At 33.1% G+C, this 61710-nt stretch overlaps 3 protein-coding genes across 3 annotated transcripts; all 3 read left to right on the top strand.

Moving 5' to 3' along the window:
- Positions 1-4660: 4660 nt before the first annotated feature.
- Positions 4661-5246, top strand: LOC127900816 (uncharacterized). The gene is made up of 2 exons (XM_052436057.1): positions 4661-4902; positions 4988-5246. Exons 1-2 carry the CDS (start codon positions 4661-4663, stop codon positions 5244-5246), a joined length of 501 nt encoding a protein of 166 aa, XP_052292017.1.
- A 16619-nt stretch (positions 5247-21865) lies between these two features.
- Positions 21866-24723, top strand: LOC107177145 (zinc finger BED domain-containing protein RICESLEEPER 2-like). Its single transcript, XM_052435644.1, has 3 exons — positions 21866-21962; positions 22136-22187; positions 22833-24723. The coding sequence occupies exons 2-3, from the start codon at positions 22182-22184 to the stop codon at positions 24603-24605; spliced, it is 1779 nt and encodes a 592-aa protein (XP_052291604.1). The 5' UTR covers positions 21866-21962; positions 22136-22181; the 3' UTR covers positions 24606-24723.
- A 14491-nt stretch (positions 24724-39214) lies between these two features.
- Positions 39215-41230, top strand: LOC127900815 (putative disease resistance RPP13-like protein 1). The gene is made up of 4 exons (XM_052436056.1): positions 39215-39227; positions 39309-40201; positions 40257-40985; positions 41186-41230. The coding sequence occupies exons 1-4, from the start codon at positions 39215-39217 to the stop codon at positions 41228-41230; spliced, it is 1680 nt and encodes a 559-aa protein (XP_052292016.1).
- Positions 41231-61710: the final 20480 nt, after the last annotated feature.

Genomic DNA, 61710 nt, shown 5'->3' with positions numbered 1-61710 from the left:
TACTGTGACAGCTCAAGTGCCATACACTTGAGCAAAAACCCTGCACACCATGAGAAGACAAAGCATATAGACATTAAGCTTCATTTTATCAGAAATGAAGTGTCAAGGGGTGCTGTGAAAATGGTGAAAATTCATACGGATGAGAATCCTGCAGATGCTTTTACGAAGGTGATTCATGTGGCTAAGTTCAGAGCTTGCTTGGACATAGCTGGCTTGTGCAGTCAGTGATATGCATAAGGGTTGGAGAAGGATTTAGAGTGAGGATAAACTTTGATTCAAGGTGGAGAATTGTGAGATAAATGAATCAAGTTTGGTTCCAGAAACGACCGTGTTTTGGAGCTATAAAGCTTCATTAAGCTCACGTGCTTCTTAGCTGGTTCTTAACAGAAAACGAACTGATCGAAACGACAGAGCTCAAGCGCGTTTTGTGTATCAGTTTAAGTAACCACGTGAGGAAGCATGTGACGAGGGTTATTCAGAGTTCGTTAAAGTTGTTAAACCACGTGTTAACGAGCTGCTCATTCTGGAAATCAAGCTGGCTGCCAAAACAGAGTATAAAGGCTGGTTCTTTGGGGAGATTCAGAAGCGATTTCGAAGAGTCTTGTGAAGAGGCATTTAAGAGAGAGAGAAAGCGTTAACTTGTTCTCTGTAAAGGCTGTAACAAGGCTCTGTAACAATCTCCATTACTGTTTCAATAAAGCTCATCTTGAGGCTTCTCCCGTGGATGTAAGCTGAGCATTTCATTCTCAGCTGAACCACGTAATTCTTGGTGTCTGTGGTTCTTTATCTTGGTTCTTGTTTCAGTTTCTTTTTTGTGTTCTTAGCTATTGTGCTTTGTTATTCTTGAGTGAATTTGTCTAAGTAAATCTTGGGGGTGTGCAACTTGCATTGACTAAATCACAAGCATCCTAGGGCAGTGTTCAGTTTAGCTTGGTTATAGGCTTGCTGATTCACTACAACAACTTTGCTGTTTTAGTAATGAATTCTTACTCTGCACGTGTAGATTGCATCACTTTACTTGTGTAAGCATCTTCCTTGGTTAACAAGTAAACTCCAGCTGGCATCCCACGTGAGTTGATCCAGGTTCAGCTTCATTCTCAACCTTAACACACACCAGCATCGCGCTTCTGGAAAATTTCCGGAAACCATATAACTACCTTTAACAACCCAGACCACGTCAGCATAAATTTTATCTTTAAAATTTCTTTTGGGGGGGGGGGGGAGGGGGGGCGGGGGGTACGGTTTGATAGTTTTTTTAACAGATATAAGCTTATCTAACGGGTAATGGACCTCTTTGATGGGATTAAAAGGAGGTTTGGTACAGCAATTAAACGATAGTATATGGGAACATATTTCATCCTTCCAATTAAGAATAGAAAAAAATCTAAAAAAAATTTGAAACTTTATTTTTAATTCAAGGTCTTAGATTGAGATGGGAGAGAGAAGTTTAGAAATTAGGAGATGAGAGATGGTTGTTAATTATAAAATTATTTTAGCCTTTTTTTTTAATTTCTGACGAATGAGTAATTCGATTGGAGATAGTCTAATAACTAATTAGCCTTTTTTACAGTGAGAGCTCGTAACGACAAATGTCGTGGGATCAGTTTGGCAAGTCTTCTATTTTTATTTTTTAAAAATTTTTCTATTTATATTGAATTTTTCTTAGGGATGGTAAAAATTTCCATGGGGACGGGTACTCTCGGAGATTTTCCCCATTCGGGGAGGGTACGGGGATAATTTTATACCAAATTTTTTATTCGGGGAGGGGACGGGGAAAATTTTTTACCCAATTTTTTATTCGGGGAGGGGACGGGGATGAGGTGGAATCCCCATCCCCTACCCATTTCTCCATTTTAATTTTATTTTTATTTTTAAAATTACTAATAAATAAATAACAAAATTATAAATATTGTTAAAAATAATAAATGTCAAAATATTTATATTATTAAATGCTAATAGGTATCCTACATTAGCTCGAATTGCTAGAGATATTTTGGCACTTCCAATTACAACAGTTGCTTCTGAATCATCTTTTAGCACCGGTGGTAGAGTTGTGAGCCCACACCGTAACAAACTTCATCCAAGCACATTGGAGACCTTAATGTGCTGTCAAAGTTGGTTACGAGCTTACAATAGCAGTATGAGTTTATTTTACATTGTAATTATATTATACAGTTATTAATATTTGCACTTATAAGTTACTTTACTTATATCATTTTCATTATTTTAGGTTTGAAATCTGAGGCTATCTCTCAATTTGCCACATTTCTCGAGGAAGAATAGGAGGAGCAGGACGAGCAGGAGGTAAATAGTTTTATTAAAAATATTAATTAAGTATCTACATTTATTTCATTTATTTTATTGCCGATATAAAAATAATTTTTTTTTATTGTAGGATTATGAAGATTGAGTCATTGACAAAGATAATTATTTTAATAATTTATATTTTGAATGTGACTTTGTAATGGATTAATATTAATGTAAGATATATTTTGAACTTTATTTTTATCTGAATTTTTTATTTTAATATGATTAATTTAAAATCGAAAATAAAAAAAATGTATTAGACTATTAGTTATTTGGGGACCGGGGACCCTTGGAGATCCCCTGTTATTATTCGGGGAGTGGATGAGGATTCTCTCAAGCAATTCTGACGGGAACGGGGACATACGCAAATATCGGGGATGGGTATGGGGAGATTGGTCCCCTCCCCTCCCCTCCCCATTGCCATCCCTAATTTTTATACAATATATAGAGGTATAACTTTGATAGTTTTAAATAAACTTTCAATAAAATTATGAAAAATTCCCATGTAATGATAGGGCTATAAATTATTTGTATAAATTAAAATGACATAAAGATATATGTTGGTTTAGAAAAAATTAATGAAAATAATTATACAAATCATGTCATGTTATTATTTAATTAATAATTTATGTCATTAGGCATTGTCTACACCCTTACTTTTTTTTTTTTTTTAACATCGGTGGCGTGGCAAGACACTCCATATTATCCGTTGTTGGCACTTGGCAGGGGTGGCTTGTGACTACCTAGTATCATCTATTTCTCTTGGTGCTTTCCACAATATTTGTAACTTTAAATTTAATGAAGGGGTAAAAATTTGTTTAGTCTCTATATTTTGAAGTTAGTATCCGTTTAATTCTTATATTTTTAAAAATGGCTTAAATCATCCTTACTATTAAATTATTGACATTTTTATCATTATCTTTTGTTCCTTTAACTTATTTTTACAATATTGCCCTATTATAATAATTTTTTAGATATTATTAAAAAGAAAAAAAATAAAATAACCAGTTTAACACCAAAAAATAAAAGAAAACAAAAAATATATATTAATTTTTGGTTAATTTATGGGGCTGAGACATTTGTTGCACTTAACATAAAATTTATGTTGATCCGCATTTAGTAAAATGAGTTGGAACTGCTTTGAAGTTTCTTGAACATTTTAATCCCTTTAGCTGCTTTTACCAAATAATCAACTAACCAACTTAAAATTCAATAAACAACCCAATAACTCTGATTAAAGTCAGTATTATAGAAATATGATTTACCAAATCAAACTCAGGTGGTCAGATTATAATCAAAAAAATTTTGTTAAAGCACTGCAAAATAATCCATTTAATGTGAAGTATTGGTGTTTAACGATTAAATCCAATGGAATTGAATCAAGTCTTAAGCACCCAAATAATGATTTATTAATTGAGGCACAGTTAGGGATGGCAATGGGCACCGCCCGCAGCGGGTTTGTCATTACCAAACCCAAACCCGCACAAAATTTAAATTACCAAACCCACCCGCAACCCGCAGCGGGTTTTAATTTTTTTACAAAAACCCACCCGCAGCGGGTTTTAACAATTACCAAACCCGCAATGGTATCCGGCGGATTTTTTGCGGGTTTCCGTATTTAAAATCACAAATGTTTAATATATAAATTTATAATAATAACCTCAAATTTCATATAACATACTCAATTTTATATTTAAATAATGTAAATGAAAAATTAAAATTTCCACATCAATTCAACACAAATTCTCAAATTTAAGTATAAATTACACAAATCCATTTAAAAAACACAAACTAGTATCTAAAAATAATAATTACATTTCATATTATCATTTAAAACAAGCTCCAAGAGAATATATTCATTTCATTCACCACCATAAGCACCCATCCAACACAATGCCTATAATAATAATTAAGATTAATATTTTCAAATACTAATTCGAAGGAAAATGCCTTTAGTTTTCTTTAGATTATGACTTTAGAATAGGATATAGGCCACATACACACATACACAACTTTGAGCCTTTGGCTATTTGGTAATTTAATTAATGACATTATTTTCTTTATACATTTTTAGATTAAAATTAAATTAAAAATATTTGAAAAAAATATTGCGGGTTTGGTGGATATCCATGCGGGTATCCACCGGATATAAGGTTAATACCAAACCCACCCGCATCCATGTGCGGGTTTTAATTTATAATACTAAACCCGCCCGCAACGGGTAAAATTACCCGCAACGGGCGGGTTTTGGCGGGTGGGTTTGGGCGGGTTTGCGGGTGCAATTGCCATCCCTAGGCACAGTGAGTAGAAATTGGTCCCTTTTGCCGACTGCCTACTTGACGCTGATTTTTTAATGCGTTATAAGTACTCCGAAGATTACGCCAGGGATGGGATACAGTCCTTAAAGGGGTGTGCTCGATATGTGCATAACAAGTCAACATTAGATGATCGAATTCAGTTGGATAGAGCCGTAAAAGAAGCGATTTCCTGGCTCAGGTTTGATCCTTCTTCCTTGGCTTTTCTTGGGTACTTAGAGGCTGCAGTGGGCTTGAAAGAAGTATTTTCAGTGCTGGAGCAATTCGATTCTGTTTTTAGGTCAATTAATTTTAACTAAACAAAAATGGGATGAGGTAACTGCCACGTTCGAGTATTTGAAATTCTTGAAGGATGTTACTGACAGCTTCTCGTGGAAAACACGTGATATTCCAATAATTGTAGATCTTCCTTACGCGCATAAGCTATTAAAGGATCGATCCAGCCACCGCATTGAAGATTGTCTTTTTTGCCAAAAAGTGATGAAGGAAGCTATTGATATATGTTTTAGCAAACATTATTCGGCTAGAGTCATTGCAGTAATTCTTGACCCACGGTTCAAAATGGATGGTCTGCAACTTCACTACAAAGAGGTTTTTGGCAGTGATGCTGATAGATACTGTTGAGTACATAAAAGCACCAAGTCGGCCATGCTACTGTTTCCGCCCCAGCACGGATCGCTTCAGCCGAATGATGCGAGCAGAACACTGGGGCAAACATGAGCCGACCAGAAATGAGTACAACCAGGAAAATATACCGAGCCGATACTCATCCCCAAGAAAGCGGGAACACGATCCCACAGAATCGCGGTAGTTGCGCTTTTCCCAGAACCGTTGAAGGACACGCGAGACCCACGTTTGCCCACAATGTAACAGTTAGAGCCCCATGAGGGACTGCCACCACCCGAAAAAGGGGGGATGAAGGGTAAACGGAAAACGTGAGACAGGGAGCGGCTATAAAAGAGAGAGAAATCGATGAAGAAAGGGGATAGAAAAACTGAGGGAGGGAAAACGTTGCCAAATTGAAACCAGGCAATTTTATTACAAACTTCGAGCAAATTAGAACCACTCTAGAATCTAAATTTAACTGTTTTCCCGTAAACACCTTGTGCTAACTTAGGCATCGGAGGGTTTACGCCGGCAAAACCACCGGCGTCTCTGATCCATTTTTGGTGAACGCAGGTCTAGTAAGGGAAAGGAGAGTGATTCCAACCCCAGTGGTTCGAGCAGCAGTGGATAACATAAACGTTGGTGAAAGAATCTGGTCGGTCCAAGGGCGAGCAGATTTCAGCATCAACAGATACCTTGAGCGAATTAATAAAGATTTTAGAGACGTTTATGACAAATATGCAGCCATCGACTCCAGCAATTCAAAGTCATATGAAATGCTAGACGCCATGGGGAGGCCTTCATCACCAAAATCAGAGCTTGATCGCTATTTCGATTTGTTTAAAGTTCCTAGAGATAAACAGTTTGACCTACTAGCTTGGTGGCGTAGCAATGCTCCATCTTTTCCGACCCTCGCAAGAATGGCTCGTGATTACTTAGCATTAGGAATACCTTCTGCTGATGACGGTGCCACGGGTGCCTTGGCTGCCCTGAGGGATTACTTAAATCTTTCTTTTTTTGTTTATTGTTTACCCGCCATAAAAACGCCTTTGGTATGCTTAGAAGGATTTTTGGGTAGCGCTGAAAATTAGCTTGCATTTGTACAACATTATTCTTATTTATATTATATATAGAATAAGGGTCAGGCTGTAATGCGGCGCTGCATGTCATGCAGCTGCCTTTATTATTTTTTTAATAATGCGGATGTAACCGGCCACCGATACCCTCCTTTTAATCGCTTAAAGCGGCAAATGTTAAAAGAAACTATCATACAACTCCCTCGTTTTAGGAAATATTAAGATAATCAATTCAAAACTAGTAAATTATCAAAGACCCCCTCAACTTTACACCAAAAAAATACTTCCTTTTTCTTTTGATTCATGGAAAATATAGTTAATATATTTAACTTATATCCTAAAAGAAACATAATTAAATAAAATTAATTGGACTAATATATTTAAATAAAAATAATTATATTATTTTTCTTAATATTACATTATAAATTTAATGATATTTTGCTTTAAAAAATGTAACTTGTGTACTAATTAGAATACTGTTTAAATATAATAAATGGAAATAATTATATATTAATTAAAAAAATTTTAATTTATTAATTGCACTACTTTTAATATTATGTAATAAATGTAATGATATTTTGCTTACAAAACTATCAAAATAATTTTATCAACTTTTAATTACATTAGAATCCGAGTATCTGAACATATAACAAAATTGATTTATTTCCAGATATTTAGAAGAAATCAATTCCAGGATCTCACGTTACACATTCAGGGACTTAAATCCCTACCTACTAAAATGAGGACAATATTTATCCAACTATCAAATAATTGTCATTCCAAATATCGTAATTACCCCTCAAATGTTGTTGTTGTTATTATTAGTGGCCAATATTAGTATGTTTTATGTATACCCTCTAAAAAAATATTCATATATTACAAAAATATAAAGCATCTAATATTTGATATTTTTAAATAAAACTCATAATCAATCTCTTGTGCAAATTAATTCATACTATCTTAAGTGAGATTAATTATTTTATTTAATCCTTTTTGCTATAATAATTTTTTTGTTAAACATTAATCATATTCATAATGGTACATAACATGGATAATTACAATTTGAATGCAAGTAATATTGAATAATGTTGTATTATGTTATACTTACAGTTATATAATTTAAGCATGACAGTTATATTTCTAAATTAAATTAAATTATTTGAGTAACATTGCACTCACTATATGGGTACATGATTTGTCTACTAAATGATGTGCAAGTATTATAAAATATGTTCAATCTTACATTTATAGCTATATTTTTTTGAAATTAAGTTAATTTATATCACAACTAAAAAAATTAAATTATTTAAAAATATGAAAAATATAAATTCATTTTCATAGTAAGCAGTATGTTTTACTAAATTTACTTTTAAAACATTTTATGCCATTGGGGAGAAATAGTCATTTAAATTCATTTTTATTTATACGTCTTAAACTTGTTATAATCTTTGCCACATGAAATATGTTTTCACTGTAATTCTCGCTAAATTTAATTTATATACTTTTATTCTAGTGGTAAAAGAAATTGAATTTGAATATAATTTTTTCAATTTATTTTTTTTAACTGATTAAGCATCATGTTACTGTATTACACAGATATTTACAACTGTTATAACAGTAGATTATTACACTGATATTTATAATTAGATATACAAACTAAGACTTATATTATTACATTTTAAATTCTATGAAATAAGTGCCCAGACAAATAACCCTCACGGAGAAGGAGTGTCTCCACTCCACTTGCATTTCGTAAGGGAGAAAAACTTTGCAAATAATCTCCATATAATTATGTTTAATTAAGGGAGTTTAAGTATATGGGGACTCGAACTATTGCCCTCATAGTCATGTTTTACTTTAATGGTGTGTTTACTTCATGAAATGGGGAATGAGAATGAAGGAATAAGAATGAAACCTATGTTTACTTGACAAAATGTAATTTGGGAATGGGAATAAAATATGTGGGTCCCACATAATTTGGGAATAAGGAATAGGAATCCCATTCCCGGGGGTTGGGAATGTGAATGAAATATATGTTTACTTTTGTATTCCTCTAATTTTTTCATATTTTCCAAATTACCCTAATTCAAATCACAATTAATTTTATTATTTTAATTTATCAAAATTTTTATTATTATTTTAAATGTCATTAATAATAATAATAATAAATTTTATTAACTTTATTATTTTAGTTATTATTAATTATTTTTATTTTTATTATTAATATTATCATTATTAACAATAAAAATAATGATAAAAATAATTAATTTATCATTATTGTTGTTATTATTATTATTAATAAAAATAATAATAAAAATAATTAATAATAACTAAAATAATAAAGTTAATAAAATTTAATAGTAATAATAATCTAATTTTCATTATCTAGATATAGAAATGATATTAATTAAAATAATAATAATAATAATATTAACAATAATTAATAATAATTAAAATAATAAAGTTAATAAAATTTAATAATAATAATAAATGTTAATAATGATAATATTAATAATAATAATAATAACAATAATTAATAATAACTAAAATAATAAAGTCAATAAAATTTAATAATAATAAATATTAATAATGATAATATTATTAAAAATAATATTGACAATAATTAATAATAACTAAAATAATAAAGTTAATAAAATTTAATAATAATAATAATATTATTATTATTATTACTATTAAATTTTATTGACTTTATTATTTTGGTTATTATTAATTATTGTTAATATTATTTTTAATAATAATAATAATAATAATAATAAAAATAATGATAATATTGTTAATAATGATATATTAATTATTTTTATTAATTATTAATACTATAAGTATTTTAGTAAATTGATTTTCATTCCCATTCCTCATTCCCATTTATTTTGTCAAGTAAATGCATCAATGACATTTCAGCATATTCTCATTCCCATTTATTTTTGCCGAGTAAACATTAAAATCGCATTCACATTCCAACTCATTCTCATTCCCAGCCCATTCCTATTCTACCACATTCTCATTCCATGACGTAAACGCACCATAAGGTCAATGGTTCACCACTAGGCTAAAGCCTAAGTGGCTAATTTAGCTTAATAACAACTAAATTTACTCCCATGGATTCAAACATCAACTATTTTGTTTTTAATTCAAATGATTTACAACTGCATTAATTAGTAGCCACAACGTGATTATTAATATACTTACAAAGTAATATATCTCATCTATATTAAATTATCAATATATTTGTAGAAAATTAATTTTATATTAGCACAAAAGTTTAAAATATATCTTTTTTATGTAAAATTTAGACATAGAAAAATTTCATCTTGGCAGGTAAAACTACCGCCTCAATGAAAATATTATTTACAAATTACAAAAATGAATTTTTAGATTTTGAATGGTCACAACAAATTTATCCGTGGAAGTTTTGTCATACATCATCACTCTTTTGTTATCCTTTTTATTAATTTGAAAACTTTCACATTTTTTTCTAATTTCTACCGAAAATATAAATACTCACATTGTGACATTTTTGTTTTGGAAACCCTAGCCGCTCTTCTCAAATCGTCAGACCCACTCACTCACGTCAAACCCTCACAAGCCAGCAAGCAAGCAGTCATTGCCGTCTTCATCCTATGCTCGTTACGTTCGTTTCCATCAGCCACTAGTCGTCACCGCATCTCACTTTCTCTGTATGCAAATCCTAGACCTGCGAGCTGAATCAAGTGGTGGATTTCAATCAGAGGCCGTCGTTGACCGTTTGAAAGAGCCATCATCTCCTGCGCTGCCAAAGCACGGAGAAGGTTGGGGATCAAATTCATTAAAACCGATCGGGTATAACTTATAAAAAAAAAAGGCAAAAACAGTGAAAGCCGAATCCCCAAACCTATTCGCAATTCACTTTTGCTGTGTTTCGTGGTTTGGATGGAGATCATGACAATAATTGAACGATGGGGATAAATATCAAAGAAGGAGCTTACATGTCCTATATATCTCTCTTTGGATGAATAACGAAGGTGAGCTTTCAAAGTATAGAGATTTACATGTTTTAATTGTCATTTACATTGCTGCATGCCAATTGCTTGATAAAATACCGCAACAAATACGGATTCTCGATTTTCTTATAAATTTATTTTCTTAATCTGAAAAAACTTGAATGTTTAGAGAATTTTGAAGGTTTTGGTGTATGCATTAATATTTTGATTCTATTTATAATGTTTAAATGAAGATGATACATCTAGCCTCTTTTTGCCCCTTGTTGTTTTTATTCTTGTGCTTTATATACGGTTCAAGTGTGATACACTTTAGTTTTTCTCAAGTGTTTGTTAGTATTTCCCGAAGCAAAATTTGTCACAGACTTTGAGTTCAAAAGTTGAAATCATAACTAACATACTTCGATTTTTTATTTTTCTTTTTTCTTCGGGGTCCCATATATCTTTCTATATGGTATTGCTTGAGAAATTGGTGTACTTAGATTGTAATATTCGGTAGAAATAAGCCAATATTTCATTAGGTACATTGTTTAATATGATAAGTACTGTATGGAAGTTTTACAGATAAGCTCCTTATATATTATGCATTATGTTTTTATCATATTGTTGCTTGGAACTTTGAAGGATTGGCCACAGGGCTTTAGTCCTACAAGGACATTTTATATTTAATAGCTGTTTAGGCATTTTATTTGATGTTATTTGGACTTGTAGGTGTTAAAAGTTTTGTTCAATAATTTTATAATTCAGATTCCCATTGTGATAAGATAGCAATTTTTATTGTGGGTTAGATTCTGTCAACTGATAATTAGCTAAAATATCTTACTAACCCCTATTGGTTAGGTATTTTTTTAATTCACATACTTGATTTTTATTTTCTTTTTATCTGTGGAATCCCATGTATCACTCATAAGAAACAAGCTATTATATAATCTATTCTTTAGATCCATTTATATGTAGTGGGCACTCTGATTTCTATTATTTTAATTTTTTGCTACTGTTACTACTCTTTCGGCCTTTCAAGTAGGGGTTAACATAAAGGGTGAGTATATTAGTACAAATTCAAACTTTCTTTTTCCAATTTTATGCAAAATAACCTACTATATTATTTTAATTTCCAACTTTTGTCATAGTCTAATGGGCAGTTGTCTTGTCATTATTTGGTTTCAGGTAAGAAGTGAGAAAGTTAATGAGAGCATGAAAATTTTAAAAAAACTTGTTCATAGCTATGGTAATTAAGTAATTTGAGATCCTTTTTTGTGTTTTTTTATTCACTTTTTCCTATCTTAAAACAAATAATGAGTTTTCGTGTTTATAATAATTCTTATAAACTTCATATTGTTTGGTATAAAATTTGGTAATTGGAAAGGTCTCATGTTGGATGAAATTATCAATTATGTGCACTCCCTACAAAATCAAGTGGAGGTAACATTGCTACTAAAAAACCTTATTAACATAGTTATAATGAATTAATCTTCTTTAATATATTGTTGTATTCTTGTTCAAATTTTTATATTTTTATTTACTGAGTTTTGCTTTTTTTGGCACTATTTCTCTTAATTTCGTGCAATATTTTTTAATATTTCCAGGTCTTTCTATGTTGGTTTTGGATCATTAGAGTTGCTGATTGTGATTTATTGTCGCCTATGGTTGCTGACTTTTGTTTACTACGACTACTTTATTAAAGCAATTTTGGATATTGAAATTTATGGCCAACTTTTATCAGATACTTCTGACCTTTATCGATATATTTTCTGAACCTTTAGACTTAAGATGTGTGTGTGTGTGTTTTTAAAGTAATTTAATCCTTACTAACATTTTCTAACAAAATCAATTACAGAAATGATCAGGAAAAAAATAAGCAAAATCATTGTAAAGTGTCTTTTGCGCATCGTGGTTGCTCAAGTCTCATGTGCAACATGTGAATGAAATAGTACTTGAAACAATAGAGACTTTGTTTTATGACTCTTATATTTACATTTCTTTGCTAGGAACCATACTTATTTGGATTTCAATGTCATGCTTTGTATTTGAATCTTTTGGATTATAATTAAATATTTTAAGTTCCTTTTTATGTGACTACAATTTTTTGATCAGTAGATTTCAATTTATGTGACTACAATATGTTCTTGTGGATGCTTTTTTTTTAATGATGAATAATCACTTTAATTTTTTGGATACGATACAAATAGTCGTCAAATAATAAAATATATCATGGTTAAAAATAATGTGAGACTATATTACATATTTTTGTAATGAATGGATCCGTCACAAAATGTTAATTTTTACGACTAAATATAGTTGTGGCAAATGGTTACCTTGTATGATAAGAGATGATGGTCTTATAAAATGTTTTGATACAATGTAACTAGTCATGAAATAACAAAATAAATTGTTCATAATACAAATTTAAGACTAAATTAATTACCAACTGTATCTACAAAAATTGTCACAAATGACAACTACTTGAGATGACTATGTAATGTAGCGATATATAAACTTCAATGACAGAAAAATAACGTTGCTAATTGCATCTTCAAACCTTTAAAATGACGGATTTTAGTAATTATTGTGACTGTATTTACATACTCTTGAGACAAATATTATAGTCACTATAAATCATCTATCGTGACAAATGTCAAGTGTCATTGATTGCATTTTTGTATCTCTAATTTGACTATTTTGAATAACATTTGTGACGATTTTAATTGAACTTTAAGACAATGATTTTTGTCACAAAACAATAGTTTTAAATGACAAAAATAATTGTGGTCGCTAGAACCTTTTAAAACAGTCTTTCAACGACTAACGTATGACAATCTATTTTTCGTCGTAGAAAATATAAAGTGACTAACTTGTCATCTTTAGTGACTAAAATTTTTGTAATAAAATATCTTTTTTCTTGTAGTGTGTGTAGTTTCTGATACAAATGATAAAAGGGATATTAATATTAGATGATGCTATTTGATGATTTATATTATTCATGCAATCAAGTTTGTTCTTGTTCATTGTAGATGTATTCTCCATTTATCTTCCAAAGATAACTCTGTCATTAAACTGAAATTGACATAAAGGTTGCATAAAACAAGTATGCTGATTTTTTTCCTCTTACCCAAGAAGTTAGGACATGCATTGGAAATTCTAAATATTATTTATTTTTTCCCAACCTTGTTTTCTAATATCATTTATTTATTTATTATTATTATTTTTTTGTATGCAGAGACTCTTGAAATATAGCAGCATTTGAAGTCTAGCTTTCGGAAGCTGTAAATTGATTTAGTTTTGTATTGGTTTTATTTGATGTAAAAAAATTTTAAAACATGTTTAGATGAATGGAAATTTTGATTTCCTTTACTTTTTAGAGCACTGGATAAATTAATAGTGCATTATAATTTCATTTACAAACAAATGCCAATAAACCATTTAAAAAAAAATTAAACACGCCTAGATCATAATCATAAATGTTGTTACTATATCGTTATATTTTCGTAATGCCATACATTAGTCATATTAAACATTGAAAAATTATTTTAGTTAAGTCCTGAAAATTTGAAAAATTATTTAAAAGAGGGTGGTACTCGTTGAAACAAAAATGATGTTAACAAATTATAATTATTGAAGTGATAAATGAGCATAAATGTGAACAAAGGTCAAAATTTCAAATATACATGATGAAACTCATGATCGAATCTCGCGAGATGTTGAGTAATGATTTCAACCAAAAAATGATATTTCAACACTTAAAGTTTTGTAACTTGCAAAAATCAATTGCATAATCAAACTGTTAATGATATCTTAATAATCTAAAGGAGTGCAAAAATAGTGTAGGACATATGTACATTCTTATTATATTTAATTATAAATCCCACAGGATATGATATTAATAATAATAACTGTAGTAATATCCAACAAGCACACAGAAAAAAAAAATAGAGATGTTCAACTAAAATAGATTAACTAAGCTTTAATCTTATAAATTAAAGTATTTTTGTAACTTAACTTATATCATCATAGCTTTAGAAGCATAGCAATTGCAATCCTTCTTACTTGTTATTTATTTATTTACCGTTGATGTTATGAAAAACTAAAGCAATTAATTTGAAAAGTAAAGAGAAAGATGAAAATAAATGCATAGATTTATTTTTAATATAATTAAACGCTATTAATTAAAATGATTATAATGAGAATAGATATGTATAAAAATTAAAAGCTCAAGTATACATACAATCAAATTCAAAAGATTGCATGAAGTAATGAAGATGAAAAAAAAAAGACTTAGATTATGGACTCAAAATGTTGAAAATGATGAAGGGTTGCAATAAAAAAATTCTTAGTATTATGTGGTAAATTGATATTTGTTAAAATAGTAAGGGGTCAACCATAATTTGCCTTATTGATATTATTGTTATTTTCAACAAGTAATTTATTATTAGTAAAAAAAGGACCTGAAATATGTACTGGTAGTGTTGGAATATAATAAAAATAATAGGAACATAAAACCATTATCAGAGTTTAACAAGAGTTGAGGAGCATAACTTAAAAGTTTGAAGAACTTAAGAAAAATCTGATAAAGTTTAATAATAAGTCAATATCTAAAAAATGAACTTGAAATATCTAAGTAAAATGTTAGAAATCAATGAAAAGAGTTGGAATGCATAACCAAAAAGTAGTGGGAACAAAAGTAGAAGAAGTTAACCTAAAAGTTAAAATAACTTACCATGAATTTGATAAATTCAAATGCGAAGTAAGGATCTGCAAAGTAAATTTGACATATTTACCTAAAATTTAAAATTCAATAAAAAGAGTAGAAATATTGAACCAAAAAGTGGTGAAAAAATAAGTTGGAACAACTTAGCGATAACTAGATAAAGTCTAACAGGATATAGAGATATAAAAAATAAACTTGAAATGTTAACTTAAAAATTTGAAATTTAATAAGAAGAGTGGAAATATAGAACAAATAACTGGTGGAAAAATGAATTGAAACAACTTACCAAGAATTTGATAAATTTTAACGGAAAGCGGGGATCTAAAAATTAAACTTGAAATTTCCAAACAAAAAGTGGGAATTCAATAAAAAGAGTAGGAATATAGAACCAAAAAGTGGTGGAAAAAAAAGTTGAAGAGGTTAACCTAAAATTCGGAAAGAGTTACCAAGAATATGATAAATCCAACAATAATTAGGGATCAAAAAATAAACTTGAAACATTCACGAAAAATACTTAAATTAAATGAAAAGAGTAGAAATATAGAACAAAAAAAAAATGGTGGAAACAAAAGTTGAGGAGCATAACCTAAAAGTTCGAAGAACTTAACAAGAATATGATAAAGTTTAACAGTAAGTTGAGATCTATAAAATGAACTTGAAATATTTAACCCAAATATTAGAAATTAATTAAAAGAATTGGAATACAAAAACAAAAAGTAGTGGGAACAAGAGTGGAAGAAGTTACTTAAAAGTTGAAATAACTTAACAAGGATTTGATAAATTCCAACGCGAAGTAGGGATCTAAAAAGTATAAAAAGAGTAGAAATATTGAACCACAAAGTGGTGGAAAAATAAGTTGGAACAACTTAACGATAACTAGATAAAGTCTAACAGGATATAGAGATATAAAAAATAAACTTGAAATATCAACCTAAAAATTTGGAATTCAATAAGAAGAGTGGAAATATAGAACGAGTAACTGGTGGAAAAATGAATAGAAACAACTTACTAAGAATTTGATAAATTTTAATTGAAAGTGGGAATTTAGAAATTTAACTTGAAATATCCAAACAAAATGTTGGAATTCAATAAAAAAAGTAGGAATATAGAACCAAAAAGTGGTGGAAAAAAGAGTTGAAGAGGTTAACCTAAAATTCAGAAAGAGTTACCAAGAATATGATAAATCCAACAATAATTAGGGATCAAAAAATAAACTTGAAACATTCACGAAAAATACTTAAATTCAATGAAAAGAGTAGAAATATAGAACAAAAAAAATGGTGGAAACAAGAGTTGAGGAGCATAACCTAAAAGTTCGAAGAACTTAACAAGAATATGATAAAGTTTAACAATAAGTTGAGATCTATAAAATGAACTTGAAATATTTAACCAAAATATTAGAAATTAATTAAAAGAATTGGAATAAAGAACCAAAAAGTAGTGGAAACAACAGTAGAAGAAGTTAACCCGAAAGTTGAAATAATTTAACAAGAATTTGATAAATTTTAACAGAAAATAGAGATCTAAAAATTGAACTTGAAATTTCTAAACAAAATGTTGGAATTCAATAAAACAAGTAGGAATGTAGAACCAAAAAGTGGTGGAAAAATAAATCGAAATAATTTACCAAAAACTAGATAAAGTTTAACAAATTGTAGAGATATAAAAATAAACTTGAAATATCTATCCAAAAAGCTGGAAGTTGATGAAAAGAGTGGAAATATAGAACCAAAAGTTAGTGGGAAAATGAGTTGAAACAACTTACAAAAATGTAGATAAATCATTACTAGAAATAAGAATTTGAAAAGTAAACTTGAAATATGCATTATAAATATTGGAATGTAACAAAATAAGTAGGAATGTAACTATTTTGTGATATGTTTATATTTTTTGTACTATTTTTAAATTTTAAATTATTACAATCTTTCTCCTCATTTAATTACAATTTTAGTCTTTTTTTCCAAATTTTTTCATAATTTTTTCACATTAAAAACAAATAAAAATATAATTTTTATTATATTATCCGGTTAAAAACCGATTGTACCGGTTGCATGCATGTGCTGTACGAGATACAGCGTTGCATGGTAGGTTGACTCATAGAATAAATGTTCTTTACATCCTATAATTTATAAAATATCTCATTAATACATCTTTACTTCTCGATTTGACAGATTTTGTAATATATGTGCTTTCCGCGTGGATTTATTTATTAAAAAAAAAAGTGGAAAGAAGAAGGCGGTTACAGACGAAATAAAAGGATGCTTAGCAATTTTTTTAAAGGGGAGGCGTGTTCACACGCGAGGGAGAGGAAAGTGTCAAACCCGACCCGAATAAGCCGGACCAAACCCGCGAACCCGGACCGGACATATATCCAATTTCCGGCCATCTCATCGGCAGTGGAGGGTAGTAAACGAAAGCTCTTGAGCCGGCCTTCACTTCTGTGCCGTCATCGTCGCGAAAACCCGACCGGAACGCCGCCGTTTGTTGCACAAAAGGTCGCGGCCAAATCCCCTCACCACCGTCGATTCCGCTGGAATTAGACCACGCCGCGTCCTCAGTTTTGTTCCCCATGACTCCCTCTTCAATTTCCGACCATCCACAGCCACCGGAGAAGCCGATTTGCCGTCCATCGGCCATTGGAAGATTCAGGGCAATCGAGCCAGATTCCGGCTCCGTTGCCATAACTAAAATTCAATAAACAACCCAATAACTCTGATTAAAGTCAGTATTATAAAAATAAGATTTTACCAAATCAACCTCAGATGGCCGGATTGTAATCAAACAAATTTTGTTAAAGCACTGCAAAATAATCCATTTGATGTGAAGTATTGGTGTTCAACAATTAAATCCAATAGAACTGAATTAAGTGTTAATCACCCAAATAATGATTTGTTAATTGATTCACAGTGATTAGTAAATGTGTAAAGGTGAAGATTAAGCAGTTTTCTCACAACCCTTAATTAGACCACGCAATTTAATTAATTTTATTGTGACTATTATCTGTTTACGTACAGTATTCGAAGAACTAATCAAATTAAATAAATAAATAAATATTTAAAAGACAGGTTGCCATCTGCCGCAGCGCCCCTTTTTTTTGATCAAGTTTGAGTTCGTTTGGGCCAAATTTTAATGGAATTTTGAGATAGAACAGAATAAACAATAACAGAAACAATTTATAGCCAAGTTAGAATATGTTTGGGCCTGAGGAGTAATAGTTCTGGCCTCAAGTTGAGAACGTACTCCAACTATTAATTTCGGCCTAATTAATCAAATGGATCTTATAAATTTCCAGGTGGAATTTCAACGATGCGCCTCTGGTTGATGGAAGAGAAAACTTGTGATTGAATGAAATTAAGAAAAAAGTTATATACATAAAAAGAATTACATAAATCATGTGATGTTTATTGGATTAATAATTTTATGTCTTTATATAAAAACCTGATGGTTATTTATCCTTTATTTTAAATTAAATTTAAAAAATTAACTAAAGTACTGATTACTTAGAATTAAAAAGGAAAAAGGATACAAAGAAAAGGTAAGCAAAAAAATCACTAAAGTCAAAGTTGCCATACGAAGAAATTGCAAGGACAGAACAAGTGACCCCACACGAAGACTTTTATAATATACATACACATTGAGAGATTTCTTAGGATCTTGTTATTTCTTAGGATCTTTTTTATTATGGTTGAAATTCAAGATATAAACAAAAAATCAATTGAATTTTGAAATTTTTTATATTTCTTCAGGTGTTGAAGTTGTTAAATGCAAAGAGTACTCATACAAGAATTTGCTTATTTATAATTAATGCAATATTTATAATTAAGGCTTCAGGATCAAACAATGAAACGTGATACCAAAGCCTCTCCAAATTTTCGAACAATCCTTGTAAGAATAAGATATATACAAACTTGATTTTATCTAGCTAGTAGATTATTATTCTTTTTTTTTTATAATTATTGAAGTGATTAATCAACATTAACCATTATTATACTTACTCTTTTTCTTATTATTTTCTCTGCTTGGAATTTCACACAAAAAGGCAAAAAAGTGGAGAAGTTTTCTGTTATTAATTTGTTGTCCCATCTCTAATATTAACTCTTTGATTCGAAAATTAATTAGTAGCTTTGTACATTATATTTGATTCATGTTAAACATTAATATAGTGGTGTGTAGCTGAACACATTCTGATTGCTGAACCTCAAAGAAGCCAATTAGATTTCAAGTGTCAACTCAGTTGCTGTAGTCGTGTCCCAATTCAGGTATTAGTTTCAAACCTCAAATAGATTTCTTCTTTGGGACTCTACGGTTTTAGTGGAGGTCATGACCGATGATCATTAAACATACTTTTTTTTTTAAGGATAATTGTTCAGGATAATGAAATCACATTATATTGCTATTATTACATTAAATTAACAGTTTAATATATATGTCTCTTTATGTGATTTTCTTTTAATTAATTAATTTTTGAAAAATTATTAGTTATCCACCTAAGTTTATTTTGTTATAAAAAATAGTATAAAAATTTAAATTGGTTTGATTTTCCACCCTAAATTTGTAATTTGTATCAACCTTTCACCAAACTTTTAGCACCACTAGAATATTTAATTGAATCTAAGTAAAATGATCATTGTACCCTTGAATTCAAGGGTAATTTTTGATAAAAAGGAAAATTTGAGGAACAATGGAGTTTGAGCTCAAGGAGAGAATGTACTGTAACTTTTAAATTCGGCCTCATTAATTACATGGATCTTACAAATTTCTAAGTGGAATTTTGGATTATTCGAATAGAATAGATATTCAAACCAACGATGCTCCTATGGTTGCTGGAAGAGAAAAATTTTTGGTGGAATGAAAAATATGAAGGGAAAAAAGGGTAAACGAATGGGTGAATTATAAAAAAATAATAATAAAAATTTATTGAAACTTTTATTTTGTTTTCAATCTAAATAGGATAGCGTTGAATTTATATAATAATTGTAAGGATATTTATGAAATTTTATTAGAAAGATAAAAACTGATTCTCAAAATTAGACATTTAAAAATACTCTTTCGTGCTTTTCAAAACTGTGATAGGGATTGATTTTGTAAGTTTTTTTTCAAATACTAAAATTAACTTTTAAATTCCCAAAATTACTTTTGAGCATGCTAAAGTAATCTCAAACCGTCATTTAGTATATTTTTTTTCCTTTTACTTAGTAGTTCTCATACTAACTTTTTTCAGTATAGTGTTTCGGTTTCTTTTAAGTGTACTCATCCATGATTAAAGAGAACAGCAAGAAAGAAAGAAAGAAAAAAGATAGGTAAAGGCCTTAGCGGAACTTTGAAGACTATGTTTATACCTATACAATTATATTGAGAGCTAATAATGTCATACGTTTTAGTACCAGTTTAGCAAGTCTTTTTTGTTATTTTACTTTTTCTATTTTAGTTGAATTTGTCTAAATTATTTTAGTATTTCCCTTAGTCTAATTTCTCGTCAGATGTAGATATATAGAGATGTGACTTTATACAAACTCTCCATAAAATCCAATTAATAAAAATAACTATACAAATCATGTGACATTTATTCAATTAATACTTTTATGCCATATTAGTTTATGTAAAAGATTGATGGTTGTTTATCCTTTATTTTAAATTTAAAAGGATAAAAAAAACTTTCCTAAAGTACTGATTACTTGTTGGGAAGGGAAACCCAACAAAAAAAAAAAAGAAACAAAGAAAAGGTAAAGAAAAAAAATCACTAAACTAAAAAGTAGCCAACAATTGACCCCATTTTTAGCCAGCTTTTGTCATTAGCTTTTGGGATCGTATTGTCATTCATTAGAGACTTATAATAAGGCTAATTAATTTCTTCGGAGCTTAGAAGACTTCTATACAAACAAATATCTATTAATTGCTATTAAGTCTTTTTAGTTATTTCTAATTTTTTCCATTTTAGTTGAATTTGTCTAAATTATTTGAGTAATATTTCGCTCAGTCTCTAGCCCGATATAGATATATAGAGATGTGACTTTACACTAACTTTCCACAAAATCCAATTAATATTGATCGTTTGTATTTATTCAATTAACACTTTTATGCCACATATTAGCTTATTAAAAAAATTTGATGGTTGTTTATCCTTTATTTTAGATTTTTTTTTTAAAAAAAATACCTTATCTAAAGTACTGATTACTTAGAATTTAAGAAAATAAAAAGAAATAAAAAGGAAATAAAGAAAAGATAAGCAAAAAAATCACTAAAGTAAAAGTAGCGCTACAGAGGAAATTGTAGGGATAGAACAAGTGTCAAGTGACCCATTTTAGTCAGCTTTTTTCATTAGCTCTTTGAACCATATTGGCAATATGGTATTCATCACAGACATAGGCTTATTTGATATGGTTTTTTAAAAAGAGCTTCAATAAATAAAATTTTTGTTAGTAAAACTTATATAAGTAGAGTTTATACTAAAATAATTTATATGTTTGGTTGTTAATGAGAGTTTTTATTAAAAATTATAAAATTACTTTAATAAATAAATTTTTTAAAATTATATTATAAAAAGAATGAAATAAAATTATCAAATAAATAAAAGATATTTTATTATTTTAATAATTAAGAAAAAAAAATTTCAACCTCTACTCTCATTTGAACTTTTACTAGTAAGGGTAAAATTACTTATTTAATATTTAAAAGTTCTACTAAAAAACAACCAAATAGCGACAAAAATTTTGATAAGAACTTATAAGATTAAATAAGCGTTGATAATCATTAGATAAGTATACTAAGTAGGTAATTATAATAGAGCTTCATTAATTTCTTCAGATATTCGAAGACTTGTTTATACACACACACACATTGAAAGCTCACAAGATAGAACCAGTTCTCTGATTGAAGAGATAGAGGTTGGAGCTTGGAAGGAAAAAGATAACTAATAAAGCAGGATCTGCAACTCTTATTCAATTTTATCAGCAACCAAGTATTTTGAAGCAAGCTTTTTGTATTAATCTTGTATCATTTTGTCATAACTTTAATCGTTTTATTATTATTATCACTGTTACTGAGTTATAAACACACACACTTTGGTTTACTTAATTGAAACAAAAAAGAGTGAGTTTGATGTGGTAACAATGTTATCTGTTTGTTTTGCAGGCTGTGAATTCAAGTGTTAAAACTGGTAACTGCTAGTCTACTGGCCATGAAGGTGCGTTTGTCTTACTCTCTATAGATTAATAAAAAAAATATTATAAAAATAAAAGGAAGTAAAGAGAGAATGTTTAATTAATTCTAAAAATAAAAGTAAGTAAACAGAGAATGTTTAATTAAATCTAATTTCAGCTTAGATTTTATTTTCTTTTATTCCTTTTTTTTATTTATTTATTTGTTGGTGTGCAAAAATTAATAGCATTAGCATGGTGAGAAAAAATTGAGAATGAAATCTAAATCAGATTTTTGCTCTGTTTTTCATTCACCAAACAAATCACAAATTTGAATTTTGAGTGGTTTACGGGGGAAGACTTTTCGTGCGAATTTATCGGTTCGATCAGTTGTCACAAAACTTTGCTCAGAAATATAATAATAATTATAATAATTCATATATTCAATTTCATTTAGAGCACTTCTTTAATTGCGTACAACTGTTTCAAAATTATCCAATTAGTTGCATGTATTTTTGACAAATCACAAATGAGGAGTTTAATTAAAACCGTAAGTAGGGATTGATCTTTTGTTTTACCTCTGTATTAGATAATTAAATTTGGTAAGCTTAATTGATTAATTGAAGTTAAGTTTAAGTGGCTGAGGATGCAATCGATCCTTTTATCTTATTTGAGAATTGTTAATTATGTAGGGAGATCCAAACGTAGGAAGCTCATCACCATCGGCTATTAAGAAAAGGAAAAAGCCTTCAGATGTTTGGGAGGAGATGAGAGAGTACAGAGACGCAGATGGAAATGTCAAGGCTGAATGTAACCATTGTAAGAAGACGTTTGACGGTTCAAGTAAGAAAGGAACCATACATCTCCAAAATCATTTAGAGAGCTGCCAAGCTAACCCTAAGAGTAAAGGACGAACAAAAGAGTTAAAAAAGTTAGCCAGTCTTATTAAGAAAAAATCTATTGATGATCTGATCAAACACTTCTCTAATACAGAACGAGATACTAGTGATGAGGATTTCGATCACTTATCCGATAGGGAAAGAGATGCCAGTGATGAGAAAGGGGAGAATTGGGATGATTTGGATCCATCGGTGTTAAAATCGAGGAAGGATGAAATCCTCCAACTCTACCAAGAAGAGAAGGAAAATCTTCACCAATTTCTTAAAAACCTCTCTTGTCGTTTCAGTTTACAACTCGTTTGCGCCGGCTTGGGACCCATCGATGTGCCATGTTTCTTGGTAGTACACTATATTGATGATAGTTGGCAACGGCAGAGCAAGATCATTAGCTTTTGGGTAGATGATGCTGACATTGCGATGGAATATGTGAAAGAATCATGTTTGAGTATCCATGGGAAAATATGCTCTGTACTTGTTCCTTTTCAAACTCATCCAGCATATGATGAGGAAAGTTGGTTTAGTCAACAAGGTTCTCTTCCTTTTGCCGGCTGCCTGCGTAATGCCGATCGTTTAATGGATTATATTGATGGTGTATTGCCCTCCGAAGATTACTTCAGGGATGGGATAAAGTCCTTAAAGGAGTGTGCTCATTATGTGGTTAACAAGTCGGGATCACATGAACGAATTCAGTTGGATGGTGACGTACAAAGAGCCATTTGCTCGCTCAATCGTGTTCCTGATCCCTGGGGACATTTTAAGTACTTTGCGACTGCAGTGGGCTTTAAAGAAGCATTTTTTGAGCTGGGGCAATTAGATTCCGATTTTAGATCAATTAATTTAACTGAACAAAAATGGGATGAGGTAACTGCCACATTCGAGCATTTGAAATTCTTGAAGGATGCTGCTGTCGGCTTTTCGTCGGGTAAATGTGATACTCCAATAATTGTAGATCTTCCATACGTGCATAAGATATTAAAGGATCGATGCAACCACCCAATTGAAGATTGTCTTTCTTGTAAAAAAGTGATGAAGGCAGCTATTTATCTATATTTTAGCAATTATTATTCGATTAGAGCTATTGCAGTAGTTCTCGACCCACGGTTCAAAATGGATGGCGTGCAACTTCGTTGCAAAGAGATATATGGCAGTGATGCTGATAGATACCTTGAGAAAATTAATGAAGATTTTAGAGACGTTTATGATGCATATGCAGCAACCGACTCCGACAATTCAAAGTCATATGAAAAGCTAGACGCCATGGGGAGGCCTTCATCACCAAAATCAGAACTTGATCTGTATATGAAAGAGCTTAAAGTACCAGCAGTCGAACAGTTTGACATACTAGCTTGGTGGCGTGGCAATGCTCCATTCTATCCGACCCTCGCAAGAATGGCTCGTGATTACTTAGCATTAAAATTACCTTTTGATCATAGAGCTGCTGCTGAGGGTGCCATGGCTGTCATCGATAAAGGCGTACTTTGTCATTATCTTTACGGCGAAGATATACCCGAGATAATAAGGCCTTTGGTATGCTTAAGAGGATTTCTGAGTACCGCTGAAAATTAGCGTTATTTGTGACTGCGTTTGCACTTGTACAACATTATTCCTACTTATATTATATATTGGGTAAATGATCTTTACATCCGATAGTTTATAAAAGATCTTAGGGGTGTTCAGAATCCAATCCAATCCGCTCAATCTGTCTGATCCGTGAAAATCCGATCCGTAGATTGGATATGGATTGAAAATTTAAAAATTCGCAGTTGATAGATTGGATATGAATTTACTTCTATAAATCCGTAAAAATTCGTGAATCCGCAAAAAAAATAAAATATATATATATATATATATTTATTTAATTAAAAAATTATTATAAATTTAATTAAAGAATATTATAAATATGACATTACATAGTTACGTAAGCATTATAACATATCTTAACCATTATCCAATAATAATATTAAATAAAAAATAATTAAATAATCAAATATACAAATATAACTTGTAAAAATTGTAAACAAAATAAAAGCAAAGTCACACGCACTAGCAAAAGCAAAGTAACATAATGCCAAGTTACCAATAATTTGCAAAGTCACCCAAAAGCAAAATAACATAACGCCAAGTCACCAACAATTTGCAAACAAAAAACCCTAAGTTTCTCCGCTGTCACACGCACTAGCAACACCCAATACTGATTCGATACACTCTCGACACCGATTTGAAGGACATCGGCCGCGTGATTCCAGCGAGAGCAAGCCATCTTCTTCCCCGAGTCTATCGAGCCACTTCACAATCACTGGTTCCAACCACACAATTGCACTATCACAACCTTCAAGATCGCCACCCGTACTTCTCCTGGTTCCCATCGTTGATGGCTCCATAATCACTACTTTTCGAATGATAAATCTAGCTCTCATGGCAATTGGAGATGAATCGGATGATGAACTTGATGAGGTAAATGATCTTCTTACTTATGATGAATTACATGATGTTTTTAAAGAATTGCATGATGAGTGGATGAAAATTGGTAAAAAGAATGTATGTCTTAAAAAGAAAATGGTAGAGCTAAAAAATGAAAATGAATCTCTATGTGCAAAGATTACATGCCTAGAATTAGAGAATAAAATATTGCATGATAGAGTTGCATTATCAAATGAGAAATCTAGCACTTCACATGAGCATATAGAATATCACATAAATGACTTGAAAAAGGAAAATGAAATGCTTAAGAAGAAGAGCAATGAGTTAAATGAGATTGTTTTAAAATTTACAAATGGACAAAAGATGTTGGATAACTTGATTAATTCACAAAAATGTGTGTTTGACAAAGGAGGACTTGGTTATAAGCCAAATTTGAAACAAAAGTATTATAAGAACTACTTTGTGAAGAGTACATCTATTAACAATCAAGTTGTATATCATTATTGTAATCAAAACGGTCACATGAAGCTTGGTTGTCCTATTAAAAGAAAAGTATATTATGGAGTAAAATGTGTTTGGGTTCCAAAAGGAACCATTGCTAACACTCAAGGACCCAAGAGTATTTGGGTACCAAAGGGTACAACGTGAATGTTTTCTTTGTAGGTACTACAATCAAGGAATGGTGGAGAGTTCCTTGATGAAAGCTTGTGAGGATAATCACTTAAGTATGATCTAGGAGAAAAAGATGCTGATAGATACCTTGAGAAAGTGAATAAAGATTTTAGAGACGTTTATGACGCATATGCGGCGACCGACACCAGCAATTCAAAGTCATATGAAATGCTAGACGCCATGGGGAGACCTTCATCACCAAAATCAGAACTTGATTTGTATATGAAAGAGCTTAAAGTACCAGTAGTAGAAGAGTTTGACATACTAGCTTGGTGGCGTGGCAATGCTCCATTTTATCAGACCCTCGCAAGAATGGCTCGTGATTACTTAGCATTAAAAATACCCTTTGATCATAGAGCTGCTACTGAGGATGCCATGGCTGTCATCGATAAAGGCGTACTTTGTCATTATCTTTACGGCGAAGATATACCCGAGATAATAAGGCCTTTGGTATGCTTAAGAGGATTTCTGAGTACCGCTGAAAATTAGCGTTATTTTTTACTGCGTTTGCATTTGTACAACATTATTCCTGCTTATATTATATATTGGGTAAATGATCTTTACATCCAATAGTTTATAAAAGATCTCATTACATCTTTGCTTTTCAATTTTTTTAGCTAAATTTGATAGATTTATCCATGATAAATTTGGATAATTCAAAAAAAAGGAAATAACTCATTTTGAATTATTTAAATTATGAATGATTAATAAAAAAAAGTGCCCCTGTAACGCCGTAGCCCCAGTTTTTGTCTTTTGCGAGATGAGTACTGGCAAATTGCAGTTAGATCCTTACTCTCTCTTTCATTTACATTTTCACCACAATATAATGAACAATTGCAGCTAGCTCGTTACTCTAGCCCCTAAGATTACTCTTCAAAGTTCAAACCAATTTTCATCTAAAATTTTATATTCCTAAACTATCTTCATATAACATATACTTTTATGGGTTCAAATAGTATTATCCTTTAATTAAAGTTATTTCATCATGTACAAAATATACTTCTCTAAAATAATAAAATTTAAAAAAATCTATTTTATAACGGGGTTTAGGAAGTGAGAAAATTAAGGAAAGTGGGGGGAAATGAGAGAGAGGGAGAGGGAGAGAGAGAGAGAGAGAGAGAGAGAGAGAGAGAGAGAGAGAAGAAAAGAGTAAAATAAGACAAAGCGGCCAATGGATCCAAAAATTATAAATCGATATTAAGTGTAAAATAAAACATAAATTGTGTAAATGAAATATAAGATTTGTAAATGGAAGGTAAAATAAGTCAAATCAACATAGTAGTGGTAAATTGATATATTATTGATAAACAAAACAAAAACTTATAGATATGATATAAAACTTATAAATCAATATTAAGTATAAAATAAGACATAAAAAATGTAAGGTAAAATAAGTAAATTAACATATGAGTGTCAAATTGGTTATCAATAGTAAACAAAACAAAAATTTACATATATAATGTAAAACTTGTTAATCAACAATAAGTGTAAAATAAAACATAAAAATAAATGAAGCATAAGACTTGTAAATGAAAGATAGAACAAAGTAAATTAACATAAGAATGGTAAATTGATGTACCAATGGTAAAAAAATATAAAAAAATAAAAAATGTAACATAAAACTTGTAAATAGAGTGCAAAACAAGTAAATTAACATAATATTAAATTTATGTATTATTGGTAAACAAAACAAAAATTAATAATTATCAACATTAAGTGTAAAATAAAATATAAATTATGTAAATGTAGCATAGGACTCGTAAATGGAAAGTAAAACAAGTAAAATAAAGTACGAATAGTAAATTGATGTATCATTGGTAAACAAAACAACAACATGTAGAGATAGCATAAACTTGTAAATCAACATCAAATATATAATAAAACATAAATTAAGTAAATGAAATATAAGACTTGTAAATGGAAGGTAAAACAAGTAAATTAATATAGAAGTGGTAAATTGGTGTATTATTGATAAGTAAAATAAAAATTTACAGATATAAAATAAAAATGGTAAATTAACATTAATTGTAAAACAAAAACAAAAAATATAAATGAAACATAAGACTTGTAAATAGAAGGCAAAACAAGTAAATTAATATAACATTTTGCAAACTTGAATATAACCCATAAATATCAACATTAATTTAATTTAAATGGCCCACAAACTCATTAATATTGTAAACATACGTTGAATTATGATAAATCTTTCAAATTTATATATTTATTATTGTTTGAAATTGTTTTTTTATTATTATGGTTGAATAAACCCTCTCAATCAATGAATATGCTATCTCCACCCCTGGGTTATTGGAAAAAAATATATAAATTTTTATATTTTATCATACGTTGGGATAGCGGGGAAAAAAAAAAGAAAAAAAAGGCGGATGAAAGTTAATCATTTGTGTGTTGCTCAACCAATGTGCTTGCCTTATCATCTTTAGGTTTGCCGCGTGTGCGATGGTAGGATTGAAGGCTAGCTATTAGATAGATCCAATGTTCATTTTCTAATTGAAAATTAAAAAAGAGAATTGATTGAAGCCAGCTCAAAAACATATGAAGCCAGGTATGTTTCCTAGATACATGGAAACTTGTAATTTAAGTGGCTAAAAAAAAGTATATCTTGTCTCTTCCCTGTGGAACATTTTAGTCAAATTCATCAATTATCAATAATAATTATATGTCTAATAACCAGATTCTTCTTAATGAACTAAGAACTTAATCCCAAAAGAAAAAGAAAAAGAAAAAGAAAAAGAAAAAAAAAACGTAAGCTACCCGTAAGTTGCACAACTGACATATTCTAATAAATTTTCTTTCCTTTTTTTTCTTAATTTTATTGATAATTAACATAATCTAATCCAAATAGGAAGGGAAGGCTTTAGTTAACTTAATAGTTAAACTCTAATTACTAATTAATATAATATTGACTTGTACCTAAACTTTCGGGGTCAAACAAAGAAATACAAAAGGCGGCTCTCATATTTCAAAGGAATTCACTGTAGGAACAATTTAGACTTGATTTTATTTACTAATGTTAATGAAAAAGTCGAGAATTTTTGGATGATTTGTTTTTGCAAGTGATGGTAAGCATGCCTTATTTATAAGATTCATACACGAACGAAAGAATAGACCTCGTTCTCGAATCAGATTGTGTTAAAAAAGTTCAGGAATTATATTCTTGATGTTCGAAACACTGACCTTGTTGACAAGCCCGTTGATACTCTTACAGAGAGCATCCCATGTAAAACGACGCTGCTGCTGCCGCTGATACTCCACACTGCTTTCATCATCTTTCATCATCATCATCAGTGCCGACTTAAAAGGCAGAATATAAACCCCTCCATGCCCCCCCAAACTCCTCAGCGAAGAATCACTGTTCATGGCATTACCTTCTTGCCTCGTACTTTTACTAGCCATAACCACCCTAATCTACTTAACTCCCACGAGAATTAACATTATCAATTCCAATATAAACAATTTAAAGCAAAATAAATTATGACTCTTATTGCTAAAATGCAGGGTACTATGTTAAGCAAGAGCAAGGCGACACCACAAGTCCTCGTTGTATTTGTTTGTGTTGCAGTGCTTTTGGTTTTGTGTGTGTGTGTGTATAATGGTGCTCACGTAAAAAGACCAATTTTAATGTACTTTTTTAAATCTTTTTAATATTTATTGAAATTTATATTTATATAAACTAGTTCTGATAAAACTTGGATTTTGTTTTTTCGGCCCGATCGAGTGATCCGTAAATAATGGAACCCGATGCAGTCGATTTTATCTTTTATGATAAATAATAAGCTCATTTTTATATCTTCAAAATTTCTTGTGCAGATTTTTATTTTTTTGGGGTTCCGGGGGGTTGGGTTGACGTTTTTTTAACAGATATAAGCATATATAACTCGTAAGTCGTAAATGGATGATGGACGTCTTTGATGGGATTAAAAGGACGTTTGGTACAGCAATTAAACGATAGTATATAGAACATATTTCATCCTTCCAATTGAGAATAGAAAAAAAAATCTAAAAAAATTGAAACTTTATTTTTAATTCAAGGTATTCGATGGAGACGGGAGAGATAAGTTTAGAAATTAGGAGATGAGGGATGGTTGTTAATTATAAGATTATTTTTGCCTTTTTTTTTTAATTTCTAATGAATGAGGAATTCATTCAAGATAGTGTGTTAACTAGTTAATTTTTTTTTAAAGGAATTCTAGCACGGGGTATATTTAGAAGGTATCTGGGCCCCTCTTTCAATTTAAGGGTGTATCAATCGTCCATCTTAAATTGACAAAAGTTATCTGCCAACCACTAAATTGTTAGCTGTCGTTTGAAAGTTAACGGAACTATAGTGAATTAATAATTTTACCCTTAAAAATTATCCTTTGTATACCCTTAAAATATCTTATTATCACTTATATACCCTTAAATTGTCACTTGTATCATATGAAAAAATTATATGACCCCTCTAACATTATCATATTTAAACGGTAAATAACGATTCGGTAGACGGTAAATACATTTTGTCAACTTAGAGTGGACAATTGATATACCCTGAAAATATTGTAGTAAATTTGATAACGGAGCAAACTAATGGTATACGATTAATAATTCCTAAAAAATTAATTAAGCATTGTCTACACCTCTTCTTCTTCTTTTTTTTTTTTTAGCATCAATCGCCAGGTAAAAGTAGCAGTACAAGAAATTGTATGTAAGGCAAGAACAAGAGACCAATTTTAAAAAGTTGGTGATGGTCAAAAGTCGTTCACTATAGACTCGTGCTCATTAGTCAACATCGTTGGCGTGGCAAGATGCTCCATATTGATATTATCCGATGTTGGCACTTGGCAGGGTGGCTTGTTTTAAAATTTTTATTAGCAATTTATTTGAGCAAGTTGATGGACTGCATGACCTAATTTCCTTTCACCTACTCTCTCACAGATTTTAAAAAAGAACCGGAAACTACTTCTGAGACGGAATATTCCATGCTGATAAATAAATATTCCGATTTCAATCATGTGGAGAACAAAATAAAAATGCACCTCGAAATGGCTTACATCCACTCCCCTCTGTAATTTACATTTATTGTAACTACAATCAGCCAATTTCATCCGTTAGATTTCAATCAACGCATAAGAGATCATTTATGCAAAATGAGTAGCAGGTGGGCCATTAGTTGGATTGTCTTACTCTCATGGGCTCTAATAAGACCCAAAATTAAAATAATAAAATGAGTAGGCTTTCTGGCACTCCTTATAAATCAAAATTCTTTGTAAAACCCTTTCAGATGAGGTTACTTAAATAACTAAAAACTAATTAATTCATTTCTTATTTAAAATGGAAATGAAACCTACTTTTAAAATTTTTTTTACATCCATCCTCTTTCATGGTTTATATTTATTTTTAAATTTTAATTGAAAAAATAATCAGTGTTGAGAAACTTATAAAAAATTAGGATTATGGAGATAAAAATTGTATAATTTCAGGTTTTAAGATTTTTATGCCTTTTATAAATAAAAATTTGAAAGAAATATTATTTTTTAAGTAAAATTTTATGATAAGATGGTTGATTTTAATAAATAATCAGTAATTTATAAATTAAGCTGAGGTATTTTAAGAAATAAAATTTAAAAGTGGGTTGATGGAAGCATTTTAGAGAGATGTTAAAACCTCCACTATATTAAAATTTCACATTGACTCTGAAAACATAACCGCAGATTTTCTTTCTATGTGAATTAGAAAGAAAAGAGACAGGAAACATAAGCAAGATGAATTGCCAATTGAGCTTTCCACAAATATTCCAACTGAACTTGTTCCTAGCTTGCCGCTGTTCAATGTCTCCGCAGATTTTCTCTACTTCATCTTCCACAGTCCCTTATCTTTTGCCAGTACATTTTTCATCTTCATTTTCATAATCAATTTTTTCCTGATTAAATAAATGGGGAAAAAAGAAACCTGTTTCTTTTCTTTGTTCTGCATAATTTCGTTACTTCGTCCTCTTGATCAAGTCCTTTTGTTTCCTTCAAATTTTTTTCTTTTATTTTTAAAAAGAAGGTAAAAATGTCTATCACTGGAGAGGCCATTCTAACAGTCACTGTTGAGATGTTGGTTGAAAAGCTGGCTTTGGAGGTCATTCAGTTATTTGCACGCCAAGAACAAATCGAAGCTGATCTTAAGAAATGGGAGGAGCTATTGGTGATTATCAAGGTGGTCCTGGATGATGCCGAGGAGAAGCAGATAACAAAGCCCTTGACGAAGAAGTGGCTTGGCAAACTCCAGAACTTGGCTTACGATGCAGAAGACATGTTGGATGAGTTTGCAACGGAAGCTTTCCGGAGGAAGTTGTTGCTGCTTGAACAAGCTGATCGTCAACCCACCGCTACTGCAAGTAAGTTCCGGATGCTCATTCCTGCCTGCTGCACCAAATTCAGTCGACGATCTGTCAAGTTTGATTCCATGATGGCGAAGCAAATAGAGGAGATTACAGCCAGATTTGAAGAAATTGCAAAGAGAAAGATCAACTGGATTTGAAAGAAATTTCGGGAGGGTTAAGATACGGGAGAGTCCAGGAAAGGCCACTGTCAACACCCTCTTTGGTGGATGAAGAGGAAGTTTACGGCAGAGAAAAAGATAAGGAGGTAATCGTTGGACTGTTGCTGGGGGATGATTTAAATAGTGGCCCGGGATTCTCCGTTATTCCTATAACAGGAATGGGAGGTCTCGGGAAGACCACTCTTGCTCAACTTGTTTTCAATGATGCCGGAGTGAAAAAATATTTTTCTTTCAGAGCCTGCGCTTATGTTTCCGAAGATTTTGATGCTGTTGGGGTAACAAAAGTGATACTACAAGCAGCTGCTGGAAGTGCTGATGTCAATGATTTAAACCTGCTTCAACTGCAGCTGGAGAATCAACTGAAAAACAAGAAATTTTTACTTGTTTTGGATGATATGTGGAGCGAGAATTATGATGTCTGGACAAACTTATGCAAACCATTTAAAGCTGGTGTTGAGAATTTGATCCTAATAACACTAATCAAATTCACCTCAAGAGATCAATCCTGACTCAAGAATTCAAGAACACTAAACACAAACCACACAGCAAGTATCTCACGCAAGAATCAAAGTTTAAAAGAAACAAAACGACACCAAATATAAGTGGTTCAGCACCAAGAAGTGGTGCTACATCCACTGGAAGCAAAGCAACAAATTTCACTATACTGAGAACGAAATAGTACAAGAATAGATGATGATTACAGAGAACAAGATCTATTAACCATTTTCTCTCTCTATCTTCTCTCTACTCTCAGTGTTTCCCAAAATCATGAAGATGATTCCACAGCCTGCACCTTTTTAACCTATGTTCTCTGGGTTTGTTAAGCTAACAACCCTTCTCGCCAAAATCAACCGAGATGCTCCTTTCTCACGTGCTTGTCACAAGCTGACATAAGTGAGCTCAAAACGGCAGTCACAAACGTCGTTATGAGCAAATGAGATTTGGCTTCAACACACGTGCAGACCACGTGTATTACTTAAATTTTGAGTCACACGTGAGGCTATGTCGGTTTTTCTCTAAAAAAAACCCCTCAAGCGACAAGTCACACGAGCTTGTAACCTCTAGACGACTTGTTACACTTGAGGTTTGAGTTCATTCTTTATCAATCTCCACCTTGAACTCAGAACTCTAGCTACTCTTGTCTGCTTTCTTCCCTTCCCTTTGCAGCTGGTCAAAAACTGCAAATTCCGGCTAAGCTCAAACAGAAATTGAACTTAGCAGATGGCATAACTTTAGTCAACATATCGGTTGGATTTTGATCAGTGTGAACCTTAAGCATCTTCACAGTTCCCCTTCATACTTCAAGTCTCACAAAATGCAACTTAACATCGATATGCTTTGTTATTTCATGATGAGTCTGGTTTTTACTCAGATGTATTGCACTTTGGCTATCATAATATACTTAAACTGTTTCTTGATTTGCTCCTAACTCTGAAACCATTCCCTTTAATCAAATGGCTTCTTTGAAAGCTTCTGCAGCTGCTGTATATTCAGCTTCTGTTGTGGACAAGGCTACCACATTATGCGAAGTGGCTTTCCAGTTCACAGTACAACCTCCCAAAGTGAATAAAAATCATGTCTGAGACTTCCTTTTGTCAAGATCCTCAGTAAATTCCGAGTCAACATAACCCACCGGCTTGTGCCCTTCTTGTTTTAATCCTCTATACAGCAAGCCAAACTCCATAGTGCCTTTTAGATATCTCATTATCCACTGAATTACTCTATAATATTCATGACCTAGGTTGGCCATAAACACACTCACCACACTCACAGCATGTGAGATATCTGGCCTGGTGAGAACCAAGACATACATGAGGCTTCCAACTGCACTAGAGTAAGGTAAACTTGCCATTTTATCTTACTCTGCATCAGTTTGTAGAAAATCTAAGTAACACCTTCTTGACATAGCTCTACTGGGTTAAAAACATAAGCTTTCTTCTCCTGTCTCTGATTATTTCCATACCCAAGATCTTCCTTTTAGCTCTAAGATCTTTCATATCGAATTCACTGCTCAAGAGACCTTTTAAATGATTGATTTCATCTATGCTATGACATGATATAAGCAAGTCATCCACATACAACATAAGGTAGATAATTTTTCCATCACCAATATCCCTATAGTACACACAACAATCATAGTTGCATCTCTTATAGGGATATTTAGTCATGAAATTGTCAAACTTTAAGTACTATTACCTAAGTGACTGCTTTAAACCATATAAGGATTTTTTAAGCAAGCACACGTGATCTTCCTTACTAGACACATGTCTTGAATTGTAACCAGTGCTAAGATGACTCTGATGGAGGAAAGTTTCACTACTGGAGAAAAGATTTCATTAAAATCTACCATTCTTTCTGTGTGAAACCCCTTGCTACCAGCCTCGCTTTAAACCTGCTTGGTTCAACATTAGATATGCCTTCCTTAACTTTGAAGATCTATTTGCAGCTAATAGTCTTCCTTTTCTCTGGTCTTGCTATCAGCTTCCAAGTTTCCTTTTTTATTAGTGATTCAATTTCCTCATCCATGGCCCTTTTCCACTTCAACTTATCTTTACTATTTATAACTTCTTTATAAGTTCTTGGCTCTTCCTCATTTACTTCTTTTGCAGCTGTTAATGCATAAGCAATCAAATCTGCCACTGTATACCTCTTATGTGGTCTTATAGCTCTTCTTTTTCTATCCCTAACTAACTAATAAGAATCACCCTCGCTCTCAGTTGATTCTGACCCCTGAATATCATTAAATCTATCAGCAACACTCCCTGCATCTTCTTTAGTAACTGGTTCAGTCTTTTCCTGTTCATGAGACTCCACCTCAAACTGAACACTCTCAGGTCTTGTTTCTGATCTATATTCCTCGGATTTAGAAGTTTTGGATTTGTTCAAAATCTCTGACTTATTGAAAGTCACATCCTTGTTAATAATGCATTTTGGTGGCTTACGATCAATGCACCACAGCCTATAGCCTTTAACTCTATCAAGGTATCCCAGAAGTGTACACTTTAAAGCCCTTGGCTCCAATTTGCCTTGTTTAACATGTGCATAAGCCACAGCAAAAAATTCTTAGTTTAGAATAATCTGCAACCCTTCCAAACCACAGCTCAATAGGTGTTTTGCATTCTGTTGTTGTTGATGGACTTCTGTTTACCAAGTAACATGTTGTATTTAAAGCCTCTGCCCAGAGTGACATGGGCAACTTTGAGTATAACAACATACATCTCACTTTATCTATTAAGGTTCTATTCATTCTCTCAAGGTCATTTTGCTGAGGTGTGTGTACAACTGTTTTATGCCTCATAATACCATGTTTTTCATAGAAGTCTTCAAACTATTTATTACAGAATTCTAATCCATTATCTGTTTTCAGAGTTTTTACTTTCAAATTTGTTTGTGTGTCCACCAGAATCTTCCACCTCTTGAAATTTTCCAAAACTTCATCCTTATTTTTGAGTACATACACCTAAACTATCCTTGAATAGTCATCTATAAAGGATATAAAATACCTACAGCCACCAAGTAAATTCACCTGTGCAAGTCCCCACAAATCAAAGTGTATATATGCAAGCTTTTCCTTGGTAGAATGAACTGCAGATTCAAACTTGAGCCTAGAAGCCTTCCCTAGAACACAGTCTTAATAGAACCCCAAAAAATTTAGCTTGTCATTTCCAAACATCCCCTTCTTTTGAAGCTCCTTCAGTCATCTCTCATTCATATGCCCTAACCTCAAATGCCATAGTCTTGCTTTGTCTTCGCTATTTTCAGTGACATTTTCCTCTCCAACAATTGTTTGTCCATTCAACACATACAACTCATTTAGCTTGTTACCTTTCATTATTACTATTGAACCTTTTAACAACCGTCAATATCCCATTTTCAGTCTTAATGACACAGCCAATTTGATCCAACATGCCAATAAATATCATATTCCTTTTTAAATCAAGAACATGTCTAACATGAGTTAGTTCTCTAACCATGGCATCATACATCTTAAGGCTTACAGTCCCAATACTAACTACTTTACAAAATGAATTATTTCCCATAAGAACCATACCCCCATCACATGACTGATATGTAGTAAAATAGCTTCTATTTAGACTCATATGAAAAGTACAACCAGAGTTAAGTGCCTATTGACCTTGAGGTTTTTCTTTTGCGCCAATGAGGACTTCAGTTGTCTTAAAACTGGTTTCTTCTGTGGCTATTGCTGCACTTCCAGATTTGTCTTTTGGCTCCTTTTGCTTTGACTTCCTCTAAGGGCAGTCCCTTTTGAAATGCCCTTCTTTATGGTAATGAAAACACTTCAGGTGTTTCTGCTTTGACTTTGATCTGCCTTGCTTCTTTATTTTGTTTTCACTCTTTTCAGATCTGCCTTTAGCCATCAGCCCCTCACTTGATTCACTTTCTGGGTTATCTTGCTTGTCTTTTAACTTCTTGGTACCAAAAGCAGATTTAACCTCTTCCAAGGAGAGTGTTTACCTCCCATATAACAAGGCATCCATAAAATACTCATACAATTTTGGTAAAGAACTGATTAACAGCAAATGAGAGTGTTTGCCTCCCATATAACAAGGCATCCACAAAATGCTCATACGATTTTGGTAAAGAATTGATTAATAGCAAAGCCGTACTCTCATCACTCAGTCCTTCATCAATTGTTTCCAGTTCATCACAAACCTTATTAAACTCATCTATATGTTCATCAAGTGATGCTCCTTCAATCATCCTCAGTGAGAACATCTTTTTCTTGATGTAAAGCCTGTTGGCTAAGGACTTTGTCATATATAGTTGTTCTAGTTTTGCCCAGAGCCCAGCAGCAGTCTTTTCCTTAACAACTTCCCTTATCACAGAGTCACCAAGACTGAGAATAATGGTGCTTCTTGCCTTTTTATCAATCTCAGTCATCTGTTCTGGAGTTCTTGAAGATGAAGCTTTTGTATCTTCACTCTTGATGACTGGATTAATGGCATCTCCCAGACCTTATGTGATCAACAAGGCTTTCATCTTGATCCTCCACATATTGAAGTCATTTTGACCAGTAAACTTATCAAAATCCACCTTGTTAGTTATTTCTTGAACCTTAAACCAAAACCAAAGGCTCAGATACCACTTGTTGGGGGGAATTTAGCATAAGATTTCTAGGTATCCAATCCAAAAGAATATTCTTTTAGGTGGAGTGACCTATCTTCTTATAAACCCAAGTATCTCCCATTTACTAGTCAATATAGGACTCCGGTCCTTTCGTCCGACACACCTGAGTTGTTTCACCACCACATTCCAGCTACTAGAGTCTGACCCTGATACCAATTTGTTGAGAATGTGATCTAATAACGCTAATCAAATTCACCCCAAGAGATCAATCCTGACTCAAGAATTCAAGAACATTAAACACAAACCACACAACAAGTATCTCACGCAAGAATCAAAGCTTAAAAGAAACAAAACGACACCAAATATAAGTGGTTCAGCACCAAGAAGTGGTGCCTACATCCACTGAAAGCAATGCAACAGATTTCACTATACTGAGAACGAAACAGTACAAGAATAAATGATGATTATAGAGAACAAGATCTATTAACCCATTTCTCTCTCTACCTTCTCTCTAATCTCAGTGTTTCCCAAAATCATGAAGATGATTTCAGAGCTTGCACCTTTTTAACCTATGTTCTCTGGGTTTGTTAAGCTAACAACCTTTCCCGCCAAAACCAACTGTGATGCTCCTCTCTCACGTGCTTGTCACAAGCTGACATAAGTGAGCTCAAAATGGCAGTCACAAACATCGTTCTGAGCAAATGAGATTCGGCTTCAACACATGTGCAGACCACGTGTTAAGTTTTGAGTGACACGTGAGGCTATGTCGGTTTTGCTCTGAAAAAACCCCTCAAGCGACAAGTCACGCGAGCTTGTAACTTCTAGATTACTTGTTACACTTGAGTTTAGAGTTCATTCTTTATCAGTTGGCTTACTAGGTAGTAAAATTATCGTTACAACTCGGAATGAAGGTGTCTCATCAATGGTGACCAGTCCTGGTGCAGCGCATGTTAGATTTATTTCTCACATTATGTGGACTGACATAAATCATTCTAATTATTTTCTATATTTTACCGAATTAATACGTGACTATTGTCAAATATTATGGAGCAATTTTGACAGACTCATTTATTAAGTGATCAAATATTGTGTTAATGAGTCTGATTTTGACATACCCTATACAGTAGTATATTATGGACAAGTATAATCCTTAATTGTGTTATGTTAGCTCATAATGGGATGGGCAATTTTGCACTAACACATGAGGGGTCCCTGCGCTCAACTACTGTATTTAAGTAACTTCAGCCCATTGGAAGTTGACTGTTCAAGAAATCTGTGGCATGAGTGCAGTGTATATCTCTCTCTCCCGTTTGTCTCCCGTGTGTGTACAGTGACTTGTTGAGCAAAGTCGAATCTTGAGCTAAAGAAAGAGAAGAGGGAATTCAGCAGCTGGATCAAAGTGGTAGCAACTCGGTAAAGCTCCATAACAAGCTTCCAAGTTCAGATTCATGGGAGATCGTGGTAAATTCCGAAATTACCTAAAATATGTGTTTATTTAAAAATGTAAGATTAAGGGCATAAAGTTTGTTTTTGTTTCATCAGCGCACTCATTAAGAAACTTGTTACGTGATGATTGCTTGTGTATATTTGTTCAACACTCCTTGGGAAGAACAGATTTTGTCGCTCATCAATACTTGAGTGAAATAGGTGAGAAGATAGTCGACCGATGCAACGGTTCGCCTCTAGCAGCAAAGACTCTTGGGAGTCTTTTACGAGACAAATATGACCCTAAAGATTGGGAAGATGTGCTAACTAGCAAAATATGGGATTTGGCCGAAGATAGAAGCAGTATTATGGGTGCTTTAAGGGTTAGCTATCACTATCTTCCTTCATATGTAAAACGATGTTTTGCTTATTGTTCGTTTCTTCCGAAGGGCTACAGATTCGATGAGAGGCAAATAGTTTTACTGTGGATGGCGGAAGGTTTGTTACAACATGAAACATATGGGAAGCAAATGGAAGAATTAGGTCGCAAGTCTTTTCAAGTGCTCCATTCAAGGTCATTTTTCCAATGGTCAAAGATAGATGCGTCACGGTTTCTGATGCACGACCTTATTCACGATCTTGCTTGTTGGGCTTTTGGAGAAATAAGCTCTAGCATGGAGAGTACGTGGGATGGGAACAATGAACGGAGATTTTCTAGAAATCTTCGTCATTTATCTTATCTCACTAGCCAATTTGATGGAATCAAAAGGTTTGAGGGGCTCCACAAAGTTGAATATTTGCGAACTTTCTTAGCACTGCTACTGGGCACAAGAAAGACATTTTACGTGACAAATAACCTTGTTTTTCATGTCGTACCAAGACTACGGCAGCTGAGAGTCGTATCTTTGTGCGGCTATAAGATAGTTCAGCTTCCGAATGACATTGCAGAGTTGAAGCATTTACGGTATCTTGACTTTTCCCACACTGCAATTGAAGTTTTGCCTGAATCGGTCAGTACGCTATAATTTACAGACACTCATTTCAGAGTATTGTTCCCGTTTAAAGAAGTTGTTTCCAGACGTAGGAAACCTTGTTAACCTGCGGCATCTAAAAGATTCACATTCGAATTTATTGGAGGAGATGCCTCTGAGAATTGGTAAATTGACGAGTCTCCGAACACTGGCCAAATTTGTTGTGGGTAAAGGCAATTGCTATGGCTTAAAAGAGTTGAGATCGTTGATGCATCTTCAAGAGAAACTGACTATTTCAGGCTTGGAGAATGTGAATGATGCTGAAGATGCCAAGGAAGCTCAATTAAATGGCAAGGAGAAACTTGAAGCGCTATCGCTGAAATGGGGTAACAGTACTACTAGTAGCGATTCAAGGGAGGTAGCAGAAATCCAAACTCGTGTTTTTGAGATGTTAAAACCTCATTATGGACTGAAAGAGCTGAAAGTACGGGGTTATGGTGGTACAAAATTTCCAGCTTGGTTAGGTCAGTCCTCATTTGAAAATTTAGTGGTACTAAGGTTTAAAAATTGTAACCAATGTACCACCTTGCCATCAGTTGGGCACTTGCCCTCGCTTAAGAATCTTGTTATCAAAGGCATGGCCAAAGTAAAGAGTGTTGGTCTGGAGTTTTGTGGAAAGTATTGCTCAGAGCCTTTTCCATCACTAGAGACTCTTTGTTTCGAGGATATGGAAGAATGGGAGGAGTGGATTTCTCATGGGGGTACTGCTGGTGGTGACCAAGAAGCTGCTAAAGGGTTTCGTCGCTTGCGAGAGCTTTTCATTGTAAGTTGTTCTAAACTGAAAGGTAGATTGCCCCAACGTTTTTCTTCACTTGAAAGGATTGTCATTAGGAGTTGTGAGCAATTGTTGGTGTCATATATGGCGCTCCCCCCCACTCTGTGAACTAGAAATTGATGGATTTAGTGAGGTGGATTGGATAAGTCATCCTGTTGAAGCAGTTGTTTCTGATTCTTTTAATTCAGGGCTGGAGGAGTCAAGAGCGGAAATTCTGCCCCAGCAAATTATGATCCCTAATCAAGAATCACTACCGTCTGCACAAACTTAGCCATATTACAAGGATTTCGACGGCTAGCTCTTGTTTGGCTTCTTTTACGATGAATTTATATCATTTTATAAAATTACGTATTAATAATAAGTTTGAACAACTAATTTATTCAATTATTCTTATAATATTTTTTTCTTTTCTGTCTTTTAGTAATCTTTGACCATTTGAGATTACTTTGAGATAAGTTCAATTTAACAATTTTACCCTTATAATATAAAAAGACTAAATTACTCCAAGAAATATGCATTACTGTAGCTTATAATTTAGGCATTTAGTTTTGTGTTTTATAATATACTATGTATTAAATAAACTTTAGAAATTTTCAATTCCTCACATGTTATAAATACATTTTGCTCTTAGTTGAATATTAATGATCATACTAATAAAGTAGTACTTATATATCATTTAGATACAATAAATTTTGTATAAAAAAATTATTGAAGTCAAAATAAATTTTTAGGGATTTCGGTACTTTTATCTTATGAAGGTAAAATAGTCATATCAAAATTTATATTGAAACAATTTTAGTGGTTAAATATAATAAAAAAATAGTTGCAAAAAAAAAAATGAAGATGAATTTAACTGATTTATTCTTCAAATCTCTCTTTTTGAATTTTTTAAAATAATGGAAACTTTGTTGTAATAATTTTCTAAAAACGGGATGGGCCAATAAAGTTATGAGTAAAAAATGTTTGTAAAACTCGATACCTCCTGATGTAAAGGAAAAAAGAGTAAAATTTATAACGCTGTAAAACCCCCTCTTTTTACAATGAGTTGAGCTGGAAACTGAACTTAAATGCGCCAATTCCCACTTTAGATTAATTTTGATTTTTTTAAAATTAAAAAAGATTTAATAAGTAAAACATGAAAACCAACGTTCGAAATTTTGCAACGTCTTAAATTAATAAACAAATTAAAAAAAGAAAACATGTTGTCATCAATTGCCCACAGCGCGATTTTTTTAAATAAATAGAAAAAAAATTATGCTCAAGTAAATCAGTTAAAAGTGTAATATTTAAACTTTAAATAATCAGTTAAAAAAAAAACTTTATGTTCGTTTGGGCCAAAATTTAATAGAATTTTGAGATAGAATGGATAAACAACAACAAATGCACTTCATGGTCATGTTAGAGTTTGTTTGGGCCAAATTTTTAAGGTAATATTTGGTTCGAAGAAGAGTAAGGAAATTAGAGGACAGGAAAGTGGAAGAAAGGAGAGGAGATTATATTGAAATTCTTTTCTAATGTTTGATTTGTTATAAAATTATATAAAGAAAGGAAATATCTTAATTTTTATTGGGACAATTTCACCTTTTAGTGTTGAACTTTCAATATTTACCATAAATATAATTCAAAAAATCAAACAATAAATTATTTAATCCACTACATAAATAATTAATAAAAAAATTATTTAAAGTAATATAATTATGTTTATAATTAAACTCTATTAAAAAAGTTTATTAATATAATTTTATTTTTAAATTAGTTTAATTTAATTTGTTTCTAAATAAATTATGACATAATACAAATAATTTCTTAATTAATATATCATAATTTTTAATTTTTATTTGAACAACAAAAAAATAGAGTTGTCGCTGCCGCCGCCACCATTGGAGCCACCACATCTCGCCGCCGACCACCGCCATACCATGTCATTTCAACTCGAGAATTATATGAAAATTATCAGAACCTAACGATCTATAGATTGAAACAACTTAGTTGGCCGAAATATCTTATGTTTGTCTGGATATGAGATAGTTAGAAAGTTTTCCAATTTCTTTTAACTGGATTTGAGGAAGATAACTTCATTTTTTTACTTGTATGATGGTCTAATGACGTTGATTGTTGGCCTGTGACTCCAACGGTACGGGCGGTGACTCCCATGCACGAGTGTCGGCGGTGGAGGCGGCGGTCCTGTAGCGGCAATGATGGTGGTCCAGCGACTGTTAAATTTGTATATTTATTTTTTTAATTTAATAAAATAAATAAAGTGATTTTATTAAATTGTTTAAATTATTGCTTTAACTTTTATTAATATAAAATTAATTATCTACAATATTAAATTGATAAAATAAAATTTAATAATAATAATTTGATAATATTAAATAAGTTAATAAAAGATTGAAGGGGTAATTTTGGATTTTTGACTTCCAATATGAGAGGAATTCAAATTCATCACTTTTAATATGGAATCTAAATTCCAAATTATGATGTATATTAAATTTTAATGGAAATTAAATTCTTATAAATTATGATAAATCAAACAAAGGAAATAAGAAAGAAATTTAAATTACTTTCCTTTCTCCCTTCCTCTTCTTCCAACCAAACACTATCGAAAATCTTGAGATAAAAAGGAAAATATGAGGAGTACTGGTTTTGAACTCAAGTCGAGAATGTGCTATAACTATTAAATTCAGCCTAATTAATTAAATGGATCTTACAAATGTCTACGTGGAATTTCGAATATTCGAATGGAACAGATATTTAAACTGGATCTTACAAATGTTTACGTGGAATTTCAAATATTTGAATGGAACAAATATTTAAACTAACGATGCTCCTGTGGTTGCTGGAAGGGAAAACTTTTGGTGGAACGAAAAATATGAGGGGAAAAAAAAGGATAAATGAATGTGTGAATTATAAAAAGAATTATAATAAAAATTTATCGAAACATTTATTTTGTTTTCAATTTGAATAGGATAGTTTTGAATTTAAGTAGTAATTGTAAGGATGTTTATGAAATTGTATTAGAAAGATAAAACGTATTACTAAAATCAAATTTTTAAAAAACTTTTCTCCCCATATTTTTCAAAACTATGATATGGGCTGATTTCATAATTTTTTTATACTCAAATTAATTTTTAAGTTCTCAAAATTATTTTTAAACATTCAAAAAGTAATGTAAAACCGTCATTTTTTACTATTAATTTATTGTATTCACATTAAATTTTTCACTACAGTGTTTCGGTTTCTTTTAAGTCTACTCATCCATGATCAAAGAAAATGAAAGGAAGACAATTGAGATATATTGGTCCGGTTTTAAATATGACAAGGGACGAAAACCTAGGTCTAGGGTTTGAGAATTCTAATCCACCACCATTGCAAGAGGACAGGACAACTAAGAAGGCCCGGTTTAGGGCTGAGGGAACCGATGCTGATAATCCATACCCTCTTGAAGTGATAAGGCTATGGAGGCAGTCACGGTGATGGCAAGTCAGACGGGGAGTGCAAAGGAAGATTGGGATATTGAAGATGAAGATGTGGTTGAGAGAATAGAGGAGGGTATCCCTGCGATATACTTCTCCAAAAGAGTGCAAGAGAAACTGCAGCAGCCATGGCGTTACTCTGGAATAGTTAAATTGTTGGGACGGCAGATTGGCTATCGGGTTTTATGCAATAGGTTGGAGGTCCTATGGTGGTCGATGGTAGCTAGTTTCTTCGTCATTGATCTAGAATATAATTACTTTTTGGTCAAGTTCCAAACTGCAGTTGATGCTGAACATGCCCTAACAGAAGGACCATGGACTGTTATGGGGAGAAACTTTTTTGTTTAACCTTGGGACGCCGGAGTTTGATTGCTTGTCTAATGAACTCACATCGACTGTGGTATAGGTACAATTGCCCGGCATGGCGATCCAATATTATGACAAACGAAGCTTGCGACGACTTGGCAACAAAATTGGAGAAGTTATTAAAATTGACTATAATACAGAGGACTCTAAAGAGGAAAATTTGCAAGGCTGGCAGTAAGGGTTTCTCTTGTGAAACCTTTAGTCTCGCAAATTAAGGTGAATGGGAAAATCCAACTGGTGGAGTATGAGGGGCTTCCAATAATATGCTTCTCCTATAGAAGATATGGACATGTTACAGAGGATTGTGGGGAGAAGAATATGGTGGAGACTAGTACAGTTAATCTAGTGGAAAACAACGTACCAATGGTGGCCAATGAGAAGAATAATAGAGTAGCCGAAACGGGAGGGAACAAGTTTGGGACTTGGATGGTTGTATCACGCAAAAGCAAACCAAGAAACTATGTTGGCAAGAATTTTTCTCATGGCACAGTCGAGGAACAGTTGATTGTGTATCACAGTAAATCTCACTTTGACGTGCTTGCATCGCAAGATCCAGGGGACAATGAACACCAGTATGTGGCTACTGAAACTCAGGAAAAAGAGACTAGCCATGCAGACCCGAAACAACCACGTAAACACTATGCCTTGCAACCCTATGCACCCGAATTCAAACATAGACACTCCACAAGAATCTCATCAAAGATTGCCGACAAGGGCAAGTCTTCTACTGCAACCAAAGAAACCATAACAATAAGATAACCATGCACCCTAAATCCGACACACAAAACCATGTGGCGAATCCCAATGTGGCTACAACGTCAGCCATGCCACTCGAACCCCAACCCAACACCATGATAAATCCTTATCATGTACCCACAACCCTTGACCCTCTGAAGCATACAATTATTGTCTTCCATAACCCAAGTAATAAGCCTATAGGTATCCAAGAGATGGATGGTGTCAATCTACATTATTCAAGTCTGGGGACCAAGGGTCAACCTTTAGCTTATTCGGGAGATCCTCCATATTTACACGGTGGTGATACGGATTTGGAAATGGAGGCTGATCTGACTTATGTAGAGGATGAGAAGGATGAAGATACAACAGATGGTGAAGGCTCTTTTATGGAGGATACGCCAATGAATAAGGAGGATATGACCCATGGATCCGGCCAGTAAGGAAAACTCTCCCTTTTGTTTTTTCTTGTCAATTTCAGTTATGTTTTGGAACGTTCAAGGGGCGAGGGCCTCAAATTTTAGACTTTCTTTTGATGCAATTATTCAATGCTATAACCCGTCTATGGTGGTGATGCTTGAGCCAAGAATTAGTGGCCAAAAAGCTTACAATTTCATTCGGGGTTGTGGTTTTGAGAGATCCCACAGGATCGAGGCGGTGGGTTTTTCTGGAGGAATTTGGATTTTATGGAGGGACTTTATTACAGTAGAGATAGTTTTAAATCATAAGCAATTTGTTCACTTTAAGATTATAGCTAGCAATGGTTTGAAGAGCTGGGTGACTGCAGTGTATGCTAGCCCTATTCCAACAGTCCAGTGAGCATTATAACATCACATTGCAAACATTGCTTCTCAAATGATGGACCCGTGGTTGGTGGGCAGAGATTTCAATGCTATCTTATATGCACATGAGAAGAAAGGGGGCTCTAACCAAACAAGTGGCATTTGTAATTTATTTAATCATTGGTTTCATTCTTGCAGGATGATTGATCTAAAATTTTCAAGCCTCGTTTCACTTGGTCTAGGGGAAATTTTTCTAAACGCCTGGACAGAGTGGTTTGCGATGATGGATGGCTAATCAAACATGCAAATAGCAGTGTCATGCATCTCCCAAAAATTCATTCCGACCATTGGCCTATTCTTGTCAAATTCCAAAACATGGATTCAAGGAATGAGGGCCCGAGGCCGTTCCAGTTTTTGGCTGCATGGCTCACGGATGAGATGTTTGGGAGTTTTTTTAATGGCTGCTGGAATAAGGGAGCTAATTTTCTCGATGCGGTGGCTGACTTTACTACTCAAACAATGAGATGGAACAAGGAAATTATTGGAAATATTATCTATCGAAAGCAGAATTTGTTGGCTAGAATAGGTGGGATACAACGAATTTTGGAAACTAAGCCTAACCATAGCCTTACTAGACTTGAAATTAAACTTCATAAGGAGCTCGAAGAGGTTTAACTCAGGAAGAGTTACTGTGGCTTCAGAAATCCAAGAGAGATTGGACTTTGTATGGTGACCGCAACACTACTTATTTCCATAAAAAAAACTCTAAACAAGCGTCATCAGAATCAGATTACTGTAATTCAAAATGAGACAGGGCAATGGATATACGACGTCGAGATCATTAAGCAGCTTGCATGAAGATTCTTTTTGGAATTATACACTCCTAAACAAGGGGTGTATAGCCCGTATACTATCAGGGGTGCATAGACCATTATTCTTTACCATTTATCGAACAAATGCTTGATAGATTAGCAGGCCATGAATTTTATTGCTTTCTAGATGGCTACTCAGAATATAATCAGATTCCCATAACACCAAAAGATCAAGAGAAAATCACTTTCATTTGCCATTTTGGCACTTTTGCATATATGAATATGTCATTTGGATTATGTAATACACCTGCTACATTTCAACGATGCATGTTAAGCATTTTTTCTGATATAGTTGAACGATTCCTTGAAGTCTTTATGGATGACTTTTCTGTCTTCGGTAATTCATTTGATCAATGTTTACATTATCTAACACTAGTTCTGCAGAGATGTATCGAGAAGAACTTAGTCTTAAATTGGGAGAAGTGCCATTTTATGGTAAAATAAGGTATTGTTCTCGGTCACATTATTTCAAGCAAAGGTATTGAGGTTGACAAAGTCAAGCTGGATCTCATTTCTAATCTTCCTCCACCCAAAATAGTCAGAGAAGTAAGATTTTTCCTTGGGCATGCTGGTTTTTATAGACTTTTCATTAAAGATTTTAGCAAAGTTTCTAGACCCTTATGCAATCTACTTGCTAAGGATGTATCTTTTATCTTTGATGATTTATGTCTTGTGGTATTTGAAAAACTAAAGCAATTGTTGACATCATCACCCATCATTCAGCCCCCAAATTGGAGCTTACTATTTGAGCTCATGTGTGATGCATCTGATTATGCAGTAGGAGCAGTTTTAGGACAAAGAGTTGATCGAATTTCCCATGTTAGTATGTGACTGAGAACAAAGAAAATGAATATCAAAGCTTACTATGCTCGTATGACATTGAATGATGCACAGTTGAACTATTCAACTATTGAAAAAAAAATGCTAGCAGTAGTGTTTGCATTAGAGAAATTTCGATCTTATCTCATTGGTTGTAAAATAATTGTGTTCACAGATCATGCTGCTCTTAAATATCTTCTCACAAATAAAGATATAAAAGCTAGACTAATTCGTTGGGTGTTGCTTTCGCAGGAATTCGACTTGGAATTCAAAGATAAGAAAGGCACAGAGAATATTGTGGTTGACCATCTCTCTCGTCTCCATTTTGACAAAATTATAGAAACATTACCATTGAATGAGTCATTTCCAGATGAACAATTGATGAGTGTGGAAGTATTACCGTGGTATGCTGACATTGTGAATTATCTTGTTACAGGTCAACTTCCAGAGCATTGGACTAAGCAAGACAAAGCCAAATTTTTTGCAGAAATAAAGAATTTCTTTTTGGATGACCCGTATTTATTCAAGTATTGTGCAGATCAAATTGTTAGATGATGTGTCCCAGAAAGTGAAATTCAAAATATCATTTCATTCTGCCATGAACAAGCTTGTGGAGGCCATTTCAGCGCTAAGAAAACAACGACTAAAGTTTTACAATGTGGTTTCTATTGGCCAACTATATTTCGAGACGCTTACACTTTCTGTTCTTCATCTGATAGGTGTCAACGAAGGAGGAGCATTACGCGAAGGAATATGATGCCACTAAATCCAATTTTAGTGGTTAAGATTTTTTATGTATGGGGTATCGACTTCATGGGTCATTTTTCCTATTCTTTTGGCCATCAATACATATTGGTTGCTGTTGACTATGTATCGAAATAGGTAAAAGTAATTTTATGTAGAACCAATGATCACAAAGTGGTGATAGGATTTTTGAAAAGCAATATTGTTTCACGCTTTGGATTCCCTCGAGCAATAATCAGTGATGGCGGTGCCCACTTTTGTAACAAAACATTCAAAGTTCTTTTGACAAAGTATTCAATCACTCACAAAGTGGCAACCCCATATCATCCGCAAACCAGTGGTCAAGTTGAAATCTCCAATCGAGAAATAAAGCACATATTAGAAAAGACGGTGAGGCCAGACAGAAAGATTGGTCATTAAGACTCGATGATACATTATGGGCATATAGAACGGCTTTCAAGACTCCGATTGGGATGTCACCCTACAGGCTAGTATATGGAAAAGCTTGCCACCTACCTGTGGAACTCGAGCATCGTGCATACTGGGCCATCAAGAAATTCAACTTTGACATGCAGCAAGCTAGCTCAGAAAGAATATTACAACTGGCAGAACTTGAAGAAATTCGCAATGATGCATACGAAAATGCCAAGATTTACAAGTAGCGAATGAAAGTCTTCTATGACTGGAAAATTATGAGAAAATCTTTCACTCCAGGTGAGAAAGTACTTTTATTCAATTCTTGCTTGCACTTATTCCCAGGTAAGTTACGCTCTCGATGGTCTGACCCCTTTATTGTTCATATTGTTTTTCCACATGGGGCAATTGAAATTAAGGACCCAAAGAACGATGTCACGTTTAAAGTTAATGGTCAAAGATTAAATCCATATCTAGATTACTAACCATATGGAGAGGACACCGAAATAAATTTGAGTGACCCACCAGATTTGAATTGAGTTTTTCTTTCTTTTCGGTGATTTGATTTTTTTCTTTTTATTATTCTTTTGCTAATTGAAATTATTTTTGCATAACTGTGTTTGTTTAACCATTAAGTTTTCTCTTATCATTGTTAATCATGAGTGTCATAGCTAAACAGTTCCTCCTGAACATTCTTAAACCACTTCGACGTGTAAAATCTCATCTCAAAAGACAGATTCGATTTTGTAAAACACATCGTATTTAGACTCTACAACCACCAAAGTTAGTAGCCTATGTTGAGGATTTAGAAAGCTAACTCAGAGACATTGAGAAAAGTGTCTACAACATCCAGTTGGAGCTTGAGGTAAAATTCAATAAGAGGACGATTGTAATTTTCTTTATGTGTTTTAGTTTGTTTTTCTTTGTTTGTGTGCTTTAGTTTGGTACCTCGGTGAAGTGGCGGATAACGGTACTCCGTGACAATCAAGTCGGTTACTTCAGTTTTTCCATAATAACTGATGTTTTGAGGCGAAGGTATGGACAGAAACAAGATTCTAGCAAAGCTTCACAATCGATTCCTTTCACTTCCTCAGAATGCCCTCCTTACAATCTATAAAGCTTGGTCCGAACGCATGCGATTGCTCATGAGGAATAACATACCTACTGACATCCGTTGGTTAATCGAGGCCAAAGTACGTTTGACAGGTGAGTTACCTCCAAAATGTATTGCATACATGCCTGGTTGTGGTAAAGGAAATTATGCAAGAAAACGAATAGCTCGAAGAATTTCTGTTGCTTGTCATAAATGTGCCAGAATGAGTTGCGATAAAAAATCATGTTCTTTAGGAATGGTGTCTGATAACAGGGAAGATAAGATTCAATTCATTAGGGATGGCTTGAATAAGGAGTCATTGGATGATATCCTTTTGTCTCTTGAAATGCATCCTTGTGGATATGTGCAAGGAGCGATTCTCCAGTTATAGCCATTATTCCAGAAAGAGCATGCACGATATAGTCTTGGGAATCTGACTATAAACGACCATGTTTGCCAGTTTATAAGAAAACTAGATGGGAAGCCTATCCTCGACCCATAGAGGGCGTTCAAGCCGTTTCTGGACGTAAAACCAGAGGAAGATGTAAGCCACAGTCGCAACTACATATAAATATATTTTTACTTCACTGTTATTTTATTTCACTGTTGTTTTATCATTTGCATTATTGTCTTTAATAATTTTATTTTATCATTTTTTTCTTTTTACTGTTTCCTTTTTGACTCACGAGCCATGTGCTTTACGTGTTATTTGACACTAACATGTTACCTCATACACAGCTGTAACCCACTGTCACCAAGATTCTTAAATATAATTTTTTGTCAAGCACTCACAAATTGTTTTTGAGAAGTATCCCAATGGCAGCTACTCCCAATAGACAATTCAAGAACATTTGTGTGTTTTCTGAATTTAACTATGGCAAACATAAAGAGTTCATTGAGACAGCCATAGATCTTAGTCGAAATATAGCAGAGAGAAAATTACACTTAGTGTATGGAGGTAACCGAGGGTTATTAAAATTGGTCTCAGAAGCTGCTTTTGTCAGAGGAAGCCAAGTGTTAGGCATCATCCAAAGAACCCTAAAACCTTTGGGCAGTTTGTCTGACTCACCGACTGGGGAAGAGTTAGTCATCTCAGGTATACAAGAAAGAATAACTGAAATGCTTAATCATGCTGATGCTTTTATTTTCCTTCCAGGAGATCTTGCAACACTAGAGGCACTTATCACACTAGCATCTTGGGCCCATCTGCACATTCACCAGAAATCCATCGGTTTGTTAAATGTCAATAACTTTTATGATGGCTTTATCGCATTTCTTAACTATGCAATAAAAAACTATTTCATTCCTTCCACACTGAAAAAGCTTTTTATTTGTGCTCACACTGCTAATGAGCTACTTGATCTGTTACAAGCTTATAGACCGGAGCCAGACCCCTGGACCTTTGTGTTGGAGCGTCCAAATAATGATGGTAACAGTAGCCGCAGTAAGAAGTACAAATTAGATTTAACTCTCCGCTTGTAAATATTTTCTTCTGTGTTGCACCACCCAGGTGATGTCTTCTAAACTCTACTTCTTTCCTTTAAAACATTGAGGACAATGTTTCGTTCTGGTTGGGGGGAGGGAATAGTCGATAATTGTGAAATCTTGGTTAAGTTTTTACTGATTTTTTGTTGTAGAAACTAACTGTTGCTAACTTTTTGCGTTGAAGATGGCTGAATATAGAGTATAGTGACTCTAGAAACGCATCTTCATTGTTTAAAAAAAATTAAAAAAACAAAAAAATTAAAAAAAATTCAGACATTTTCTTTTTCTTTATTAAGGTTTGATATTCATTTTTCTTCTTCTTTTTAATTTCTCCTTTATAAATATACATTTTCAAATTTTTGAGTCGAAAATGGCTGAATATAGAGCGTAGTGCCTCTAGAAACGCATCTTCTTAGTTAAAGAAAAAAAACATTTTCTTTTTCTATCATTTTAAGTGTAACTTTTCTAATTAGTTTTTTAACATCATTTTCACATTTCTGTATGCATATTTTCCTTTCTTGTTTAGAATAGGTTGGGGGGTAGAATGTTGTTTGAAAAAAAAAATTGTGTGATTTGTTTTAACATTGGATGACATGATGAATTTCAAATTTTAGTATTTGTATTATCTTTGGTCTTAAGTGATGTTACGCCATGTTTGCTACTCTACATGTTGATGTCAGAGACAAATATGAGTTGCTTGAAGGAATGAACATGTCATAATAAGTACCAAGTGAGTTTTTGAGCCTATCATTTTTCTTGGAGAGTAACCATTTTGCCCATTCTTTATACAACTTAGTAGTTTATTATTTTATACACGATCTCTAGATTTCTTTTGAGTTAACCCTTAAAAAAAAGTTGTTTTAAAATTAAAAAAAAAGAGAAAAAAGTGTGTTACTGCATCTAGAGGCCCATCTAACTAGTAGATATGGAAGATTATTTAGAGCCCTAAAAAATGATGGACGGACCATCTTTGATTCGTTTGAGCCTTTCTAGTCATCCCTTTTGTGAAATATCCATAGTTAACCCTTTTGAGCCTTTTTTTTTTTAAAAAAACATTTTCTTTGTCAACTTATCATCTTGACCTACTCCGATTTGGAGTATTACCCGATGTCTTATAAGTTCCATCACCTATTTATGTTTGAGAAAAATGTAAATAATTATTTTGTTCAGTGATGTTGTGCCAAACAAAAGCAAAAACAAAAAAACAAAAAACAAAAAACAAAAAACAAAAAACAAAAAACAAAAAAAATTGTTGTTTAAAAAAAATAACAATAATAGGTGAAATCCACCTTGCAACTTCCAAAAAAAAAAAAATCTCTGCATTTTTCTTAAAAATACACTTTGTTTTCCTTATTTCATTTCTTTGTTAACCATGTCCCTAACCTACGTTACGTACTAATAAAAGTCCTTCTTGATTTTAGAGAACTATAGTCTGAAGTAGAAGCTAGTTATATAGGCTAAAAAGATGTAGTGGTGCATAATAAATAAATAAATAAATAAATTGGGTTGACTAGCATTTTTATTTGACTTGAGATTGTATTATTTTCTAAGATGATGGCATATTTCTTTCATCTTGGTGAGAGCATGTGATATCACTTCTTTATTATTTTCTCTTAATTACCATTCATTGGAGTGACTATTTTTATTGGGTTTAATTTCTTTGTGAGAGTGTCACTACTTCTAGTGAGATTTTGGGGTTTGACATGTCATTCTTGAAAGCAGCTATGACAAAGTCTACTGGGCTGATTCATGTGGATGGTTGATGTGGGTGTGATGTTTCTTTAGACTGGAGATAATGCTTATACTTTTATTTTATTACTATCATTAGTCTGATTGAATAAACATGATTGTTAAAAAATAATAATAATAAAATAAAATAAAATAAAATTTGGATTTGAATTTTGTTTTCGCTTTATTTGTTAGGGACTAGCAATAAGCTGGTTGGGGGGTGTGTTGAGTGTTAGAAAATATATATTTATAAAGGAGAAAATCGTCATTTTACATTTCAAGTCTTACTAACACCCTTACTTTTATGTATTTAACCTTCTTATGATTTAATTACGTGTGTTTTATTTTAATTAAGTATTTTATGTATTTTAGGGGTATCATGGTCATTTCACAATGAATGAGAAATCAGACGGCAAAACGAAAATCACTTTTGAACTCAGGACAGTCGAAAACCTAAGGAGGAGCATAAAAGGAAAAATGTCATTGTTCACATGTACAATACTATTCACATGTACGGTACTGTCTACGTTACTGTTCACGACACTGTTCATATATAGGGATCGATGACGTGGCATTAACCGATGATGTGGCATTGACTGATGAGGTGTCACGATCCTGTTGGACTAAAATTCTTCTGCATTGTTGATTGGTGACGTGGCAGCATGTTAGTGGACCAAAAATTACGCGTACGGTACATGCATTACACATGATTACTTTCAACCAAACCACGTTACTGTTCAAGCCGGGTCAAACCGTGTCACTGTTCAAACCGCGTACTGTTGACTGATGACGTGGCGCAATCCTGAGCGTCCAAATTGTTTTTAATCCGATGGCCATAATTTACTCAATGTATCTATAAAAAGGGGGCCTCCCCCCTAATTTGGCATCTCTGAATCCATTTTTGGGCTCTATTTTCTGTAATTCCTTCTTCATCTTGTATTTTCTACGTATTTTAATAAATTTTTATTTTACCCCTAGTTCAATTATGAGTAGCTAATTTCCTTTCAAACTTGGGTTGAAGGTGAAGTCTCAACATGTGTCATGGGCTTCATTTGGTAAATTTACTTTCTCTTCCCCTCTAATTTTTGTGGATGATTTGAATTTTCGTCGACAAATAATAATAATCTTGTCTAGATACCGCCCTGGTTTCACCGGCTCCCTAGTACAAGGTTATTATTATTTAGCACGATAAGCCCTTAGCACCACATTGATTAGAGTGTGGTTCATGAGGTGAGGATTCCCCCCTCATGATTTAATTGGCACTAATAAGGAATATTTAGCCCATGGTGCATGTTGATGCGGATCTAGATACCCAAGTGCTTCAATTATAATAGTTTCCACTTTAATTTAATTATATCATTCCAATTTAAATTCTAAGATAGTCTAAATCACTTTCACCACAAATCCAACCACCCATTTAGAAAAATTAATTCTACACACAATTAAAATCCACCTCCTCATGGGATTGACACTCGTTACCATTGATCTATTTTACAATAGATTCGTGCACTTGCGAGTTCAATAAAATTTGCACAACAATGAGATCATCCACATACAAGCACACAATCAAAATGTCTCTAGCTTTTTCTTTGACGTAGAGAGCATGTTCATATGGGCATTTGGTGAAGCCGTTCTCTTGAAAATACTTGTTAATTTTGCTATTCCATGCCCTTGGTGTTTACTTTAACCTATAAAGAGCTTTTTTAAATCTCAAAACTTTGTCTTCATATCCTTTCACCACATAGCTTAATGGTTGTTCGATGTAAACTTCTTATTCAAGGAATCCATTCAAGAAAGCAGATTTCACATCCATTTGAAAAATCTTCCATTTGTTCTGAGCAGCCAAAGAAATAATAACTCTAACAGTTTCAAGTTGAGCTACAGGAGCAAATACCTCGTCATAGTCTATACTAGTCTTTTGACTATAGCCTTTTGCAACTAGCCTTGCCTTGTGCCTTTCAATTTCTCCCTTCGCATTTATTTTTGTTTTATACATCCATTTGACACCAATCACCTTGTGACCTTTGGGAAGAGTAGTAAGCTCCTAAGTATCATTCTTCACAATGTCTTTGATTTCTTCATCCATTGCAATTCTCCACTTCTCATCTAGTGCAGCTTCTTGAAAGTTGACTGGCTCACAATCAACAAAAAGACAAAAGAGAGTGAGATTATCATGTCTCTCAGTTACCTCATAGAGATCTTGAAGACTTATTGTACGTTATTCGGTTATTTCATTTAAGAAAGATGGCGGTGAATCTCCGCATGTGGTTGATGTTGGTGAGATAGGTGGACTAGCAGGCTCTTGTTGTTCGTCTACTTATTTTATCTGTGTATGATCATCTTCTTCAATAGGAAAGAAGTTGAAGTCATCCACACCAAAGCCAAAATCTCATTATTCTTCTTCATAAAAAACTACATCTCAATTGATCACGATCTTCACGTTGTTTGGATTGTAAAGCTTGTATCCTTTGGAGTTGTTGTCGTAGCCGATGAAGATAAACTTCTCACTTTTGTCATCCAGGTTGGCTCTACTTTCGTCTGGTACATGTACATGGGCAATGCTTCCGCAAACTCTTAGATGGGTAATGCGGGGTTTTCTTCCACTCCAAACTTCTTATGGCGTCTTGCCCCACACGCTTCTTGTTGGAGATTTATTGGATAAGTAGACTGCACATGCAATAGCTTCAGCCCAAAATTCTTTAGGTAGCCTCTTACTCTTAAGCATGCTTCTTGCCATGTCGATGATGGTTCTGTTCTTCATTTCTGCAACACCATTTTGTTGGAGGGATCTTGGAACTGTCAAAGGGCGTCGAATTCCATTTGCTTCACAAAACTCTAAAAATTCTTTGGAAGTGAACTCTCCACCTCGATCAGATCTCATGGCTTTAATTTGGTATCCACTTTCTTTTTCCACTGCAGCTTTAAACTTCTTGAAAGCTTCAAAGACTTCTAATTTTTGCTTCAAAAAATACACCCAAGTTTTTCTTGAAAAATCATCTATGAAGAAAAGGAAGTAGTTACTTTTTACCAAGGGAGTTTGGCTTGAATGGACTGCACACATCAGTATGAATGAGCTCAAGTGACTTATGAGCTCTTGAGTTTGACTCATTTGGAAAGCTCTTTCTGAATTGCTTGCCAAGTAAACATCCTTCGCAAAGTTGATCAGGGTGATTGATGTATGGTAAGCCTTTCATCATGTTCTTCTTAGATAGTAGCTCCAGTCCTCCAAAGTTAAAATGCCCATATCGAAAATGCCAAGTCCAGGATTGATCTTTGTAACAGGCTTTGAGACATTTTGCAATATCATTTTGAATATTTAAGGGAAACATTCTATTCTTTAACATTCTCACATTTGTAATTAGATTTCCTTTGTCATCTCTTAGGAAAAGACTATAATCTTTTAAGTGAATATCATAGTCTTTTTCTAAAAGTTGACCCAAACTAAGGATGTTGCTTTTCATATTGGGCACATAGTAAATATTCGAAATTATCTTGTGACTACTATCTTTTGCATGAAAGAGAATGTTACCTCTACTCTTCACTGGTACTTTTGAATCATCTCCAAAAGCAACACTGCCATTCACATATTCACTTAGTTGCACGAACATGCTTTTGTTTCCACTCATATGATTGCTAACACACCTATGTCAAGATACCATGTATTTTCTTGACCTCCACTTGTGTCATTGCGTGCTAGTAAAAGTATGCCATCTTCATCATTTTTCTCTTCAGTATAGTTCACTCTTCTCCTCAATTCTGGTGCTTGGAGCTCTGCATTCTGAAGCATAATGCCCAAACTTTTGACAATTATAGCACTGTACTTGGGATTTGTCATATCTCGATCTTGGATTGCCTTTGCCTCGTCCTCTGGTTGAGCTTTCTCCTTTAGCATAATTGGAGTTGTTGTTGTTGAAATTCCAATCTCGTCCATGACCATGACCTCTACCTTGTCCTCGACCTCTATCTCGGACATAGTGCACTCTCTCGTTGTCCGAACTTTCTTCTCTTTTCTTTGGATTGACTTCCATCTTGAGAAGTTGTTCTTCTATTCCTTGCTTCTTTTTTAGTTTTTCTTCATAGGCTTGTAACCTTCCTTGAAGTTGTTCGATCGTCATATCCTCCAGATCTCTTATTTCCTCAATTGTCACAACAATATGGTCAAATTTTGAGTCTACTGATCGAAGTATTTTTTGAATGATCTTTACTTCTTTTAACTCCTCACCATTTCTTTTTAATTCATTGGAAACGGTCACAACCCGAATAAAATAGTCAGAAATTGACTCCGACGCCTTCATGTATAAGGACTCAAATTCTCCTCGTAATGTTTGGAGATGAACCTTTTTAACTTGCTTCGCTCCTTTCTAAGAGGTCTCTAGTTTCTCCAATACTTCTTTTGAGGAGGTTGTACTAGTAATCTTTTCAAAAGCATCTTCATCTAATGATTAAAAGATGAGATACTTTGCTTTATTCTCTTTCTTCTTCAATTTTTTTAAATTCTCCTTCTGCGCCGCAGTTAAAGTGGCTTCATTTTCTGGTACAATAAAGCTTTTTTCCACGACATCCCATACGTCATGTGCACCCAATAGAGTCTTCATTTTAATACTCCAGTTGTCAAACTTACTTCCCTTTAATTGTAAAACTTGAAATGACATCATATTACCGTTTGCCATAACTCATAAATTGAGTGAGAATTTGGAGATTTTGAATGCACAGATGAATCCGGCACGTCGAAAAATCTCGAGAATGACTTGAGTCAACTTTCGGTCAACAGTCAACGGTCAACGTCGGTCAATGGTCAACATCAGTCAACGTCGGCTTAGTAGTCTTGGTTTGGTCCGGCTTGGTCCGACTTAAGTTAGCTTGGTTATGCTTGATTCTGTTAAGCTCGGCTCGGCTTGGTTCGGTTCGACTTAGTTTGGTTCAACTCGGTAAGTCGACTCAACTTCAGGACAGAAAACTTTCGGCGGCAAGTTTGGGCGCGTCCAGCCGCTAATAAGGATGAGTTTTGCGGCGTCACGTTCCTCTCGTCGAGATCTTCGATTTGATATGCTATATGACTATATATAGCATCGAAATCTAGCTCTGATACCACTTTGTTGGAGAATTTACAAATAAAACACTAAAAAAACACATTATTTTATTTCTTCAACAACATTCCTCACCAATTACAACTCTTATTTTGCACTCTCTACAAATTAGAGATTTTGTTACTTTACTTGATTCATAAACCAAAGGGGAGAGGTTGTATTTATATATGAAACAAACTAATCACAACCGTTCATTTATTCAACTACTACACAAATCCTCACCATTCATTAAAACCTACCACTCACATACTTCACCAACCACACCTACCACACCTAACACAAATAATTCAAACCTCACCAACCATACCTACTCATGGAATCTTCCATGAGTTGGGCTTGAATTGATTCATCTTGGATCAAGTTTATGATCCAACAAAAAGATTGTTCAGTAAAGAAATCATTGTGGCATGGGTTGAATTATCATTTGAGAACACTATCCTAGATAGTATACAATTATGGAGGTCAGTTTTAATATTTTAGCAGAGTAGATTTGGAATTAAATAATCGATCTAGTTTAATTGCAAGCCTAATTATTGCAACCACTATTATATGTACCCAAATGATCTCGGGTTAGTTTACTTAATTGACTGCACTACTACTAGATTGATAAGCAAGATAACTACTTGTTTGCATCAAAAGCCTAAATATATTATTTGGTAGGAGACTCCATTTAATATGTTTGTGTCTAAAAGGCTTTGTGTTATTTTACAAGGTGGGCCTTTATAACAAACACAAGTGATAAGCCACTTTTTGACTTTATCTAATCGTTTAATTTAAGTCAAATATTACAATTTAATAAAATTAAAAAAGAGATAAACTAGAGAGACCTAGGGTTTCCACCAAAAGATATAAAAAAGGCTTGTTCGAGGAGCCACAATATATAGAATGAAAAAAAAAAGAAAACTTTTCTCTCTAGGTTTGAGAGGAAAAATTTGGTACTGCTAATTGCTTTCAATAGAGATAAATGTACCCACACAATGAATGTAACCAAACTTGAGTCATAATCTAGAGGATTGTTGACGGATCGTGATCTAACACGATTAGTAGTGACAGATTATGACTTGGGAGAATAAATTACTACAACAAAAAAGTAAAGGTATGATTTTTATATTATAGTAATTTTATATGTTGTATGAGAAACAAATCTAAATATTTCAGCTGCAAAACGATTTATAAAAGACATATAGGCCAAAACATGCCAAAGCGAACCATCGGTTCCAAGCAAATGTGCAAAAAATTTGGCCACATTACGTACTTTATTGGTTTTAAGCCACCGACGAATCGTAGACTATTGTGGCACGAAGCATTTCTCAAAAGTTTCTCGATAAATTTGTAATTCAAAGAGTGCAGATCAATGCTTCAGGGTTCTCCAGGAGCATCTCTAGCGCTATAATGTAGTGGGACGATTGTTGGTCCACTAAAATGTGCTATAAATTTAACAGTGGCTCCCGATTGCGGCTTGTTATTGTAATAAGCTCTTTTCTTAAGCTGAAAAACTAATCTCTCAATCAAAAGTTGACTTCATGCACGAACAAAGCGGCAAACACACCTGCGAGACCTGACGGATGCCAATTGGAACTTCATGCACGAACGACAGAATAGACTTCTTCCTGGAATCAGATTGTGTTAAAAAAGTTCAGGAATTATATCCTTGACGTTAGAAGCACCGACCATGTTAACAAGCCCATTGGTATGCATCACTGATCATGGCATTACCTTCTTGCCTAGTACTTTTACTAGCCATTACCTATTCAAAAGCCCTAATCTAAATTAAAATGACTAAATGAGTATTTACCATATAGAATGGGGCTTTAACTTTTTAAGAGGATTTTGGAAGAGTGCTAATAGTCTCACTCTCTACTGTAAATCGAACTTGCAAAATTGCATATTGAATTGGGCTCGAGCCTAACTTATTATTTTGAATTGATATTAATTTTTAAAAGTAAAACAAATTAAAAAGAAAAAATATTAAATAAAAACAATAAAACTTAAAGTTTGAAATTTTCTCACATCTTAAACATAAAATAAAATAAGATAATAAAAACTTATTGCAGTGAAAACAATACTCAAGATATAATTAGAGTTTGTTTTGGTCCATTTTTCAATAGAAGTTAGATAATTTGAAGGGACAAGCAGAGTGTTTTTTTTTTCTTTTTTTCGAATTGTTAAAGTTTACTGTTTATATACGTGTTTGTGTGCGTGTGTGTGTCGGTATGGCTATAAAATCAATATGTGCATTGTTGTGCGCGGAATGCGGAATCAAGCGCACCAAATAATTATAGAAAATAAATGATACAAAATTTATGTGGTTCGGCAATATGCCTACATCCACGGGAGTAAGAGAAAAATAATTGTATTATTAACAATTATTTGAGTACAAATTTGAGTAAAGAAATCTCACTTTCATAAAACCCAAGTACACCCAGTACTCTCACACACACTCTCCAATTGCTCACACTGTCAGAACTCCCAAAAGCTTAGAAACGTATAAGCTTAACAAATTTTGGGACATAAATTTCTCTCTGAATGAAGCTCTATTTAAAGCTTCACTGCAAAAAGTCTTCAAGTAGTTGGCAAAAGTCCTGCAATTTGGCGCCGACTTGAAAAACAAAAGGAATGCATGTGGCTCCTCCATCAACTTGCCAATTAATTGTCAAGGGTCGGTGCCAACTTTGGCCAATTGTTTCAACACGTTTCATATTTTCTCCAAAGCTTGCATGCTAGCTGTGTGTTTGTTGAAAAGTTGGCTTTGGTTACTGACTTTTCAACAATTCTCCATATCGGCGAAGATTTAGCCAAATCTGAGCCGACTATCAACGAACCATCATCCCCAAAGTGGCTGCATCTCTATGACTGCCTATGTACCCAAAATTTAGGATCAAGCCAACCGTAGTTCAAAATTCCTAAAGGACATAATTTAACACAATCGAAGGATTTAAATTAGTTTCAAGCAATGTTGAAACTTAACTCCAGAAACTACCATCGTCAACATATATGATGGATTATCTTTTGTATCGATCTTCTTCAACAACACATCACCACCCTCGATAATCTCCCTCACATAATGATATTTCACATCTATGTGCTTCGTTCGAGCGTGTTATGTTTGATT

Source organism: Citrus sinensis, chromosome 3 (genome assembly GCF_022201045.2).
Source record: "Citrus sinensis cultivar Valencia sweet orange chromosome 3, DVS_A1.0, whole genome shotgun sequence".
NCBI classification, from domain to species: Eukaryota; Viridiplantae; Streptophyta; class Magnoliopsida; order Sapindales; family Rutaceae; genus Citrus; species Citrus sinensis.
The sequence above is the reverse complement of the archived record's forward strand: the minus strand, read 5'-3'. Positions and strand labels throughout refer to the sequence as shown.

Coding starts and splice junctions, on each gene's coding strand:
- LOC127900816 (XM_052436057.1), top strand. CDS start 4,661: ATGCGTTATAAGTACTCCGAAGATTACGCCAGGGATGGGATACAGTCC. Junction 4,903..4,987: donor CAATTCGATTCTGTTTTTAG/GTCAATTAATTT, acceptor TGTTACTGACAG/CTTCTCGTGGAAAACACGTG.
- LOC127900815 (XM_052436056.1), top strand. Junction 40,202..40,256: donor TTGAAGTTTTGCCTGAATCG/GTCAGTACGCTA, acceptor TCCCGTTTAAAG/AAGTTGTTTCCAGACGTAGG. Junction 40,986..41,185: donor GCTTGCGAGAGCTTTTCATT/GTAAGTTGTTCT, acceptor CTTTTAATTCAG/GGCTGGAGGAGTCAAGAGCG.